Source organism: Crocuta crocuta, unplaced genomic scaffold (genome assembly GCF_008692635.1).
Source record: "Crocuta crocuta isolate KB4526 unplaced genomic scaffold, BGI_CrCroc_1.0 scaffold662, whole genome shotgun sequence".
NCBI lineage: Eukaryota > Metazoa > Chordata > Mammalia > Carnivora > Hyaenidae > Crocuta > Crocuta crocuta.
The window spans coordinates 31,875-103,963 of NW_027533282.1; the positions used below are offsets into that span (position 1 = coordinate 31,875).

The following is a 72,089-nucleotide window of genomic DNA, read 5'->3' on the forward strand; positions in this document are numbered from 1 at the left end:
TAAATAATCTAAAGAAAAAAATGAATATACATGTATACAGTTGATCAGGGGCCAACTATGTTGCATAACTTGAGATCAAAAGATTAAAAGTGAAGTTGAGCTTTTGCATGTGTGACATTGCTTATTTTCTTACCTTGGCACCTAGTGCTGTTATGAAAGTAAGCTTAATCATAGGAGTACAATTATTTGTAAACTATGAGGTTCTGTGCAACTATACGGAGTATTCAAGAATATCAAATCTAAGTGAATGAGAGAACTTGTATTTATAGATTGTCCACTAAGCAAAAGACACAATGCCAGAGCCTTTTACATGTTATTTTATTTGGTAATTACAGCATCCCTGTGAGGGAGAGTGGTATGGACTGTTACCTATATATGATGAGGCAAATACAGAAAGGGAGAAATCTGAAAATTTTTATAGCAATTTGAGTGCAATGACACCAAAGCAAACATGTTGTATACAACACAATAAAGTTGTATGGGTCCATTTCTTTTCCTGGTCTGAGTAGGTGGAGCATGGGGTTTCCCAGGAAGGCAAGCAGGTGCAGGTTGAGCCCATAGGGCATGATTGTGGTTTCTGGTGTGATGAGGGGAGTTAAGTGCAGGTCCAGATGGAGGGGCAGGGAGAGGAGGAGCAGGGATGAACTGAATTTAAAAAGGGGGTAGAGGTGCCTGGATGGCTCAGTCAGTTGGGAAACTGATTCTTGATTTCCTCTCAGGTCTTGATCCCAGGGTTGTGGGATCAAGCCCTGCACTGGGATCTGTGCTGAGTGTGGAGGATTTGCCTATCTATTGTATTTTAAGATTGTTTTGAAATGCTAATATTTTTGATGAGAAAAGGAAATCTTAAAAAGATCTGGATGAGAGATTATGATCTATCATCTTTATATATCAAGAACTTCTGTGGCCCAGTCTCCACACTACAGTGAACTAGATCTCTAATTCATATTTTTGGAAAGTAATGTGTTTATTGTAGGTTTCTTTAAAAGAGTGATGAAGGGGTTTTGCAGTGCAAAAGGCATAACGATACTTCATGAAATTCTCTTTGAACATTTTTATTGGTCTTCTTCTCAAGGAGGCTGCTAATAGTCTATTTTTCTGTTCCCTCTCTTCACATGGTCCTCTCATAAAACCTAGCTCCCTGCTCACTTCCTCCTTCCAGCCAGGTGTAGCTGTCCTCAAGTGTGAGTATATGAGGAAAAAAGTTTTGTTCCCACATGGAGAATTAAACAAGTGTTGTTCAGAACATTTCCATGCCAGAGGAACTTCAGTCTCTGTGTTTCTGTCAATGTGGCCATGTACAACATGCTTTTTGTTTGTTTTGTTTTTTTGAGGATATAATTTTGTTGTTTTGTATGTATGGTTACTAGTCACAGACCAATTTGATTTTCATTTGATTTTAAATTTATATCATGCTATTTCTATGTAATGGTTCATGTCTGAAGGTAGACTTGAATTGTTACCTAAGTATTAACAGGGGATGACTGATGAACATGTGATACTTTGTGGCTATGACAAATTGGCAGTTCTATGAAATAAACCAGGAGATGAATCTAGCAGCCTAAGTTTTCATGTAAACATCCCCATATCTAGGATATATAAATCTGTTCTCTGGAAAATTGTTTTCAATAGATATACTCCATCTGATAAATCCTTCATTAAAAAGTAGTAAGCTTAGTCATGTATTCAAATGTATTTTTCTAAAACATCTTATTTTAAGATATAGTTAAACATGTAGTTTGACATATTATTACTGTGCTGTTTTCTTCCTGCTTAGAAAGATTCTCTCATTCCATTCCATAATTCTGACCACCCCCCACCACCATGTATCTTACATTTGCAAGAGGACCAAACAATACTGATTACCATGGGTGTGGATGACACAGGAAAATCAAAGAATCAAGGACTGAGTTGCTGAATATGTGTCGGTATGTTTTTGAATGTTGTATAAATGAAGCATGTTTAAACCTTTAAAGAAAGAACTAGAAAGTAATTACTGTAAGGAAGAGCAAGAGTTAAAGTTGTGTGGTAATAGATGAATATAAAAAAAAAATTCCACATAGAGATAATGTAAGGGCAATTAAAAATGAACAATTAGATCATGAGAGAAAAAAGGAGGGAGATCCATTGGGCTATATTTAAATATTTATTTTTGAGAGAGAGAGAGAGAGAGCAGGAAAGGGGCAGGGAGAGAGGAAGACTCACACAGAATTTGAAGTAGGCTCCAGGCTCCAAGCTGTCAGCATGGGGCTCGAACTCACAGATCATGAGATCATGATCTGAGCTGAAGTTGAATGCTTAAACAACTGAGCCACCCAGGCACCATTACCTATAGCCATTGGGCTATATTTTAAAACCATTACCATAAGTGGCATCTTGGCAGAAGAGACTTACTGAGGTAGCAAAGTGTCAAAGGGGAAACTGAGTAATACCCACATTCTGCAGGAGAGGAAGAAGTAAAGGCAGGTGACAAAACAGAAGGTAGAAGAAGTAGGAGATGTAATGGGGTGCCATGAAATCAGCAAAGAAAAGAGACTGTAAATATTTGTAATTTGCCCAAATAAATTAAGCTGAAGGAGGACTGAAAGGAAAATACTTGGTTTGTTAATTACAAAGATATATGAGCCATGGAAAACACAGCTTTCATATATTAATGGAGACAAAAGCCAGAGTGCAGAAGCCACAGAAGGGATTTCACAGTAAAGATGTGGAGTTTGTGTGTAGATTGCTGCTAAAGAATTTAGACTTTTGATCATCCCACCTCATGGCCCCACCAGAGAATCAGAGAATCATGGTATGCAAAGGACACTTTTAGCTCATTTCCTCTGTCATTATGGTACATGAACATTGTAAAGATATCCCATGGTGGTTGTCTTTTATCCTTAGTCTAGAGTGTTAGTTTTCAAGTTTTTGGTTATGTATCTCTATAAAGAAAAAAGGACACTCCCCAATATTTTTATATTTTATATTTATTTATTCAAAAATTGTGTATGGTAACACATTAAGAAAAATAAACATTTTTGAAGACTGACATAATCTTAAATACGAATAAAAGTTCTATTGTTTGTCCTCTTTGTAAGCCAACTGATTTTAATATGTTCTTTTTGGGATTCATGTTTTCCGTTTAGATAGTGTCAACCTTTCTGCAGGATCCAACCACTTCAAGTAATTACCGCTGCCAACTTTTGTCTTGGGAGGTTGAACTTCTTAAGATTTTTGACAATGTTGATAACTAGTTTATCTCTAATGCATCTGTGTCTTAGAATCACTGGTTTGTTCCCTCCCCATGGAATTTGCCTGCAAGCCTAGGAAACCCTGAGACATGGATCAAGTCTCAATTCACAGGGTTTAGAATCAGCAGATCTATATTTTCTAATTCTGACACTTAGAAACTGTTTAACTGAGCAAGTTCCTTAACTGCTCTAAATCTTACTTCTCTCATGCGTCAAATGTTGCTCACACCTACTCTGAAAGATTGTTGGGAGGATATTAAGATATGTAAATACAGATAGCATTATTCATTAGATTAATAAATTAAGTGTGATATTGCAATGTAATACCTACGTGGCTTGTAATTGTATACATATTTCCTTGCAGAGAAATATGCTAGGGATTGAGCAGTAAATTGGTGAATTGATCTCCACGGTCTAACATCATGACTGGCATTTCATTAGGGTTAAATGCATATTTATTGAATGAAGAAATAGTCCTCCTAGCAAATTCATTGTGTAATGACTAATAAAATACTTAAAACAAGTATTAGCATCAATGCAAAAGCACACTGCATTTGACATACTCATCCTCACACGTGTTCACTGCTTTCTTAAACTTCTTCCCAGTGCTGAAAGTTTTCACATGTCCTCATAAAAAGCCCAGGAGTAATTTTATTTGGACAAGTTTGGATGGATCACTGAGTACATAGTAAAATAGTCTTCACCCATACTGCATCAAAAAGTAAAGGCAGAACATGTATTATTCTACTAAGCAGGTGGCAGAAAACTAAGACTATTATAAATCTGTAAAGAAGTGATATTCTCTAAAAGAAAAGGTGTAGGGGCACCTGGGTGGCTCAGTCGGTTAAGCAGGCAACTCTTGGTTTTGGTTCAGGTCATGATTTCTCAGTTTGTGAGTTCGAGCCCCGCATCAGACTCCACTCTCCACTCTGACAGCACAGAGCCTGCTTGGCTCTCTCATTCATTCTCTCTCTCTCTCTCTCTCAAAATAAATAAATAAAAGGTGTAAATCAAGAAACACAGATGTGTCTGTTTTAATTTTATCATAGGCACTCTTCACTCAATAAATACCAAAACATATATGCCATTCGATTCTGTAACATATTTCTTTGTTCTATTTTTAAGAAAAACAAAACAAAACAGTATCTCAGAGGTCCAGCCCTTCAGTAGTGCTACTGTGCTCCTAGAATTCTTCTTTATGTAATCATTATTTAATTGATGATTAAAGAAAGAATGTTACTTCATCTTATATGAGTAAACACTCTTAAGTGCTATCTAGATATATAGGTAATAATTTATATCATTATTGATGCTCATCTCCCAGTTTCAGAGAAAAAAAATTATGATGTTAATTAAATTAGATTTTGTATGTGACACCAGATTTCAAAATGGAATACATATAGAACAAGAATGACCCATGTTGTTTCATCGCCCACGAACCTTGCCCACCCTTGCATTTCACTGGATGTGCATAATCTAACTGCATCAGAACTGCTGAAATGGCTACACCTTATACTAACTGCACTTCCCTAGGCCCTGTCCTTTCTCCTCTGGAACATGTGTAAGATCCGCCTTCGTATCTGTTTGGTCTTCACACTATAGACAATGGGGTTTAGAACAAGGGGAAGTAACAGATAGAGATTGGCCATGAGTGTGTGCACCACTCGTGCTAGATGCTTCCCAAATCTGTGGATCATGGTGACACCAATGAGAGGAACATAGAAGAGGAGCACCGCACAGATGTGAGAAAGGCAGGTGTTCAGGGCATTGACCCTTTCAGTTCTGGAAGCAATGCCCAGCACAGTCTTTAGGATGAGCATGTAAGAAAAGAGAATGATGAGGGCATCCAACCCCAGTGTGAAGATGACTATGATGAGGCCATAGAGACTGTTGATGCGTGTGCTGGCACAGGCTAGCCGCATTGCATCTTGGTGGAGACAGTATGAATGAGACAAGATGTTGGAACGGCAAAAAGGTAGCCGCTTTATAAGGAATGGCACAGGCAAAACCACACAGACTGCTCGGGTGAGGATAGCTATTCCAATCTTTCCAATGATGTCATGGGTGAGGATGGAAGCATAGCGTAATGGTTCTCGGATAGCCACAAATCTGTCGAAGGCCATGGACACTAATACTCCTGATTCTACCACTCCAAATCCGTGGATGAAAAACATCTGTGTAATGCATACATCAAAGGGAATCTCAGGGGCATTAAACCAGAAGATGCTGAGCATGGAGGGCAAGGTGGACATGGAGAGACTAACATCAGTGACAGCCAAGATGGAGAGGAAGTAGTACATAGGCTTATGGAGACTCTCATCTACCTTGATGATGGCTAAGATGGTACCATTTCCCAGGAGAGTTAGTGTGTAGAGAAATCCCAAGGGAAAGGCCATCCATGCATTTTATCTGGCATCCCAGGAATACCTGTCAAAATGAAACTGTGATGGTTGGCATGTGATGTGTTTGAGTTCAGCACCATGTTCTCACCGTTGGGGGAAGCTGGGTTCACTTGGCTTGCAGCTCCTAAATTGGAAATACATTTTCATAGAAGACAAGTAAATGTAAATAAATGGCTTTATGAATAGAGAAAAGGAACAGCAGAGGGGGCAATTATATTAAAAACAGCATGTAGGAGGTGTTTGTATCACTATTGCTTCCTAGACAATCACATGATATGAAACAGCAGCACCCAAGGGCTTGATAGTGTAGAGCATTTTGCTAAATAATAATAAAAAAAAGCCACTAGAAACTCACAACATCACCACCACATAAACACTTACCCAGAACTCCACTGCCGTCACAAACCCACATTCACAAACACATATGATCTCATACGTGTGTGTGTGTGTGTGAGTGTGTATTCTTCCACATATCTAGGCATCCACTTCACTGTATTTATGATGGCCTACATTAGTAAATAGGAGCATTAGTGGATGACACTGTTCAAATTAATATTTAAGCTTCACAAATTTTAACAATTCTTGGTTTTCCATAATCACATTTTAAAGTAGCAATGAATAGGGAATAAAGGTGGCCAAGAAACAACCACACATAGGATATGAGACTTGCCACTTACAGAATTTTTATTTTGAGAACCTCCTAACATACCAGAAACTTGGGGCCAATCTTAAAACTTCTTTCATCAAACCAACATTTAACCAATTTCACACTTGCTTCAAAACATATGAAATAAGTATCCCCTTTCTGTCTTTTGTACAGTCAAAATAAGATAACCCATTTCTCCCGGGCTCCCCAACAGATCATCCTCCATCTACTAGTGCCCCTGCCAATAATTCTTCATTTTGAAGTCCGAAAATACTTTTTAAAGACTTTTAAATTTTTTTTTTATTTATTTCTGAGAAAGAGAGAAACAGTGTGAGCAGGGGAGGGTCAGAGAGAGAGGGAGACACAGAATATGAACGAGGCTCCAGGCTCTGAGCTAGCTGTCAGCACAGAGCCTGGCATAGGGCTCGAACCCACGAATCATGAGATCATGACCTGAGCCGAAGTCGGATGCTTAACCGACTGAGCCATCCAGGCTCCCCTGAATAAACTTTTTAGATTTGAGATATGATTTATTCATCACCAGCAAGAACTCCTTTAAGGACTTCTATTATACCTAGAACAGATCTTCAGATATTCATCTTAAAATTTTTTTTCCTTATGTTTATTTATTTTTGAGAGAGAGAGGGAGAAAGTGAGGGGCAGAGAGAGAGAGGGAGACGCAGAATCTGAATCAGGCTTCAGGCTCTGAGCTGTCAGCACAGAGCCTGACGTGGGCCCACACCATGAGATCATGACCTGAGTTGAAGTTGGTTGCTCAACCGACTAAGCTACCCAAGTGCCCCTCAAATCTTTATCTTAGCCCTACAGATATAGCAAGATTCAGCTCCTATGTCTATCTACTGCTCCCACACCAACTCACATTTTTTTCTCTCCCCTTTGGTCTCTTCAATCCAGACAAATTTGCAGTGTTTTGGTTCCTGGATCCCACTGAGATACTTCCTGATATAAGATCTCCACATATGTCCTTCCCTGTTCCATATGCCTCTCTCTACCTTCCATACAGCTCCTAAACAGGAGCTAATCAAAGCCTATCCATCCATCCCAAGTAAGCCTTTTTCAAATGCTCATAGTAGTTCAGATTTCTTAGTATGCTGTTTTCATATTCTGGGCATTTCCTTATCATAAATGAGTACAGTTAGTTAAATACTGCATGAGTATTTGTTTCATGTCCCTCTCTCCTGCTAGAAGTTAAACTCCTGAGATTAAAGGAATCTTTATATGTTCATCACTTAATAGAACACATGTTAAGCATATATTGGTGTTTCCATATGTGTTAAATGAAGGAATGAAACAATAAATAAATTAATATGAATGATTGAATGTCATCATTTTTTTCAGAAGGCTTACAATCCTCAAACTCCTCCCTGATCTTCTGCATATAGGTTGGGAATCATTAATCAAGAGAAATATCTCTTTTTCTAAAATGGCACAGATAAAAAACTTACACAAGGAGTCTTTGAAAGATATCATGGTGTCTTTGTTCTCACCTAGGTGCCTGGCATGGGAAAGGAGAAAGAAATCTCAAAAGCCAACCAGGTGCACCAATCAGGTAGGCTTCTCTACTTCATCTGTCTCCTGTTCTTCTGCTGTGAGTTGAGGAATTACTGTTTGGGAGACAGCATTATGAAGAAGTTACGTTTCAGATTCTGATCTCTTAGACACAGAGGAATCATCAAGAGACAGTGTGGTCCACTTACAAAGGTTGAGTTATGTGTTGCAAACAGAATCTGGATTCAGAATCTACAATACATAACACGTAGTTGGTATTTCTCTCTCCCAATAAATCACTATGCTCAGATTTAAACAAAACACTTTGTGGTGTCTGTCTAACCTGTTAGCTTCCCCTTGAAGAAGGGGCTTTTTTATACTTTACATGGTAAGTGAGAGTCCTTCACCTGTTTGGACCTGCTGATCCCTCTTCTCAAACAATGTGGATGGCTTTCACTTGGGAAGGATCAGTTGGCTCATCCCTGCTGGATGGTTTTCTTGGAAAGATTTGAAAAAATCTTTGATATTCTTGAAGTCCCCAGGGCCTGTGGAGGCACTGTTGTTCCATGGAAATAGTGATTCTTGTTTTCACAGATTCTTGTTTCTAATGTTTTTGACTGTTTTTCTTTATCCAAATGTGTTTTTACCACATCTTCTTTCCCTCTCATTCCTATCTCTATTCTTCTTTCCCTTTTACATTCTCTCTAAATGTTCAGCCCCTCTTTTTCTACCTCCTAGTTCAATTCATTTACTCTTCCCTCTAGTCTTTATTTCATTCTTCCCATGCACGAGCCTCTTCCCTACAGTACATGTAGTCCTTAATACCAACACGTACATATATTTTCTTCCATCTTTTCTTGTCTACACTCTTGTCATCTACTCTTATCATTTCCCTTGCAAGAATTTCTATGAGGATTCAGTGAAATAAAGTACATAAATAATTCCACACAGCACTCGCTATGTAGATACAGGGCATGTAAAAACTATTTTAAGACTAATTTATTACCTGTATCAACCTCTATGCTTCAGCTCAGAATTGATTTGGCTTCTTTCCTTTCCTGATGTTAGCAACAGTACACTTATGAAGACTTCTCAGACCTCTGGTGGTGTTTGGAGTCTTCACGACTATATAACAATTTCACAACTCCTCTGTAAACATCACTAAGGGGTGTTGTTAGCCTCTAGGCTAGTTTATCACCATTCCCCTAAGGAGTCCAAACCCATCTGTCAAACTTTCCTTTGTTTTGCCAACAAATCTCAAATTTTTCTTCATTTTATTTTCACTCTTTCAGCTAAGTTTGAAGAAGGATCCACTTCTCCCTAAAACACATATGTGCACATATTATTGATATATATAATACTTGTATATATGTAATAAATACATATTAAGTATTTATTATATATGTATATATACACACACAAATATATATATGCACACATATGTGTGTGTGTGTATATATATATATATATACATATTTGTCTCATGTTGAATCACAAGTAAGTTCTAGGATTCCAGCCAAATGTTGGTCCAGGTCTCTGACTCCAAACCAGTCTCAGTGATGACCTAGTATGTTGTGATTTACCCTGAAATAGGGATAGGGTTTACTGTTGCTTTGGGATGGAGAGAAGGTTTGGTTGGACTATCCATCAAGAACACTGAGAACAAAGTTTTCTGAATTTGTTGCAGTCTTTGATTTCCTGGGTTGTTATTTCAATCTATCAAATATAATTTCTTTCATTTATTTTCATGATTTTTCTTCTGTAATATTTTTTTCATCAATGAGGTAATTCTTAAATTTATAGAAACAGCTGGTTATTTCATCAGTGTGTGCCTTTGTGTCTACAGACCCCAAATACCACCTCTTTATGCCCCTTCTGATCTCCTTTATTTTCCTTCATACACGTAGTTACATTATAAAAGCAGAAAACAAAAGCCAGATATAAATAATTCTTATAATGATGCTTTTCCCCCCCAGGCACATTAGAGAATGTATTGTGTAAGTCTATGTATTTTTAACTCAAACCCATTTCTTTTCCAGTGTGTATTACAACCTATAGAAGACCACCTATTCAATAAATGTTAAGAGCTAGCACTTTGTAATAATTGTTTCTGTATATTTTTTACAAAGAGTTTGTGACTATGTTTAGAAATCTATGATTATTTGTATATTTATAGTTTTATATAATCTTACATGTGAGCATGTGAGGGGTGTGTGTGTGTGTGTGTGTGTGTGTGTGTAATTTCTATAGATGAGTTTTTATTCTTTTTAAACTGTCTTTAAACACTCCAGTCCATTAAGGGTAAGGGGTTCAGAGACAAAGTCTTTGCCCTTAAGGAGTTTCAAGTTAGTGAGAATGCTTAACACTCCCAGATCTCTTTGAAGTACTGTTAGACACAGAAATACACACACACGCGCGCACACACACACACACACACACACACACAAACAAGTGATGCAAACTTTCTGAGGCTTTTAACTGGTGGTTTGGACTCCTCTGAGGATATCAAGACTTGTCTCAGTCATATCTACAGAAACCAATGCTGCCTGTAGCCTAACCTTTTCCAGAAAGACTCCCAGATTATCCTAACAATCAGAATTTCCTATTATCTGGAGCTCTATTTTATCAAGGATCTGCTTCTCTAGACACAAAATGGCACAGTTCAGCAGAAAAAGTAGAGTCTGTGATGTCTGATATACCTTGCTTGAAACCAGTTTTCATTTTTCATCTGTTTTATCCTAGAGAAAATCATTAGACCTCCTATTCATCAAACATTTCTGTGTCCTATATTATAACAACTTCTCCTGGTTAAGTCTAGCTATCTCTCACTTTTCCCTCTGTATTTATACAGCTCAATGTGCTAGAAGAAATTGTACAATCATGTTGACTCATTACCAAATAGCTCACACACTCTGTGCTTTCAAACAATCATATTTAATGACTCTTCCCCTACTCCCTTACATCTTACCGAAATCTTTATTCTTTGTTGCTGATCTCACTTCCTACTTCATTAAGAAAAATGAAACAATTAGAAAACAATATCCAGTGTCCTAAATTACATTTACTCACCTAAGAGATTCAAGTATATGCTGATTTCTCAGTTACCTTATATAAATTAGATGAAATATTCATAATCCTTTCTAAAACCAATTCTTCTAAGGGTGCCTGGGTGCCTTGATGGGTTGAGTATCTGATGTCCACTCAGGTTGTGATCTCACGGTTTATGGGTCTGAGCCCTGCCTCAGACGTTAAGCTGACAGCACAATGGAAGCTGCTTTGAATTCTCTGTCTCCCTCTCTCTCTGTTTCTCCCATACTCTCTCTCTCTCTCTCTCAAAAAGGAATAAACCTTAAAAAAAAACAAAAAAACTCACAATTCTTTCAATTTTTCACTAAGCCCTTTCCTGTGTCTACCCAGAACATAACTTCAGTAATTTTTTATGTGTTTGTTTGTTTTAATACTCTTCCTTAACATAATGTCTTTACCCTCTTGATTATCTGTATGAGTATCAAGCATGATGTCATGTTTTCCATTAGAAAAATGTGTTTCAGCCAGCATTAGTCTCAGTTTGTTATTCTCTTTAATGTAAAACACTCTAAAGCAGAAAAAAGTTGTCAGGGAAAGAGGAATTTCTGCCTACTTCATATGATGTATAAGGCACTTCTCTGGATGAAGTATTTAAAAAATATAACAACAGAAACATTTTCAGAATCTGAAAGTCAACTAAACCCATGCAATCCATTTAGAAACACTTATTTATGCTGGAAAAAGTTTTACAGCTTCAGGTAAGACACCATTCTCTCACCATTGACTTTTTTTAAAGTAGTTTTACAGATTTGAATTGGCTTTTAAAAAAATGAACAGCTGTGCTGCTGGAGTGCAGACTCAACTTGAGCAAGAGGGAAAATACAACCAAGGCTGTGTTAGCTATGTTAGCTCAACTAGGCAAAATTACTAGAATATAAACACAATTTTGGTCATTTGAGTTTGCAAGTAGGGCACCAGAAAGAAATTTAACAGGGAGAATCTGGAAATAACAATAATGAAAGGGTTAAATGAACTTTGTATGCACCCCTTGCTTTCTGAGAAACTATAATTATGTTGGAGAAACCCAAGAGAACCTGTAAGAAAGTCAAAGCAAAGGGGTATTTGAGAACGAGTTGAATATAAAGTATGCTCCCCCAATAACATGTAGGTCAGTCAATGAAGTGTTTTTGGCTTCAGGTTTATTGGCATGTCACCAAGATGTACAGACACATGAGCAACTCATAAGAAGCCAGCCTAAAAAATGAAATATAAATAAAAGCAATCTAGGAAGACACATCCGTGGCTGTACTTAGCAAGAGAGATTTATTGTGGGAAGGCAGATGTCACAGTTTAAATTCAGACAAGTTCCTAAAAATTAACAAAAAACCCCCCCAAATATAGCAACCCTTTGAAAAACAATTATGAATGTAAGATAGCTATGCTATAATATTTAAGATACTGAGTTTAAAAAAGACAATCTGAGACTTTCAAAAAAACAGAAAAGCATGAACCATAATCAAGAAAAAACAGCAATCAACAGAATCTGACTTGAAAAACACCCATATATTGATTTTAGCAGACAAATAATTCAAACAATCTATTATACATGCATTCAAATAATTAAATAAAATCATGTTTAAGTAATTAAAGGAAATGTGATGATAATGATTGAATGAGTAGGGGAACTTCACAGAGAAATAGAAACTTAAGAAAGAAACAAAAAATATAATAAACTAAAACTTAGAAAAAAATCACTTCATGGACTCAGCAGATTTGAGAAAAGAGAAGGAAGAATCTGTGAACTGGAAGACAAATAGAAAAGTCTCGGTTTCAAATAATATAGAGAAAAATATTGAAGATAAATGAACAGAGTCTCAAATATTTGGGAGGAAATATCAACACTCTAACATATGTATATTGGTAGGTCCAGAAGACGAAAGCAAAGTAGCAGAATCAATATTTGAAGAGACCATGTTAAAAACTTCATATACTTAACAATAACAAATAGTACACATGTCCAAGTAACTCAAAAAATCTTAACTGGAATAAATACAAAGATATTAACACATAGAAATATCATAACCAAACTGCCCAAAGCCCAAGACTGATAACAGCAAAAAGAAAATGATTAATCAAGCTACAGGGTAAAAACCTTGAAATACTTCCTGACTTTTTATCAGGGAAAAAAATGGAGGCTGGAAAGCAGTGGAATGGCATATTAAAAGTTCTGAAAGGAAAAAAAGCAGTCAAACATTAAAGCAGCACAATAAAAATCTTTAACATGAAAGAACACAATAAAGGAGAAAAGGAAGAACCAAAAAAACCTGAAACACATAAAAAATATCAACAAGACAGACCTAAATCCAACCACATCAACAGTTACATTAAATTTGAATCAACTGTAAACTCCAATAAAAAAGCAGAGATTGTCAGATGGATAAAATACAAAGATCCAAGTATGTGCTACCCAAAAGATCCAAGTATGTGCTACCCACAGTAGTGTAACTTAGAGTAAAAGATACAAATAAGTTGGAAGCAAAGGATGGAAAGAGTTTCACCATAAAAACCATATTCATAAGAAAGCTGGAATGTCTCCACTATCAGACAAAATAGACCTTAATATAAGACATATTACTAGAGGCAAAGGGAGATATTTAAAGGTGTCAATACATGCAGATCTTACAGTAATTATAAATGTCTGTGCACCTAAACACCTAGCCACAAATACACATGAATTTAAAAAATGAAAGAATTGAAAATAAAAATAGACTATTTAACAATTATAGTTGGAAATTTTAAAAATTCTATATTGGTAGTGGATAGGACAACTAAACAGAAAATCAGTAAAGATATAAAAGACTTAAAAGACACTATCAACTAACTTGCTATAACTGATCTATCTATCTATCATCTATGTATCTATGTATCTATCTATCATTTATCATCTATCTATCTATCATTATCTATCATCTATCTATCTATCTATCTATCTATCTATCTATCTATCTATCATCATCTATCTATCATCTATCTATCTAATCTATCTATCTATCTATCTATCTATTTATCATCTATCTATCTATTTCTCTGTTATGACAAGTTGGCATATATATCTCTATCTCTATCTCTATCTCTATATATCTATATGGTCTACCTAATAATAGCAGAACAGTAATCCTTTAAAAACATAAAACATTCTCAAGGAGAGACCATATTCCAGGCTATAAAACAAATTTTAAAATTTAGAATAATTAAAGTCATATGCAGAATGCTTTCTGGCCACAATAGAATCAAATTAGAAATTTAAAAAAGAAAGAATGGGCATTTAAGAAATAATCTTAAAGGAAAATATGTACCTTTAAATTCTATATTAGGAAAAAGTCAATAAATTAAGTTTCTACCTTAATGGAGACAAAGAAGAACAAGCTAAATGCAATATCAGTATTAACAGTGAAATAATAAAGAGCATTGCCAAAAGAGAAAAGTGAAAAGAAAAACATAATTTCATAAGACCAAAGTTTGGTTCCTTGACAAGATCAAGGATTTTGATTTTCAGCTAAGTGAGCCAAGAAAAAACAGATGACATTAAAACCTCAAATCAGGAATGATTGAAGAGATGTCACTATCAACCCTAAAGACATAAAAATAGACTACAGTGGAATTTTTTTTCAAATTTTTATTTAAATTTTAGTTAGTTAACATATAGTGTGATATTGTTTTCAGGAGCAGAATTTAGTGATTCATCACTTATATGTAACACCTAATGACAAGGCCGTCCTTAGTACCCATCAGCGATTTAGCCCATCCCATCCCTCTACTTACCTCCTTTCCAGCAATCCTCAGTTGTTTCTCTATAGTTAAGAGTCTCTTATGGTTTGCCTCACTCTCTGTTTTTATCTAATTTAATTTTTCTACCCTTCTTCTAGGTTCATCTGTTTTGTGTCTTGAATTCCACAGATGAGTGAAATCATGTCTCCATCTATGACATTGAAAATGACAGCATTTCATTCTTTTTTATGGCTGAGTAATAATCCATTGTATATATGTATACCACCTCTTCTTTATAGATTCCTCAGCTGATGGAGATTTGGGATCTTTCCAATAATTTGGGTGTTGTTGATAATGCTGATATAATAATTGGGGTGCATGTATCTTTTTGAATCAGTATTTTTTTTTAATTTAAATACAAGTCAGATAACATACAGTGTCGTCTTGGCTTTAGGAGTAGAACCCAGTGGTTCATCTCTTACATGTAACATCCAGTGTTCATCCCCAAAAGTGCCCTCCTTAATGCCCATCACTCATTTAACCCATTCCCCACACACCTCCGTCCATCAACCCTCAGTTTGTTCTCAATTTTAAAGAGTCTCATATCTGTTATGCATATCTATATATAGATAGATGATACAGATATAGATATAGTGCTACTATAAACAGTGGGGTACATGTACCCCCTTCGAATCTGTATTTTGTATCCTTTGGGTAAATACCAAGTAGTGCAATTACTGGGTCATAGGGTAGTTTTATTTTTAACTTTTTGAGTAACCTCCCTACTATTTTCTAGAATGACTACACCAGTTTTTTGTTTGTTTTTTTTACCACCAACAGTGTGAAAGTGTTCTCCTTTCTCACCAACACTTGTTTCTTGTATTATTAATTTTAGCCATTGTGACTGGGGTGATGTGGTACCTTACTGTGGTTTTGGTTTGTATTTCCCTGGTGATGATGTTGAGCATCTTTTCATGTGTCCATTAGCCATCTGGACGTCTTCTTTGGAAAAAAGTCTATTCATGATTTCTGCCCATTTCTTAACTGGATTATTTGGGTTTTTTGGGGTGTTGAGCTTGATAGGTTCTCTATAGATATTGAATACTAATCCTTAATCACATGTCATTTGCAAATATCTTCTCCCATTCCTTAGGCCACCTTTCAGTTTTGTTGATTGTTTCTTTCACTGTGCAGAACCTTTTATCTTGATGAGGTCCCAATAGTTCATTTTTCTTTGGTTTCCCAACCTCTGGTGGCATGTCTAGTAAGAAGTTACTGTGGCCAGCATCAAAGAGGTTGCTGCCAGTGGTCTCCTCTAGGATTTTGATGGTTTCCTGTATTACATTTAGGTCTTTCACCCATTGGATTACAATGGAATATAATGAATAATTTTATGCAAACAAATTAGACAAATGTAGAGGGAAAAGGAAAATTCCTAGAATGACAAAAATTCTCCAGGCTGTTTAAATAAAAGATTTTTAAAAATCTAAATAGACATATTTAAAAGTAAAATACTTGAATTAATCATTAAAATATTTCTCACAAAGAAAACTCCAGGTCTAGATGATTTTACTGTGCATTCTATCATACATTTAAGGAAAAAATAATACCATTTCAAAACAGACTCTCTTGGAAAATAGAGAAGGGAACATTTCCTTACTCCTTTTATGAAACTTGTATTATTTGATACAAAATCTAGATAAGTGTATCCCAAAAAAACTACAAAGATAATCCTTTATGAGTAGAGATGCAAACATTTTAAACAAAATATTAGTAAAGACATATAACAAGCAAAAAAATTGTCCCACAAACAAGTGAAGTTTATCTCATTATGTGAGGTTGATTTAACATAAAAAATTAATGTATAATACCATATAAATAGATTAAAAGAAAACAAAAAAGATGATTGTATCAATAAATGAAGAAAAATCATGTTGACGTTAAATGTCAAAAAAAGTCTCAACAAATCATAAATAGTCATATGAAAAGACTTTAGCATCATTAATTACTGAAAAAGATTAATTCTATGATGAAGAACCACTACACATTCATAAAATCTGACAATGCCATACATTGGCAAGAATGTGCAGAAATTGGAATCCTTTTACATTATTGATGGAATTATAAAATAGTTCAGCCACAAACAGTTGGACATTTTCTTGTAAATTAGAGAAATGCCTATTATACGATCCAGTAATTCCTTTTCTGGATATCTGCCCAAACATGTCCATACAAGAGTATATGCTAATGTTTGTAGCAGCATTTTCATAATGGTCAAAAGCTGTGAACAACCTAGATGCATTTCAACTATCAAAGGAGTTAAAAAATATGTTTTACCATACAATAACATACGACTCAGCAAGGAAAAGGAACAAGTAATGGATACATTTGGCAACATGGATAAAATTCTAATAGGAGTTAAATAGGAGAAGACAATATATTTTATGATTCCATTTATATGAATTTCCAGTAAAGGCAAATTATAAAAATAGAAAGCATATCTCTGGTTTCCTGGAGCTGGAGAGAGGCCCAGGACTAACTTCAAACCATCATCAAGGAATTTTTTTATGTAATGGGAGTTTTAAAACTGTTTTGAGGTAATTGTTTTACAATTGTATAAATTTAATATAACTCTTCAAGTTGTACACTTAAAATGGACCAATTCTATGGTTTGTAAATTATGCCACAACAAAGTAAGGCAAATAAAATAAAATAGCAAATTAAAAGAAATCATTAGTAGACTGTTACTGTACTCTACGAGATGTAATGTTAGCCTTGCTAGAATGGGAGAAGCAAAGATGAAGGAAATTTGAACTATGCAAAATATATTTCGGTTTGGACTCAATAAACCTTGGTAAGGTTTTTTGGCAACTGGGTGGATTGTGCTATGGTTAGTGTGATTTATTGAAATTCACTATAAGCAGACAGGAAGAAAAGTTTTGTTTTTGTTTTGTAGTACTCATCTTGCTAATTTTCAGTTTCCTATTTGATATTCACATAGAATTATCAAGTAGGAATTGGCTTGGAGATCAAGGCAGAATATGCTTTTCGGGGTAATCATTATATAGAGATATTAAATCAATAGGATTTGATAATATCCCTCAGTAAGAGCAGATTTAAAGTATAGGGCAAAGACCAAATAAGAGACACATTAACATTTATTGATGTAGGAGGAAGATAAAAGGATATCAAAGACTAGAAATTAAAGCAAGAGGAAAAAGTGTCACAAGAATTAGAAATGACAGTAACTCAACATGAAGGCAATTTTCCACTGCATTGAATCCTGCTGAAGAGGAGAGTAAGGTGACAGACCGGTAGTGGTACCTGCAAAGATGGTTTCCAAAGATGGTTAAAGAATTGAGGAGAGAATGGAAATGCAGAGAAACAGAGACTCCAGACCATAGCAATGAAAGCGCTTTACTGTGAAGCAGAGGAAGGAATCCAATAGTAACTAGAGGGCATGTGGAAACATGAATGAGCTTTTCTTTTAGATTCTTTTTCTTTCTTCCTTCCTTCCTTCCTTCCTCTCTCTCTCTCTCTCTCTTTCTCTTTCTCTTTTAGAGAGAATTGTAAAGATTAGGCACTAAAGTATATTTGCATTTTGGTATAGCTAGTGAGGTACCATTCAAGTGGGACTGAGATGAACTCTGTATTTGGATGGTTGCCATCACAAGTTTGTATTAGGAAAAACTAAGTCCTCTGAGATCAAGACAAATAAGAGCAAAATGTCCAGAAGACAGTCTGTATAAATGTTGGCCCTGGGGACATCTCCAAGAAGCTTTGTCTGTAAAGGATTACTTCAGAGGGAATTGTAGATCTGTACTGCTCGTTTTAAATCTCTGGCTATAGTGCTATGGTGGCCAGCATAGCATCTCCTAGACTAGGCTTTGGGTGAGTTGGGAAATAAATTGAGACCTGGGTAGTGCTTTCTCTGAGGATACTTTCACAGAATGGTGGGGACTGTGGTTATGGACAATTCATAGAGAAATCGTTAGAGGTCATGACTGAATGGATGTGGTGAAGAAGGTAATTCTGTTAATCCCAGAATACTGTTTGATCTGGACTTTGAATTTGGTGGCAGAAGTTGGTCTGTGGATAAAAGATTATCATCTCCTATAGGACTGAATAGAACTTCATGTGGTGCCTATGTGGCTCAGTTGGTTAAATGCCTGACTCTTGGTTTCAGCTCAGATCATGATCTCATGGTGAATTCTAGCCTCAGTTCAGGCTCAGTTCTGTCCTGACTGTACAGAGCCTGCTTGGGATTCTCTCTCTCCCTTTCTCTTTGTCTCTCCCTGGCTTGCAGTCTCTTTCTTTCTCTCTCTCTCAAAAAACAAAAACAAAAACAAAACAAAACAAAACAAAACCCTTCAAAACAAAAGGACTAAATAGAACTTCAAAGCATAGTGTTTAGAGCACCTGGATTTAAGTTTTAGTTTTGGGATTCAAGTAAAGTTAATTAACTTCTCTGACTCTTGTTTTACTCGTGCATACTAGCAACAGTACTTTTCCCATAAGGTTTTTTTGATCATGAAAAGAGGTAGTATATGTAAAGAACTAAAAACAGAGCCTGGAGCATAAATAAGCATTCAATAAATGTTAGATTTTTTTATTATTAAAGGACTAAAATAATTTAAAATGTCTGTTCATTATCCTTTGCATTGTCTCAGTCTTGGCAAGAATTATTTTCAGCAATAATTATTTTTCCATTTCCTTTACTTTTTTCATTAAAATAGAAATAACTATTCTAACTGTACATTCGATGATGAGTATATTATTCTACCAAAGGCTAATTAGAGAAACAAGAGCCCTGTAAATTTTTGCCCTTCCCTCAATCTCCACTCAATGCAAATAGAAAATATATTTTTTCTCCAAGTGAGAGACTAGTCCATGGCTCCTACCGAGGATAAATCCAGGGGGCCATAACTATGCTTCAGCCTGCAGCTCAGACACTTTAATAAAGAGTGTATTATGCTCAATTCTGTCCTTCAGAGAATAGCTCTTCTACTTGGATGCCTGGGTGGAAGAGAGCATTGAAGGAGAACATGGGTGGCACAGTCAGTTAAGCACCGGACTTAGGCTCAGGTCATGATCTCACGGTTGTGGGTTTGAGCCCCACATCAGGCTCTGTGCTGACAGTTCAGAGCCTGGAGCCTGCTTCAGATTCTGTGTTTTCCTCTCTCTCTGCCCCTTCTTGGCTCACGCTCTCTCTCTCTCAAAAATAAATAAACATTAAAAATTAAAAAAAAAAAAAGAAAATAGCATTGAATTGTAGTTCTATAGTGGATAGAAAAGACTCTTGTTGTCTACGTTTCCTCCAGCTCTGTCCACACATATGTTTTGCAAGCCATAGAAGCTCCTGTCCTTTTGCTGTAAGGAAAGTTTAGGTTTGATTCTGTTCATGGTCTGTCACTAGTATTGATAGAGTTAAGCTGAGTCCAGCTGAGGATACAAGCTGAAATACTGACCCATCTGTACAGCATGTCTTTGTTCAACCCCGGGCACACATTCCTCCCCTATTTCTGATCTTGTTTTTCATGTGTTCTTTGATAAGGAAAGAAGTTGCTCCTTTTGGTACTATGATTACCGTGGCATGCCTAGCACTTAGTAGGCATTTGACAAAAAAGAAATAATTAATCATAAATTAATTAAACATAAAAAGTTTTTCTTGAGTTCTTTAGATCTTAAGGAATCAAGAGTCTAGTTTGTGATCCTCATTTTGAATTCCGGAAGGACTGTGCTGGTCTTTGGGGTTGAGCACCTCCGATGGTCAATGTGGTGTTGCTTTTGGGGGTCTAGTCTCTCAGAATCAATTGTCCTTATTCTTCTCTTCCTCTTACGGATTTTCACTACCCATGACTCCTGCTAGTATATCATTCTTTCATATCTGATTTATCTAGGATCTACTTCCAATAAATCCTTTACAGTAAGCATTCATGATTAGGTGCAGAATCACTGAGCAGAGACCCAGATAATTCCCCATTGTGAGCACTGCAACAACCACCATCTGTAAGCCACTGATTTTCAGTGTTGGGCTAAACTGGCTGAGGGATGGAGAGATTTAGATAGTATAGAATTTGACCAAAATATTTAAATAATATATGGATAGGTAGATACATTTAGCAGCACATAAATAGATTTCATGACTTATAAATACTTTGAAACATAATTTTCACAGTTAACCAAACATTAAAATATTTATAGGTAATAGATAAATATTGATTATAGCTACACTTTAATGAGAGTTTATTCCTTGCCTGTTCTCATCCAAATGCCCTCAGTATTTCCAGTGAATATTTTTTTTAAACTATCCCATGGTAGGTACTATTATTTTCATTTTAGTATTATTTATTTTAAAATTTTTTATGTTTACTTATATTTGAGAGAGAGAGAGAGAGTGCAAGTGGGTGAAGGGACAGAGAGAAAGGAAGACATAGAAGCAGGCTCCAGGCTCTGAGCTGTCAGCACAGAGGCTGACACAGGGCTCAAACCATGAACTGTGGGATCATGACCTAAACTGAAATTGGACATTTAACCGACTGAGCCACCCAGGTGCCCCTCATTTTCATTTAAAGAGGTAAGTAATGAAGCACAGAGATTATTAAGTAATTTGTCCAAGGTCATAGTACCAGGATTCAAACCCAGGTTATCTATCTCCAGGTTTTTAGTTTTAAAGCTATTTTTTCTTAGTCAAATTTTCAGAAAAGAACAAAGATAGAGAAAAATATATAAAGAGACACAAGTTATGCAGTGTATAGGCAAAAGACCCACAAAGCCACCTGGATCTAAGATTTCTCAAGAAATCACCCAGAATGTTGGTGTCCTTTAAATATGTATTTTGCTGGACCAATTTTCCAAATTTCAGTAGAAATTTCTACAATGATGGAAATTTTCTGTCTGTACGACACAGTTCAATTGCCACTATTCATATGTAGTTATTGAACACTTGAAATGTGGCTAGTAAACTAAGGCACTGATGTTTTAACTTAATTTAATGAATTTAAATGTAAATAGGCACAAATGTCTAGTGGCTACAATATTGGACATGTGGAACTAAACTACTGACTTACAAGAAACTTGGAGTAACTCTATACCATTCCTATTCATGCCCAAGGATCCAGAGCTCTTTGCCCCTTGTGCTTTGTCTAGTGAGTTTTCTCCTTTTTGTGACCCAAGTTTCCTGTTCTGTTTTCTCTAACGTGGGTCCTGAGATGGGCTTCAATAATATATGAATTCACTTAATTTTTACACAGAATTTTGCATGCATATGTGTGTGTGTGAACATTCTTATTTGGGAGTCTTATAATGAGATCCTCATAGGGTTGTAACTCAAACAACATTAAAAGCCACGATAGTGCTACTCTTGCTGTTAATCCTAAGCCCTTATCAGCTATGGTTACACTGGCCCAAATAGTGATTAGCTCAGCTGCACATTTGTATATATCTTCCTGAAGATAACAGCAAATACTTGAAATAGAAGAGAACTGTGTGGCACCAAGATTTTAGAATTGATCTTTGGCAATGCAAATGTTAGGCATTAATGTCTAGAATAGCCCATAGGTCTATGTAGGCTTTACTCAGAGAGGGAAATATAGTTATTGGTGACTCAACGTGGAGTTTACTAGAACAGCTCCGCAGCTGTTCTTAAGCTCAGAAGTCCCAGAAGACAGGGCTAAAATCAAGGCATCAGCAAGTCTGCATCCCTTTCTGAAACTCCTGGGAAAATTCTGTTTCATTGCCTTTCCAGCTTCTAGAGGCTACCCACATTTGTTGGCTCTTGGTCCCCTTCCTTCACTGTCACCAATTGTGCTGAGTCTTTCTCATGCTGCTATCTCTCTGATTCTTGGCAGCTGGGGAAATTTCTTCAGTTTCAAGGACTCATATGATTAGGTTTGGCCTACTTTGGTAATCCAGGGTAATCTCCACGTCTTGAAATCCTTAAACTTTAATAGCATCTGTAAAGTCTCTTGTGCCATGTAAGCTAACATATTCACACATTTCAAAAATTAGAATGTGAACATCCTGAAGACCGTTGTTCTGCCTACCATAGTGGGGCTTTCTAAAGTTTTTTGACAGCCAGAGTAACTTCTCTGTCATCTACTGTAAGCTCAGTCCTTTTAGTACCCACACACTCCCAGGAATGCAGAGGGCAGAGATTTACAGAGTATTTTAAAGGTCCTTAAAGAGTACCTTTCATCCTCTTTCCCATATCATGCAGGTAGACAAATTGGGTCCCAAAGAGCATTATGTCTAAATTACAACAATTTAAGATCACAATCAAGATACACAGACATATATACACATCTGCATGACTGTATTTATGAACAGCCCTTAGGTCACATTTTTGCTTGCTAACATTACCTGTCTGGTTCATAACTCACATAAATGTACAATATAAAATTCTTCCTTAGCAAGTAAGCAAGTCAGTTAACTCCTTGATGTTTCCAGATGAATTATATTTCTATTAAGTGCAGGTGCTGATTGAAGTTTTTCTTTTCCTTTCTCCTAAGTATTTTAGCCTATGATGGTCACTAATAGAATTATTGCCTCATGGGGTAGGACCATCATTTCTCTATCAGATTGTAAACATGAGAGTATTAGAATAATATTTAAGTCACTCCCTCTTACAGCTACCATCTCAGTACTTATTGCCACTGATTCTAATTGAAGCTGTTGGACTTAATGAGTTATTTTCTTTTTGTGCTGTCAGATCTTCATTCCACTACGTCACCATTCAACCAAACTATTCATAACCATCAGACCTTTACCCTGACTGGGATTCCAGGAATGCCAGAGAAAGACTTCTGGATGGCCTTGCCCCTCTGCCTTCTTTACAGTACCACGTTCCTAGGTAATGTCATTATCCTCGTTGCCATCAAGGTTGAGCAAAGTCTCCATGAACCCATGTATTATTTTCTGGCTATGCTCGCTGCCACTGACCTCAGCCTTTCATTATCTTCCATGCCCACCATGTTAAGCGTTCACTTGTTTGACTGGTACTCAGTAACCCTTGATGTCTGCATCACTCAGATGTTCTTTATCCACACCTTTGGGGGAGTGGAATCAGGTGTTCTGGTCGCCATGGCTTTTGATCGCTTTGTGGCTATTCGCTTCCCTTTGCACTATGTTACCATTCTCACTCATGGAGTCGTCATCAAAATTGGAGCAACAGTCCTGCTACGGAGTGTGAGTGCAGTGCTCCCTGTGCCTTTCCTCATCAAAAGGCTACCTTTCTGCCACTCCAACGTCCTTTCCCATGCATACTGCCTCCATCAGGATGCCATGAGGCTTGCCTGCGCTGACACCCGTGTCAATAGCATCTATGGCCTGCTGGCTGTGATCTTCATCATTGTACTAGATGCCTTGATCCTTTTGATTTCTTACTTTCTAATCCTCTAGGCAGTACTGGGCATTGCTTCCAGAGAAGAGAGACTTTTCTATGTGCCTCTCATTGGCATGACTCTGATTCACCGCTTTGGGAAGAATTTGTCACCAATAGTACACACACTTATGGCCAATATCTACCTGCTGCTCCCTCCTGTGCTCAATCTTGTTGTGTACAGTGTTAGGGCCAAGCAGATCAGGCAGCGGATTGTCCAAGCATTCTGTGGGAACAGGATTGGCCATTAATGGCATCTATGAGTTCTGTGCAACTGCAGTCGAGTCAGGGAAGAGTATCAAATGCAGCACTGTCCAATAGAATTTCCTGCAGAAATGGAAATCTCTGTTGTTTAATGCAGTAGTAACCACTTGCCATACGTAGCTATTGAGCACTTGACACTCTGATAGTACAACCAAGGAACTGAATTTGTTAATTTTATTTAATTTTAATTAATTAAAATATAAATTTGAAAAGCCACATGAAGCTAGTAGCTACTGTATTGAACACTACAAATCTAATGAGTTATCATATGCGACTGCATAATGGTTTTGATGAAAGCAATAATTTATCTTGGGTAACTTGATAAAAGTATGCATTTTCCTTTCTTGAAATGGTATATAACAGCTTATCAACATTCTAAAAAGTTTTATTTATTTAAGTAATCTCTATACCCCATGTGGGGCTTGAACTCACAACCTCGAGATCAAAAGTCACACGCTCTTCTGACTGAGCCAGCCAAGCACTCCCCAGCTTATCAACACTAATATACAATAAAATTCCTACTTTTTAGTACATATTTCTAATTAACTTTTAACAAATGCATAGAAGCAGGTAACCACCACTGACACCAAGATACAGGAAAATCACATCACTCTCCAAAATTCCCTCATGCCACCTCTTTGTAGTCAACCCCTCTGTCCATACCCACTTCCTAGCAAGAATTGATTTATTCTCCACACCTATAATTCTTCCTTCCTTAGGGTGTCATGGACCCTGCAGTATGTAGTCTCCCATGTCTGGCTTCTTAGTATAATACATTTGAGTTTCATTCATGTTGTAGTGTGTGTTGGTAGTTTATTCCTTTTTATTGCTGAAAACTATTCCATTGTATGTCATTAAGAATTTTTTAAAGAAAACTTCCCAGGTTATTTTTGCTGTATTATAATCACTCTGGTATCCAACACTGAACATAGGACATTTCTGTTCTTTTGCTTTTTGTGTTTATTTATATGTTCTTTGAGTATTTTTTATCAATAGAAGATGTGTATGTGCAACAGGTTGAAGCAAGTGAGAAAAATATTAAAAAGAAAATAGCAAATGAAGAGTATGAGAGCATGGTACCCTCAATGAGCTGGAAGAATAGGAAACTATACATGATCTCTAGATTTTAATTTCACTTCATTTTTGTCCAGAAAGCTTTTCTGACATGGCTTTTAATTCTGTTGAGAGTTTCTCATACTGTATCATAACCTACTAATCATACATCTTCCCTGCTCTTCTATACACTTCATAAGAACAGGGACCGTTTTAACTTCACTTAAGTCTATCACAAGCACTTATTGTAGTTCAGAACATATATGATGAACACTCAACATGTATTTTTTTAAATTAACAAATGAATGAAAACTGTACTTTATCAAGATTGATTCCATGCTTCCAAACCTCTTTGTCCTATTTAGTAATAGTGAGTCTCAATTGAAATTTCCAGAGCCACTTATTTTTGCTGATGGGAACCAGTGGAAAGGGGTGGTGTTTACACATAAATGTGAACATTACCTGCCAAGTAACTTTATGGAGTTTCTGAACCTCTCTAGATACTCATTGGGATAGATATCTTTCCTCAGTGTTCCCATAAAGATACAAGAATATGGACAGGAAAATATTTCACGGAGGATAAAACAATGATTATTAGATATGGTCGGAATTACTAATTTACTGCCTACCATGCAGAGGTAGGATGAATAGACTGAAGACTGTTTTACAACCATATTTTCTGAGGATATAGTGGAAGAACTATAGAAGGCAGTATAGCATATAGGTTAAGATTTAGGGTAAGGTAGACATGGACTTAAATGCCAGCTCTGTAACTTGCTAACTTTTAGGTGGGTAAAGCTATTCAAAACCTCTCTGAGTTTCAATGTCTTCATCTGTGAAACAATGGAGAATAATACTAAACCCATAAGCTTGATAATGAATAAATACAATAATGTGTTCAAAGGGTTTAGTGCAATTCTTGGTATGTATCCTGAGTTCATCAAGTGCTAGTTTAATTATGCTTAGAAGGCTAGGTGGGCTGCAGATGTGACTCAGTAAACAGGATTGCTTCTTAGGAGGGACTCCTGGGTAAGATGAGGGATATGGGAATGGCCAGGGGACAATGGAACCTATTAGGAAGAGTACATTTTGTAACAGAGAACAGAGGAAGGACTTTTTTACACTTTCTTGATCTTACTTTGACATTCAGGAAGCCTTCCTGGCTGAGACTCTGTAGCCTAAGGCAGGATGAAGAGGAATGATTGTAGTTATTGGACCCAGGCAGACAGTTTTAGAAAATATTCATTACTGTCAGCCCCCAGGGCCAGGACTCTGCTTACAACCCCTGATAAACGGAATTTGCTCAGGCTTGGGAGCAGGGTTTGAAGCTGTCAGAAAGATACGTGTGAGCTGTTGTAGAGGAACATATTCTTATGGGTCCCATAATTCTTTTTGCACCCAGTACACTCACTAATAAAGGTAGCTCTCTGTTGCCTAATGACTCACTGATTTTGCTATAAAGCCCCCACTCTTGGAAGCTTGTTTAGTCCTTGCTCTGTGATGGAACTGAAGAGGAGTTGGTGGTGTTTCCTGCTAATGTGAACAGGTAAGAGTGCATAAATGAAAAGAGATGGGAAGCAAAGGGATTAAAGAGTGAGGAACTCTAAGAGAAAGAGGGAAGGGAGAAGTGCAATAAATGATAGGAGCTACAAGTAAGCTGGGGTGAAAAAATGGAGGGGTGTATTGGAGTCTGGATAAAACTGAGATAGGGAGACAGAGGACTTGAAGAAAGAGAAGGATAAACAGAAAAGGAGATAGAACTCAGAACTCTGCCTGTGGCCAGGACCATTCAGCTTACTAATTGAAGCTTTCCATTGTTCCTCCTTTTCTAGCTAGTATTGAGAGAAGAAAAATAGGAATACTCAAGTTTTAAGGAACTCACATTCCAGTAAAAGGAGATTATATCTGCATATATGTAAATCTAATATCAGCCATGCCTCATTATTGTATTAAGAATAAAATGAGGGGCGGGGCGCCTGGGTGGCTTAGTCGGTTAAGCGTCCGACTTTCGCTTAGGTCATGATCTTGCGGTTCATGGGTTCGAGCCCCATGTCGGGCTCTGTGCTGACTGCCAGCTCTCAACCTGGAGCCTGTTTCAGGGTCTGTGACTCCCTCTCTCTCTGACCCTCCCCTCCTCACGCTGTCTCTCTCTCTGTCTCTCTCTCTCTCCTACAAATAAATAAAACATGAAAAAATTAAAAAAAAAAAGAATAAAATGAGGGGCACCTCAGTGGCTCACAGAGTTGGGCATCTGACTCTTGATTTTGGCTCAGGTCATGATCTACTGTTCATGGGTTTGAGCTCCACATTGGACTCTGCACTGACAGTCCAGAGCCTGCTTGGGAATCTCTCTTTCTCCCTCTCTCAGCCCCTCTCCCCTCTCTCAAAATAAATAAACTTTAAAAAAAATTTTAAAAAGAATCAAATGTAAGGTCCAAGCATGAAGTGGTGCAGAAGTGTGGCAGCAGAGGGGAAGTTTCTGGTTAACATAGCCTGGAGCTGTCAGGGAAGTTTCCACATTGTAGAGAGAATAGATTTAGGTGTTGAGAAGTGACCAAAAGGTTTGGGATTGGTAATGACATGGACTGGTTTTACCATTACTGATGCCATGGATACATGGATTGGTTTTTATCATTACTGACACAAGGATGTTGACCTTTGGATCACTAAGTTACTGAGTTGGGTGGATTTTATCCAATTCAGTTAATCTAAGCTCTTGTATATGAATTGGTAGACATTGCTTTCTTTCTGGCCATTAGATGGAGAACTGAAAGTAGAAAACTAGCCTATTCAGGTTAGTGGGCAGTGTAGAGAAAACCTTGATTAATCAAGGCACTGAACTTTAATTCTACAACTAGTTCCAGAGTGTATGAGCTCACTGGATCTGGGGAGGAGGCCATTACTCTCTGTCCACATATCTACATTCCACAGGAAACAAGTTCTCCAACAGCAAAATGAGCCATCGTCTCCTCTGCTCCTACTCCCTCACATCATCCAGTGTCATCCTTTTGTCCTTTGTGAGATACAATTCAAAGAATAGAAGATAACTGGTATCTGATTTATGGTAATCTTATCTCTCAATTACTCTTCAATTCCAAAACTCCTCTCTACATACACCAGCACACAGAGACACACACAATGTCAATATATAAATATTCACACATATTTCTAAACATACATAGATGCCACAAGTATATATTTTTAAATAAACCATAAGGACGTTGTTCTCTCTTTTAGTGATTTCTCAACTCAATCGCTCCTCTAAATCATATATATGTATATACAACAAAGCATAAACAATTCTTATATTTTAAAAGAAGGAATTCACACTGCCCAACTGTTCAACTTCTCTCATAAGGTTATCTTCTAGAAATGGTTAATGGTTTAATTAAAAATTATAGACTTTAGAGTTAAGAAATCTGACTTTGAATTTTGAATCAGTACATATTTTACCTTAATATACTCTTTTATCTTGCTGGTTTGCTTTCCTTTCTTTAAAATAAGAGAAAACATCTATATCCATTTTTCCTGGGATTATATAAAATTATATACAAGATGGCTAGTAAATGTTGACATATACAAAAGATCATAATTCTCCTTTTCTCTTAACTTACCCTCCTTCTTCCAATCAGTAAGAGACTATTTTCCCTGATGTCTAGGGAAATGATTTCCCTGTGGCTCATCCTTCCCTAGAAGCCTCCAGGTTCAATTTATATTCCTCTCATCTAGTATTTATCCATATCTCTATCGACTGTAATTTATTTATTCACCCATTAATACACCTAATTAAATTTAATTATTTGAATTTTTACCATGTACCAATCACCAAACTTTTCTCTAGAGAAAATATGAAGATGGATACATATATTTTACATTCCCAGAAAGCCAGCATTCTAGAGGAATAAATAAATGTGATTAAGCAATAGAATTTTAGACACATGTAAAGTACTATTGAGGAAGAGTCAATAGAATGAGTGATTTGGTGTTGCAGAGAGATTCTTGGGTGGTTATTGTAGAGCAGATTCACTCTTCTTTTTAATGTTTAACAGTGGCTTTTTAAGTAAATGATTGAAAGCATTTAACATTAAATTCAATTTACTTCACATTAATGCTTGCAAATACATTATTAGCAATTCTTAAATATTTCAAATCAACCAACTTAAGTACAGAAGGCCTTCTTATAAGTTTTCTGAGATGACATGCAGATTGAAAGGAGCATGGGATTTGAGTCCAGATCCTTAACCACTCTTGCCATGGGTCATACTATGATACTACCTCTCAACCTTGAAGTTCTCTCATATGAGTTCACCAGTGATGACACAGTGATTGTTGGCTAGAGATTCACTCTTAATGTCTGTGTTCACCAGGTTGAGAAGACTGAAACAGAAATCTCCAGAGCCTTTTGCTTTCCTATCTGGCTACTCTTCTCTTGTGTCCTCATGTTGTAATTGCCCTTCAATAGTGTTTTGCCTTGGCTTCTCACACTATTCATTCCACTGAGATGAGAGAGTTTTGAATACAAAAAATATTCTTTATTCATTTCTATTTCCTTGGCCATCAGCAGTAACTGACATTAAAGAGTCATTTAGAGTCTAAATGGTTGACATGAAGTAGCATGTTTGTAATCCATATCTCATTTGGCACTAGTCTTCCTGATTCTTAGTGTTTTTCTCTAACATGTATACTATAATAATATTAAATATTATAGCAGAAAAAGCAATTCTTTTTTTTCTCTTTGAAGTAACCAGTGATTATTTCTATCAACATCTTCATTAGACTGGAGGAGGGGGAGAAAATAAGCAACAACCCCCTATATTTATGTTTATGTAGCAACTCACAGGGCCTGATACTAGCAAATTCCTTGCATCCACTCAGATACAAGACAGAAAACCCAAATTACTGAAAAATAACAATACTTATAGCTGGCTATATGCATACAGCACCTGAACTGAGTATATCATTCTATGTTGGCTCTTTGGGGTTTTTTTTTTTTTTTTTCAAAATTTACCATCTTTTTTTTTTAAAATTTCATTTATTTATTTTGAGAGAGAGAATGCAAGTGGGTGAAGAGCAGAGAGAGAGGAGGGAGAGAAAGAACCCCAAGCAGGTTCCACATGGTCAGTGCAGAGCCCAGTGCAGGGCTCAAACTCATGAACTGTGAGAAAATGACCTGAGTCAAAGTTAAGTGCTTAACTGACTGAGACACCCAGGCCATGCTGTTGTCTCTTTGTTGATGACTAAATTCCCTAGTACAAAATTTAAAATCAGCAATGATGATACCAGCACTCAATGAACACATCCTAAATAGAATTGCTACAGTTCTCTTAAATACAGATTCCAAATTCTGCTTCCTTTATGACACCATCACTGTTTTCTATATGGCTGCAATTCTGTGCACTTTCTCACTCAGTGAACTACTGTGTATTCCAATTTCTGATGTCACCTCAGTTTTCCATGTCTCAGAGTGATTCCATTTTAGTTATTAGTCTCTACTTCTATCCCATCCATGCTTTTTACAAAGGTATTCATCACATGTTACTGAATGCTTCCCATAACGTTTTTTTTTTAGTTTATTTATTTATTTTGAGAGAGAGAGAGAGAGAGAGAGAGAATGGGGAAGGAACAGAGAAAGGGAGAGAGATAATTTTAAGCAGGTTCCAAATTGTCAACACACAGCCAATACGGGGCTCCATCTCACAAACTGTGAGATCGTGACCTAAGCCAAAATCAAGAGTTAGAAGCTTACCTGACTGAAGCACCCAGGTGTCCTTTCCCATGACTTTCATATGGGTGTTTTGTCTAAGCTTACCTGCTATGCTTAGATTAGGATAACTGAAACCATGTATTCCAGAATACTGTTTGAAATTTTCCACAGGATTCATTAGAGCAGTCTACTCACAGTGAGTTGGTTCAAAGTCACATGCTAACTATCCATGGGAAGGAATAGAAACAAATATCCCAAGGTGTAAGATGGTAAAAAGGAGAATAAAACCTGCTTATTTCAGTAGACCTGGAAAAGTATGTAGAGACAAAGAATTAGAACCTAAGATACATCCAAGTTCCATATAAATCTGGAGTAGGGAAAGGACAAATATAGAAATCATTCCACACTATAGGAAAAGGAATAAAGAAATCCTGATACCAAAAGGAGGCTTCTAATAGTCTACTAGAAGAGGATGGCTGATAGAGGTACAAGGATACCTTTGGAAACAATATCCCAGACTAGCTTCCAGCAAGGACATCATGGAGTATGCTATCACAGATGCCCAGCGGCTCTTGTGTGTTTGTCCACTATTTCTTGAGCAACTATACAGCTTGGAGACTTAATGCATAGATACATCAGTTGTAACTGTGTTGGTGTGTGTGCATGTGTATGACATAAGCCTATATGCATTTCCTACTTCCAGCCTCAGGATTAGTCTGAGCAGTAGGGTGGGGCTGAGCCTAGAGAGACTGATGGTTATAATTGGGAGAAGATAGAGGAAGAAAACTGGGGCCAAGTTCTGACAAGAAAAAGTTACTATACTGTAGACTTTTGTGATAGATGCCGTATTTAGATGAGGGAGGGCTTTGAATACAGAAAAACAACTATGTAATTTGGGAAGAGTTTATCAAAGAGAACTTGAAAAAAGGAGCAATATGACAAACACTATCATTGTCGTCTCTCTTTTCAGGGTGTGTTCCCAATCCACCATGGTGATTTTCAATAACACTACATCATCTTCCCCAAACTTCCTACTCACTGCATTTCCTGGGCTGGAACTTGCACACATCTGGATCTCTATTCCTGTCTGCTGTCTCTACGCCATTGCCCTCTTGGGAAACAGCATGATTCTGTTTGTCATCATTGTTGAGAGGAGTCTTCACAAGCCCATGTACTATTTCCTCTCCAAGCTGTCAGCTGTTGATCTGTGTCTGACCATCTCAACCCTTCCCACAGTGCTTGGGGTTCTCTGGTTTCATGCCCGGGAGATTAGCTTGAAAGCTTGCCTCATTCAAATGTTCTTTGTATATGGCTTCTCCTTCCTGGAGTCTTCAGTGCTGGTAGCCATGGCCTTTGACCGCTTCATGGCTATCTGTAACCCAATGAAGTATGCCACTGTCTTCACAGACATGATAATCTTGGTGATTGGACTGATCATCTGTATACGGCAAGTAATTTTAATCTTTCCCATGTTTCTAGCCTTGACGAAAGTATCTTTCCATGGAGGCCAAGAGCTTTCCCACCCATTTTGCTACCATCCAGATATGATTAGATACACATATTCCAACTCCTAGATCAGCAATTTTTTGGGCATGTTTCTTCAGCTCTACCTGACTGGCACTGACTTACTGTTCATTCTTTTCTCCTACATTCTGATTCTCCGAACTGTCTTGAGTATTGTGGCCCCTAAGAAACAACAAAAAGCTCTCAGCACTTGTGTCTGCCACATCTGTGCTGTCACTGTTTTCTATGTGCCAATGATCAGCCTGTCCTTTACACACCGACTTCTCAGCTCTACCCCGAGAGTGGTCTGTAGCATTCTGGCCAATGTTTATTTGCTCTTACCACCTGTACTGAACCCTATCATTTACAGCTTGAAGACCAAGACCATCCGCCAGGCTATGCTCCAGCTGCTCCACCTTAAGAGCTCTCGGGGCTCCTGTGTGAGGATTTATAGAAAACGCTGGGGGTTGAAGGGGAGAGAAGTTATATTTAAACAGGAAAGGGATCTGGGTCTGTGCCATCCTCAGGCATTTTAGTTACTGAGGCAGTTTCATTTAAATCATAGGAGCAAAAAGAGAGGAATACTTTTCCCCTAAGCTTATTGAAAAGTTAAAAAAGAAAAAAAAAAACCACTACGATTCAAAACCAATTAATTGTGTATATGTCCCTCAGACATTTAAAACAATTATATGGAACCCCTGTGCACATTAAAAGCACAATAAGATCATTTTATTCTGGTTGAACAACTTAATTATCTGCTTAAAACAGTAATTCTTAGACCAAAAATAAATGACTATAATTTTATGTCTGTTCAGATGATAAAAAATCGTTTATTTCTGTGGTCAGATTTCCCAGGGGTCATCAGAGATTTTTTTTCCCCATGAGGTGGTAAATGAGAGTTACAGGTGTGTGCACAGACACACACATTGCAATTTGTAATGTAAAACTCCAGGAAACTTGCACACTAGTTTCAGTTTCTAAAGTCACCTCTATGGAGCCCCATCTCCTTGCAGATGCACTCACTGACCTCATTCTTTTCTCAAATCCTTTTTCTCCTCAGCAAAAGTGAAATTGTCACCGAACTAATTGCTATGTTATACCTCCAATGAGTCCAATATCTAAAGTTACATATCACCCTTCATTATTTTTCCCATTGCCTCCATACAGGTCTGATTCTGACTCTGTAACACCTCTCCCATGTCTGTTGGGCTTCAGGACAGCACCTTTTTTTCTTTTTGCCCTTGTTTCATGGGTGGTTAAATTTTTACCTAGCTGTTGGGCTCCTGAACCTTTTGGTGTACTTGTCATTGTAGACTTACATAGTGACTTTGATGCTTAGTAGGAAACCTTTAGAATACCTTGCTTAACAATGCTTGTTTGGTCAAGAAGTAACCTAGGATGCCCGGGTGGCTCAGTCAGTTAAACATCTGACTTCAGGTGAGGTCATGAGCTTGCAGTTGGTGAATTTGAGCCTCGTTGTCTAGAGCCAGTTTTGGGTTCTGTGTCTTCCTCTTTCTCTGTTCTTCTACCACTTGCACTCTGTCTCTCTCTCTCTCAAAAATAAAGATTAATAATAATAATAATATAATAATAATAATAAAAGAGAAGTAAGCTCACTATAGGGTTGATGGGATGTTGCAGAATTCTCCTAAGTTGGTTTTTTTTTTTTTTCCACATACAGAGTTATGAAACTTTGTTCTACTCAGGATAATTCATGTCAGAGCACAGGAGACTAAGCAGATATTGTGATCTGAGCCACCTGTCTCCTCTCCTCCTATCCTGACAGTCAAGGAATACCGCTTTCAAACTCTGGTGTGTTTGCCTTGGCTTTCTGTTCAGCTCAAGCACTGACGATTTTGTGACTCTGCTTTGCCCAAACTAAGAGACACCAATCTCTGACCGTGGAATCAGCCTGTGGCAGAGTTGACACACCAGACCACACCCTACTCTAACTATCCAGACTTTTCCTCCTCATTCTTACCAATGCCAATGGTTCTTTAATTGCTTCTTTACAGATCTTTCTAAAAGTTTTTGTTTGCAGATCCCCAACTCCATTTACAATTCTTGAATTTAAAACATTGGAAAAACACTTTAAAATTTTTTTTCCTAAGTTTGGAGCCAAAACCTACTGGCAGCAAAAGCTAACATAAGCTGATATGAATGTATTTATGGTCATTATTTCTTCTACATCGAGTGAATATCTACACCTTTCACTTCAGAAATATAGGTGTGCTTGAAAACAGGGTAATGTCTCCAGGGGTGTAGAGGCTTTTTAGAGTATAAAAATTCTGAATTTCAAGAATTTTAGGTGGACAATTATAGAAATGTGCAAGCATCCTTCCAGTTTTGTGATGGCTGAAATTTAAGGCAGTCTGCTGTATGCATGTTAAACTTTTATTATTCCAAATGTGTTTTTCATATCTGGCTCAAAATGTAGCTTACCTGCTCAATACCAAAAACACTTATCAGTGTTCTTCATCCCCATAGCAGCTATTAATAGGACATGAATGTGTTTTGTTGTTACTTCAAGGAATGTGTTTAATATATTTGGGGATTATTCTGATTATAAATGTCATGTATGTATATATGGATGTGTAATTATATACACGTGTGTACTATATATAATTAAAATTTTATGATAAAAAAGTAAATAAAATCACTCACAATCCTACTAATGAGGGATTTTATGCTATATAACGGAATCTTTTTTAATAAGCCAACATATGTACACACAGACACATACATTTATAAACTAGGATAGTAGTGCATACTCAAATGTATATCTTATTTGCTTGATATTATTTATCATTTTCTGTTGATCATATATTAGATTTTTATATTAGACTTTATATTAGACTTTATTTCCCCTAGGAAGCTCTGTCATTTGAATCGCCACTATAATGGGCAAGTTGCCAGTCTTTTATTCTTTTATTTGCTTTCTTATATGTGTGCTTAAACTTAACATATTTTACTCAGTGAATTTATTTTTTTATTTTCTCCCCACCACCAGACTGTAAACTCCAGCATAAATTTAAGTTTAATTAAAACAATGCAAAATAGTCAGTGTAAAATTAAGTTTCATTTAATCCTTAACATCTAAGATAGTGCTTAGCAAATGCCACTCAGTTCTTGATGCTGTGCTGCATAGGTGAATAATACTTAATATTATTTGTATATCATGGTTTATGTTATCATTTCCTATTAATATTTCAGTAGTTTACAGAGCGAAATAAGTCAGGGAGAGAAAGACAAATATCATATGTTTGCACGTAAAGGAGGATTAGGAGGAACTTAATGGAGGACCATGGGGGAGAAGAAGGGGGGAAATGGTAGGGGAAATGGGGAGAGGCAAACCATGAGAGACTCTTGAATGCTGACAAAAACTGAGGACTGATGGATGTGGGGGGAGGGGGGATGGGCATGGAGAGGGGCACCTGTGGGGATGAGCACTGGGTGTTATATGGAAACCAACTTGACAATAAACTATTTGTAAAAAAATTTTTTTCAGTAGTTTACAGTATTTATCATAGAAAATAATCCTTGATATATATTAGAAATAAATATTTCATCACCTCTCTGATTATGTTCTTATATTCCTAGAATGTGAATTATTCAATTTAGAAGCAGATAAAATAATAGTTGGTCTGCTGTAGTGCATCAGGTTGTACACTCTGGAAATGTGCCACCTGGGTTTACATTCAAGCTCCTAATACTTTACAGTTTATGGAAAACTTGTTTAACTTCTCAAAGCTTTAGCTTGTTAACCCACAAAACAGGAAGAATTAATAAAATCTACCTTCCCATGTTCTTACAAAAGTTAATTGGTTTAATACAAGTAGGTGTATAACCCAATGTCTGGTACCTGGTGAACACTGAATTACACTGTATGTTAACTAGCTGGAATTTAAATAAAAACCTGAAAAAAAAGTATCTTTGTACTTAATTCCTAATTTACTTTATTTTTGTATATAATGAAAGATCACACACAAATACGGTCTTTAAATAGGTTGTATTTTTTTTCTACCACTATTATTTGAATAACCTATTTTCAATAAGGTTCTGTTATTCCTTAATTGTATATTATTTTCATATCATTTAAAGTACGTTGCATTGTGTTTATTCTCTTTCTTTGTTCTTCCCATTGATTTGTTGAGCAAATGACATGCAATTTTGTAGCTGTTTGATAAATGTTGCTATCATACAAATGAAACTTTATCACACTTTCTATTTGTTTTTGTCTTATATTTTCCAGTTGACTATTGTAAATCTTTTTTTTATGATTATTTTGCTACATGCTCAGTGAAATGTTACTGGATGCTTGATTGGAAATACATTGAGCCTATATTATAGTTGAGGAAAACAGATTTTAGCCTATTCACTATTATGATTCAGGTAAACATTATCGACATCTTATGACCTCAGCAGTTTCTGTTTTGTAAAGATCTGAATTTCTTAGTTGAGGGCAAATACTAAAAAATGGAGGATAAGTATTCTTCCTGTTTCTTTCATGACAACCATTTACTTTTTCTTGTGGCTAAATGGGACATGAACTATTTTTCAGGGCAACTTTTTTGACTTAAAATTTATAGTTACTTCTTACTGATTTTGGCAATAGTTTTTCTGTCATTCTAGATGATCTGTGTGCTTATAAATTATCATAATTTTCTGACTTGTAAAAGCTGTGTGTGTGTGTGTGTGTGTCTGTGTGTGTGTCTGTGTGCATGTATGTGCTTCTTTTCTAAAAGTTGAGAAATGTGTCAGACTGCCAACCAGATGTCATTATATACAATGTACAAGTCTGGAGATATACAAATTTAATGTATACAGTTTCTTTAAGGAAACAAAATATAAATAAGACAAACAGGTGGATTAATAACATAATTGAAAACAACCTGGGAGGAAGCCTAAAATTTTGTCCCTTCCTTCCTTGGTTAAACTATGGGGATCTAGACCAGGTCAGCTTTTGAGCAATAAGAACTCAGTTAAACTCATCAGGGGACATAAAATATGTAAGAATATTTATTCAACAGAGAGCATCTTCTTCGAAATGGTTCTTTGGAACAAATAATACTAAATATTTGTGAGTTCAACTGAGACAATAAAACATTGAAATTGATCACCAATAGTATTTTTCCAATCCATAGTACAGACTTTTTAAGAATTTTGGTTGACTTATTCTAAAGTATATGTTTTATACTTTGTCTACCATAAAGTACTCACAAATAACAGATGAATAGGAAACAAATGAATTTTTACAGAGAATATACTCAGATAGCCAATCTACTTTAATTGGCTATTTATCTTTTTTATGTTTATTTATTCATTTTTAAGAGAGTGCTTGCATGCACACGAGCAGGAGAGGAACAGAGAGGGAGAGAGAGAGCATCCCAAGCAGGCTCTGTGCTGTCAGTGCAGAGCCAAACACAGGGCTCCATCTCATGAACCATGAGATTATGACCTGAGCTGAAATCAAGGGTTGAATACTTAACCAACTGAGCCACTGAGGAGCCCCTTGGCTACTTATCTTTAAAAAAAATGGAACAATATATGTATGAATATGATTTTATATTGCTTAACATATGGTCATATTTTCTGCTAGTTTAAAATAGTTTCTAACTTGTTTAATGTAATTGAATATATCATACATCAAAATACCAAGTGCCTAAACAAGCATGAGAGCCATTCTTTTAAAGCAGTTAAGAATAGCAAAGTTTTAAAAATTACTGAACTACTAGCTTTCCTATTTCCTACTACTAGTATAATAGTCCCTTGTTCTCCTTTTAATAACTAAAATTTCTTGGAACCCTGTTGTAATATAGAGAAAAAATCTGGTCTGTCTTAAAGAATGTTATGAGAAAGTATTCTCATATTTCCAGGCTATGAAAGCTTTAACATTAAAAATAATCACTGGTGTCCAATTTTATTACTAAGGAAAGAGAAAAGGGAGAAAAATTTTAACCAATTTGGACTTGACAATACACTTCTTTTCTTAAATGGGAAATCAAGGATTTGCATTAAATTGACTAAAGAGACCTCAACAAATACATGCCTGAAGGTTGCCTGAAAGAAAAGCCAATTGGATTGGGGTAACACCCAACTTCTTTGGTATTCATTTTCTATAAGGGGACAAAAGCTCTACTTCCATGTGTGTTTACTCTTGTGTTATAAACAGTGCAACTAAAATCCCAAATCAGTATGTTGGTTCATGATTTTAATAGAATTGCAAAACAATTCCATACTCACCTGTCAATGCCCACATCAGTCCTAGGCTCACAGATCTCAGTGCCCAGACTACATCTTATAGTGATTATAAGGATGATTAAGGGAAATACCAATAAACATCCATAATATTTTGCTTAGAGATATATTATTTTATTCTCCAATCTCGGCTGATTGATTTTTCCCATACCTTTATTTTAGACCCAATTTCCCCCAAACCTTCTCACGAATTTGCCGCGTCTTCACACAGTATACAATGGGATTCATCAGAGGTGGTACTAGCAGGAAAATGTCTGCAATGAGGATCATGGCCACTGGGGACTTGTGCTTGCCAAAACGGTGCATGGAGGCCAAAGCAATGATGGGCACATAAAAGATGAGCACAGCACAGATGTGGGAGACACAAGTGTTGAGGGCCTTTAGCCGCTCCTTATGGGATCCAATTCCCATCACGGTCTTCAGGATGAATATGTAGGACACAGCAATGAACACACTGTCTGACATCATACAGAGGGCAACAAAGAAACCATAGAAAAAGTTGACCGTGTTGTCCGAGCAGGCCAGCTTCATGACATCCTGGTGTAGACAATAAGAGTGAGAAAGTAGGCTTTTCCTACAATATGTCAATCTTTTGAGAGTGAAAGGGAATGGGAGCACTAAGAGCATGCTTTTAATTAGAAACACCAAGCCCATTTTGGCAACTGTGGCATTGGTAAGGATTGAGCTGTATCTCAGAGGGTTGCGTATGGCCAAAAAGCGGTCAAAAGACATGACCAGGAGCACTGAGGACTCCATATCTGTGAATCCATGGATAAAGAATTCTTGAGCAAAGCAGGCATTTGGGGAAATTCCTGTAGCATTGAAAACAAAGATCCTCAGCATAGTGGGGAGGGATGAGAGGGAGAGGCCCAGGTCAGAGACAGCCAACATAGACAGGAAATAGTACATGGGGGCATGGAGTGAGGACTCTGTCCTGATCACAAAGAGTATGGTACAATTGCCAAGGATGGCCACCAGGTACATGAGGCAGATGGGGACAGAGATCCAAGCATGAACATGCTCCAGTCCTGGGATTCCAATCAGGAAGAAGGTGGTGATGTCAATATTAGAGGAATTGACAGTGTCCATGATGAATCAGATGGAAAATGTCTATTCCCAGATCTGAAATGACACTTTTAACAGAAATTACATTTTCAGCATAAAAAGTGCTCCTTTCAGCACTTTTCTCTGAGATATAAAGAAAATATAGTTTTGAAAGGCTCATATCAAAGAATAAAAGAATGAAGTATTTCTTCTGAACAAACTATTTATAATAGAGTCAGATAATGTTAACTGACAAGGAGAACCAGGAATTTAGGAACTATCTTGACCAATCACATAAAGAGCAATGGCCTGCAAATAAATTTCCCCTTTTCTGTAGGATTTGCCCCTCCCCACCCCCAATCCAATGAAAAATTTCATAAAGTTAGGCTGAGCCATAGGACAAGTCTTTTTTTTGTTCCAGCATAATCCTAGAATTAGAAAAAAAAAAAAAAAAGACAGGAACCTGCAGAAAGCAGATTTTAAGAGAGTGGATGCTAAGTGATTTATCTAATTTCTATAGTCTTTTCCTTCAAATATTTTTTAGGCAAAGAAAGGGCTTGAGCTTCTAAAATTGATCTTACTCACAAGCTCTCCATAGAAAGAAGTACAAAGAAAGGACAGAAACTAGGTCATGAGTGATTGAATGTTAACCCTCTCTGATACAATATAGTGAAAAATCCCATTTTCTTATATGGAAGCAGATAGAATGTTCTTTAAAACGATTAATCTATATCAGTACTCTCCATCCATGAGCATGGGAGGAGACAGAGATTCTTAGCTTGCTTTATAGTCCAATATATACTTTCATAAATACAAATGACTTAGCAAACTGGATTATAGGCCAGCCATGGTGGGTGGCAAAGTATGTTGGTGATGGTGTTCTCAGAGTCTTTTTTTTTTTTCTGACACCATAAGATAAATAGATGTTCTACAACTATGTTTGTTTGCCTTTTGTTTTCATAGACAACTGAGCTAACTATGAACCTTTAAGAGTTTTCTCTTTCTTTATGGAATTAAGTTAATGGGGACAATAGGGTTTCAAGATACATAGAGCATATTGGTGTTTACTCCTTTGCCTAGAGAAGTGAGGGTTTAGTTGAGAAGCTTGGGCTTTGTCAGAGTGCTCTTGACTATTAAGAATCAGAAACACAAGCTTTTTAATTAGTTCATCCCCCAGTCTCCTCCCTTGAAGTCAGGGGGATAGGACTGAAAGTTCCAACCCTACAATCACATGGTTAGTTCTCCAGGCAAACAGCCCCCAATCTTAGGTGATATCCAGAAGTTATCATATTAACATGAGAAAAGATAACTTTGTCTCTCTCATCCCATAGGAAATTCCAAAGCAACTCAGTGCCAAAAACAGTGAAGGCCAAACATATTTATTATAAATCACAATATCACAGTTACTAATTCCTTTCATTCAGAAAAGCATTTATACTCCTAAACATTTTTCTGTTAAAGATCTTCAAACATTCCATCAGCCTTCCCATCTCACTACTATACTTGTGGTTTCCTTCACTCTAACAGCTCTTTCTCAGAAGTCACATCCTCAGAAAGGCCCCCTGGAATACACTAGCTCTCTTGGTCATGCTGTTTCTTTGCTCAAATCCAATTACAGTATTAACTTCACTCCTGATACACAGTATCAAGGCAGTCAATTTACTGAAAAAATATTTCACTAATTTCTCTACATAAGTTGCTGTACTTGAGAAACAAATGCATTGGGCACTCTTTGATGCTAACTATTGCTGGTAGCTTTATTGTGTTCCGGGCTGTTCAGGGCTTTGCCAACTATAGTTAATCTTCAAAGTAATTCTGCTATTTTACTACCTCCTGCTCATCCATAAGGCTATGAGGCTTTGCAGATATTTATTTTCATGTTCACAAAAAAAGTTGAACATTTTGAAAGCAGAATTATCTACATGTAAAAATTGTCTAGCACAATGTTTAATATATAATAATAGTTCCCAATGCTTTCTTTTTGCCTTCTTTTTCAAATACCTACCTCTCTTTTTCTCCCTTCAGCTTATTAAGAATGATCTCTTATCCTCCCTCCTCACCTCTTGATCTGGCTAAACAAGTATTGATTACGTACCTTTACCTTCACTGTTTCAGAGTTGGTTCTGTTTGCTGGATTTTGCTACCAACAATCTCTATTGCCCTTTTATCTCTCATCTGATGCAATTTTGTCAGAAATGAAATTGAAATGACTCGTGTTGATTAAACTAGCTCTTGAGGTAACTCTATAAGGTACTGGAGCTAGGATGTGATAAAGTCCATGGTTTTAGGCTTTCTTGACATTTATACTGCTTATTGTATCACGAATTTTTATATGTCTTCCATCAGAATTTCCTCGTGCAATTTCCTGGTGATTATTCCAGTTTTTAACTTATTAATTAACGTGAGATAGAAAGCATGGTATTATTGAAAAAGCTTGAATTCAAATGACATCAGTTCAAACTGTAAGTAGAAAGAGTTATGAATTCCCAGAAAAAGAAAAACAAGATACAGCTTTCATGACCCTAGAGAAGTCATGTTAGGCCCCCAGCTAAACCTTTATCTATCGATCACAGACTCCTTGAGCTATCTTCTGAAGTTTGTACTCATGGGACACCAATTCCTCCTGTTCTACCACCTTCTGTAAACAAATCATTTCCCTGAAAAATTTCTTAGAAATTCCCAGAAGAGGGCTTGCTTCAAGACCATGATTTTAACTTCTTGGTTGCCATAGGGCCATGAAAAGATGAGACTGGATGTTGCATAGATTTTGGAGAACTACTCATACCAAGGACAGTCTGCTCCAGAGATTAGGGAAAGCGATTGAGGCTCCAAAACATCATTTAATTCCAATTAATTGATATATTAAGTCCACCATTCTTTTGTTTCTTCTTTTTTCTTATCATCAATGAAGTTGTTTTTCCTGTCCTTATTAATGAAATATAGAAAGATGCAGAAACCTGAAGTATACAGCTCAATTGATTTTTACCAACGTATAAAACCAAGTAACAATCAAGGATGTGCTAACGTCTCTATATCTGATTATTAACTTTTTCTTTTTAGTTGTTACTTTTTCCTTGTGTATTTTGAAGCTTTCTTATTACACGTGTAAACATTAAAGTTGTTATGACCTTTTGGGGCACGTGAGTGACTCAGTCAGCTGAGCATCCTGCTTCCACTCAGGTCATGATTTCTCAGTTCATGGGTTCAAGCCCCACGTTGGATTCTGTGCTGAGAGCTGGAGGCAGCTTCAGATTCTCTCTCTCTCTCTCTCTCTCCCCCTCAAAAATAAACATTTAATTTGCTATGGCTTCTTGATGAATTGATTCTTTTATTATTGCAAAATGTCTCCTTTTTCTTGATCTATATCTCGCTTTAAATTCCATGTGCTCTGATAATATGGCTACATTCACCATATATATTGTTACGCATGACATTTATTTTTCTTTTTATTCTTAACCTATCTGTGTCTTTGTATTTCATATGCAGCTTTTATAGTTGACCAGTTTTTTAATCCACCTTGACTAGTGCTGTTTGTAATTGGAGTCTTTAGCCCATTATACTTAATGAAATTATTTATACATTTAGTTTTATGTCTATCATTGTTTTATTTGTTCCCTCATCGTCCCGTCTGTTTTTGCTTCTGTTATGTAGCTTTACTCATTTTTTAAAGTCTTTAAATCAAATAAGTTCAACTGTTTCAGTATTCTATTTTATTTCCTCAGTTGGATTTTTGGCCATATTTTTGGATCTCTGTTTTTTATACTCGCTTTTTGGGCTATGGTATGCAACCTTAATTTCCAGAGTCTACCTTGAGTTAATATTATACTTTTTCATAGGTAATGTAAGAAACTTTTAACAGTATACTTCTATTTATCTCATTTAAAGATAATATGCAGTTATTGCTAAGTACATATTTCTACCTATATTACAAATCTCTCCATACATTGGGATTATTTTACTTTAAAAAGTAAATTATCAGAGCACCTGGGTGGCTCAGTCAGTTAAGTACCTGACTCTTGGTTTTGGCTCAGTTCATGATCTAAGGGTCGTGAGATCGACCCCTATGTCAGGCTCTATGCTGGGCAGGGAGCCTGCTTAAGATTCTCTCTTTCTCCCTCTACTGCTCACTTTATCTCTCTCTCTCAGAAAAAAAAGTAAATTATCATGTCCAGAAATTAAGAAAAGATAAAAATATTTTGTGTTTACTTACCTTCATCCCTCTGAGCATTCTTCCTTCGTTTATTATTTGCAGATCTCATGGCTATGACTTGTCTAAGGTTTTGTTTATCTGTAAATGTATTGATCTTGCCTTCTTTATTGAAAGATAAATTTTGACAAATATGGAATTCCAGGTTGGCAAGTTATTCTTCCAGTACTTTCAAAATGTGACTCTATTGTCTTCTATCTTAGTGTTGTTTACCATTTTTTCTCTATTTCTATTATCTTTTTACTCTGCCTGCTTTTAATATCTCTCTCTCTTTTTCTTCAGGATTTGACTGTGATGTGTCTGGGTTTCAGTTTATTAAGACTTTCTTACACCTACTACTTTTTATTGCCCTATAGAAAATAATGACTTTTATTTTGTCCAGGACACTCTCAGTTTTACATAAATTAATGTATATAATATTTTTCCATGTTCTATTAGGGAAAAATAAATCTCTAAACTATATTATTAAAAATAACGAGAAAATAGATTTCTTTTTAAATGTAAATTCTAGTTAGTTAACATACAATGTAATATTAGTTTCTGGTGTACCATTTAGTGATTCAATACTTCCATACAACACCGAGTGCTCATTAATAACAAATGCACTCCTTAATCCCCATCACCTGTTTCATCCAACCTCCAACCCACCTCCCCTCTGGTAATCATCAGTTTGTTCTCCACAGTTAAGAGTCTGTTTCTTGGTTTTGCTCTTTCTCCTTTTTTTCCCCCTATGATCATTTGTTTTGTTTCTTAAATTCTACATATGAGTAAAATCATATGATATTTGATTTTTCTGACTGACCTATTTCATGCAGCATAATAATCTCTAGTTCCATCCATGTTGTTGCAAATGGCAAGATTTCATTCTTTTTTATGGCTGAGAAATAATACTTTATTTCATGTATATATCACATCTTTAAAATTTCTTTAATGTTTATTTATTTATTTAAATGTTTATTTTTGAGAGAAAGAGAGACAGCATGAGCGGGAGAGGGGTAGAAAAAGAGAGGGGGACACAGAACCTGAAGGAGGCTCCAGGTTCTGCACTGCAGGCTCTGAGCCGCAATGTAGGACTCAAACTAGTGAACTGTGAGATCATGACCTGAGCTGAAGTCAGATGCTTAACTGACTGAGCCACCCAGGTGCCCCTGTACCATATCTTCTTTATCCATTCATCAGTTGATGGACACTGGTCAACTATCCATCCATCAGTTGATGGAGCTCCAGTAGGTTCTTTCTTTAATTTGGCTATAGTTGATCGTGCTGCTATAAACATTGGGGTGCATGTAAACCTTCAAATCAGTATTTTTGTATCCTTTGAGTAAATACCTAGCAGTGCAATTTCCGGATTGTAGGCACGTTCTATTTTTAACTTTTTGAGGCACTTCCATAATGTTTTCCAGTTTGCATTTCCACCATATGTGTAAAAGGTTCCCATTTCTCTGCTTTGCCAACACCTATTGTTTACTGTGTTGTTAATTGTAGTCATTTTACTCGTGTGTGGTGGTATCTCTTTGTAGTTTTGATTTGTATTTCCCCTAATAATAATTGATGTTGAGCATATTTTTTCTTTTTTTAATATTTTTATTTATTTCTAGAAGAGAGAGAGAGAGACAGTGTGAGCAAGGGAGGGTCAGAAAGAGAGGGAGATACAGACTCTGAAATAGGCTCCAGGCTCTGAGCTCTCAGTCAGCACAGAGCCCGAAGCGGGGCTCGAACCCACGAACCGCGAGATCATGACCTAAGCAAAAGTCGGACGCTTAACCGACTAAGCCACCCAGGCGCCCCTTGATGTTGAGCATCTTTTTATGCATCTTCCATCTGTATGTCTTCTTTGGAAAAATGTTTATTCATTTCTTCTGCCCATTTCTGGTGAATTGGTTTTGGGTGTTGAGTTTGATAAGTTCTTTATAGATTTTGGATACTAATCCTTTATTAGATATATCATTTCCAAATATCTTCTTAAATTCCATAGGATGGCTTTTAATTTTTTTGACTATTTCCCTCACTATGTAGAAGTTTTATTTTCTTCAATAGTTCATTTTTGCTATTATTATTATTATTTTTTGCTTCATCATGTCTAATAAGAAGTTGGTATGACCATGTCCAAAGTCAAAGAGGTTACTGGCTGTGTTCTCTTCTAGGATTTTGATAGTTTCCTGTCTCACATTTAGGGCTTTAATCCATTTTGAATTTATCTTTGTGTATGGGGTAAGGAAGTGGTCCAGCTTTCCAGTACCTGTCCAGTTTTCCAATACCATTTCTTGAAGACACTGTCTTTTCTATTGGATATTTTCCCTTTTTTGTCAAAGAATAATTGACCATATAATTATGGCTTTATGTCTAGATTTTCATTCTGTTCTATTGATCTGTGTGTCTATTATTGTGCCAGTACCATATTCTCTTTTGGCTTTTGGGTGTTGAGTTTGATAAATTCCTTATAGATTTTGGATACTAATCCTTTGTTAGATATGCCATTTCCAAATCTCTTCTCCTATTCCATAAGATGGCTTTTAATTTTATTATTTCCTTCACTGTGCAGAAGCTTTTTATTTTGATGAAGTCCCAAAGTTTCATTTTTGCTATTGTGCCAGTACCATCACAACAGCTTTGTAATGTAACTTGAAGTCTAGAATTGTGATGTCATTTACTTTGCTTTTCTTTGTCAAGGTTGCTTTGGCTATTATGGTGTTTTGTGGATCCATTCAAGTTTTAGGATTATTTGTTTTAGCTCTGTGAAAAATGCTGTTGGTATTTTGATAGGAATTGCATTAAAGTGTAGATTGTATTTGGATAATACAGACATTTTAACAAGATAAAATAAATTTCTTGTCTTTTAATGTTTATTTTTCAGAGATAGAGAGAACATGAGCAGGGGAGGGTCAGAGAGAAAGAACAAGATGGAGACACAGAATCAGAGGCAGGCTCCAGGCTCTGAGCTGTCAGCACAAAGTCTGATGCAGTGATCGAACCCACATACCCTGAGATCATGACCTGAGCTGAAGTTGGCCACTTGACTGACTGAGCCAGCCAGGAATGCTGAGAAAATAGATTCCTATTAACATTATTTATCTGTTTCAAAAATATTAATGAGTATGTTTTTTAACACATAAAATACATTTACTTACAGTCTCCATAAAAACAAACAAACTCCTCCAACATCCATCTCTTTCAGAAGTTACTAGTTTGAATCCATTTTTTTAAAATTTATTAATTTATTTTTAAATTTACATATAAGTTAGCTAATATATAGTGTAACAATGATTTCAGTAGTAGAATTTAATGATTCATCACTTACATATAACACCCAGTGCTCATCCCAACAAGTGTCCTCCTTAATGCCCCTTACCCATTTAGCCCATCGCCCCACCTAAAACCCCTCTAGCAACCCTCAGTTTGTTTTCTGTACTTAAGAGTCTCTTATGGTTTTTTCCCCTCTCCGTTTGTATTATTTTTGCTTCCCTGCCCTTATGTTCATCTGTTTTGTATCTTAAATACCACATATAAGTGAAATCATATGATATTTGTCTTTCTATGACTGACTAATTTTGCTTAGCATAACACGCTCTAGTTCTATCCATGTTGTTACAAATGACAAGATTTCATTCTTTTTGATCTCTGAGTAATATTCTATTGTATATATTTATATACCACATCTTCTTTATTCATTCATCAGTCAATGGACATTTGGGCTCCTTCCATACTTTGGCTATTGTTGGTACTGGTGCTATAAACGTTGGGGGTGCAAGTGCCCCTTCAAAACAGCACTTCTGTCTCTTTTGGATAAATACCTAGTAGTGCAATTTCTGGCTTGTAGAATAGTTCTATTTTAACTTTGTGAGGAACTTCCATACTGTTTTCTAGAGTGGCTGCAGCAGTTTGCATTTCCACCAACAGTGCAAAAAGAGTTCCTCTTTCTCTGCATCCTTGCTAATATCTGTTGTTGCCTGAGTTGTTAATGTTAGCCATTCTGACAGGTGTGAGGTGGTATCTCATTGTGGTTTTGATTTGTGTTTCCTTGATGATGAGTGATATCGAGCATTTTTCGTCTGTCTGTTAACCATCTGGATGTCTTCTTTGGAAAAGTGTCCATTTTTGTATTTTGCTCATTTCTTCACTGGATTATTTGTTTTTTTTGCATGTTGAGTTTGATAAGTTATTTATAAATTTTGTATACTAACCCTTTATCTGATATGTCATTTACAAATATCTTCTCCGAATCTGTCAATTGCCTTTTAGTTTTGCTGACTGTTTCCCTTGCTGTGCAGAAGCTTTTTATCTCGATGAGGTCCCAATAGTTCATTTTTGCTTTTGTTTCCTTTGCCTCTGGAAATGTGTTGAGTAAGAGGTTGCTGTGGCCAAGGTCAAAGAGGTTGTTGCCTGTTTTCTCCTCTAGGATTTTGATGGTTTCCTGCTTCACATTTAGGAATTTTATCCATTTTGAATTTATTTTTGTGTATGGTGTAAGAAAGTGTTCCAGGCTCAATCTTCTGCATGTTCCTGTCCAGTTTTGCCAACATCATTTTCTAAAGAGACTGTCTTTTTTTCCATTGGACGCTCTTTCCTACTTTGTCAAAGATTAGTTGGCCACATGTTTGTGGGTCCATTTCTGGGTTCTCTATTCTGTTCCATTGACCTGAGTGTCTGTTTTTGTGCCAGTACCATACTGTCTTGATGATTACAGATTTGTAATACAGCTTGAAGTCGAAAATTGTGATGCCTCCAGCTTTGGTTTTCTTTTTTCAGGATTGCTTTGTCAAAGAAATAAAAATGCTCTAAATCAGCAGGGTGGAAGTCAAACTCTCACTCTTCACAGATGACATGATACTCTATGTGGAAAACCCAAAGACTCCACCAAAAAGCCTGTGATAGCTGATCCAGGAATTCAGCAAAGTTGTAAGATATAAAGTCAATGTACAGAAATCAGTTGTATTTCTAGATATGAATAAAGAATAAGCAGAGAGAGAAATCAAGGAATCTATCCCATTTACAATTGCACCGAAAACCATAAAATAACTAGGAATAAACCCAACCAAAGAGGTGAAAAATCTATACACTGAAAACTACAGAAAGCTTATGAAATAAATTGAAGAAGACACACACACACACACAAAATGGAAAAACATTCCATTCTCATGGATTAGAAGAACAAACATTATTAAAATGTCATTACTATCCAAAGCAATTTACTTATTCAATGCAACCCCTCTCAAAATAACACCTGCATTCTTCACAGAGCTAGAATAAACAATCATAAGATTTGTATGAAACCTGAAAAGCCAATGTTTGAATCTACTTAGAGTTTATTCAAGAATTATTTCCTTGCTCTCTTGGCCATCTCTGACTTGGGCCTTTCATTTTTCCTCCCTTCCTACCATGCTGAGAATCTTCTTGTTCAATTCCATGGGAATTTCACCCAATGTCTGCTTTGCTCAAGAATTCTTCATCCATGGATTCACTGTCATGGAATCCTCAGTGCTTCTAGTTATGTCTTTGGATCACTTTCTTGCCATTCACAATCCCCCGAGATATACTGTTCTCCTCACTAGCAACAGAGTTGCTAAAATGGGACTGATCTTAGCCACCAGGAGCATTCTCTTAGTGCTTCCATTTCCTTTCACTCTAAGGAGATTAAAGTATTGTCAGAAGAATCTCCTTTCTCACTCATACTGTCTGCATCAGGATCCCATGAAGTTGGCCTGCTCTGACAACAAGATCAATGTTATCTATGCTTCTTTGTTGCTCTCTATACTATGCTGGACTTGGCATTAGTTTTTATGTCATATATACTGATCTTGAAGACTACTCAGCATCGCATCTCTAGCAGAGAGACTCAGGGCCCTCAAGAACTGTGTCTCCCACATCTGTGCTATGCTCATTTTCTATGTACCCATCATCACCTGGCTGCCATGCACCACTTCGCCAAGCACAAAAGCCTTCTTATTGCAGATATATTCTTGTTGTTGTCACCCCTAATCAACCCCATTGTATATTGTGTAAAAACTCGACAAATTTGGGAAAAAGTCTTGGGAAAGTTGTTTAACATATGTAGGAGATAAAAATTTGAATATTGAAGTAATAAATTATCAACCAATAAGTATTAATTGGCAGCTATTTTAGTGCCACAGTGGTCACTATCTAGTGGAGGACTGTGGGAGAGTGAAAAGCTGTGCAATACAGAATTTATAAGAAAGTCAGGAAAACAATATTCAACAAGAAAGGTGAAATAATCAGTTGATATATGATACGATTCATAGATGATTAACTAATATTTTGAGCGATTGAAATGAAACACTGTATTAATGGAGGTGTTGGGTTTGAGTCATGCCTTAAATCGTGGATAAAATTAGACAGTTTGTGATTATTATTCAAGCAGCATTTATTAAATTCACATATTTAAAATGTACACTCACTATACTATCAAGGATAATTAAACTAGTAAGGCACACAGCAGCTATGAGGGCTATTAGTCTGACCAGAATAAAGAGTACAATTTGGCAAATAGTGAAGGATAATTTTGAACACTGTGAAAGAACCAGATTTTGGAGTACTTAGAAAAGCCTTGAGGGGTGCCTGGGTGGCTAAATTGGTTAAGCATCCAACTTCAGCTCAGGTCATGATCTCAGGGTTTGTGGGTTCGAGCCCCGCTTCAGGCTCTGTGTTGACAGCTCAGATCCTGGAGCCTGTTTTCAGATTCTGTATCTTCCTCTCTCTCTGACCCTCCCCTGCTCATGCTGTCTCTATCTCTCTCTAAAAAATAAAAAGAAATTAAAAAACATTTAAAAATTTAAAATAAAATTAAATAAAAAAAGAAAAGCCTTCAAAAGTCTAACTCCAGAAGATACTTGGGAGATAATTTAGTCTCTACAACAAACACCTAACACAATAAATCAAATGTTATAAATGGCATGTCTGAAGGCATGAGCGAGATGGATTAATATTGAGAGAGATGAAAAAGGGATCAGTAGATTGCATCAATAATCCCACAATGAAGTGATTCTGGGAATGGGCAGAGACAAACTAAAATCATTTCTGTTGCTTTTTGTTATTTTTATAAAATGAATATAATTTATAAGAAATTCATATATGCCACTAAACAATGAAGGGGTATACATATGTGACTGAATACTCAAAGACATGTTGAGGTGTGCCTGGGTGGCTCATTCAATTAAGTGTCTGACTCTTGATTTTGGCTCAGGTCATATCCATGGTTGTGAGATCAAGCCCCATGTTGGGTTTTGAGTTGGGCATGAAGCCTACTTGGGATTCCCTTTCTACTCCTCCCTCTGTCCCTCCCCCCTCTCTTTCTGCGCCCCTCCTGCTCATTTACATACACACACACTCTCTCTCTCTCAAAAATAAAAAAATGAAATGAAATGAAATGAAATGAAATAAAATAATGAAATACAAAGACAAGCATGTTGAAATAGGAGGCTGGCATACTGTTCATCAGCCATGATTAGAAAGGTAGCATTGCCTTCATTTGCCAGACAATAATACTTGGTTGTAGACATGGAAGTAAATATATATTTACAAGGAGGCTTATTCATCAATTCATCAATAATTCATCAATGAATTATTCAGTAATTCATCAATTATTAATATATCTTAAATGTTTGGTTTTTTTTTTAACTCATTGATTCTCCTGCTAGATTTCCTAGTTCAGATTTAAAATTTCCCTTGGATTATCCTATCATTTCGTGCATTGAGATTAACTGTTTAAAAGATCTTTTTAAAATTTAAATGTCACCACACTTAAAATCCTTCAATAGATGTCCAATAAGTTACAAGGGAGTGGCAAGGGAAGGCTCCACATTTACACAAAGGTTTTCCATTATTCAATACCTGCTTTTGTCTACTACTTTATCTGTTAATTCTCTGGTTTGCACTCCAACAGTGTAATATAGATACCACACTGTTACTTACACCTAATCCTTTGCCTGTGGCATGTTGTATGTCAGGACACTGTATTAGGTATTTTTATTGCTGCGTAACGATCATCATAAACCTAATGGCTTACAATAACACACATTTATTATCTTACAATTCTATAGGTTAGAGATCTAATATGAGTTTTACTGAGCTAAGTCAAGGTGTTGGGAAGCCTGCATTTCTTCCTGGAGAAAGTGAGTGACTACTAAAATCGCAGACATGAGGACTGGCCTCAGTCTTTTTGGGGGTCACTGCCTTTGATCTAAAGCCTTATGCTATGTTTTCCAGGATATAAAGGAAAAAGAGCAAATTGATAGAAATTGGCTGTTTGAGGATACTGATAGGCCAGATGTGCAAACTGGTGGTCCACCAGACAGAGCTTGTAGAATAATGGTTTATGTCATTCATGTAACTGTGGCTTGTTTAAAAATTGAACTAAAATAGTGTTTGCCACAGATCATACTCTACCACTTGCTATTTGTGCTCCACAATTTTTCTTTACCCCTTGACCTTACTGAGTGGCCTCCACAGGGATTTGAGTTTATGACTCCAGTTCTAAGTTTTCTTTGAGAGAGATAAGTGAGAGACTAGTCTTGCCCTGGTATTGGTTTAATATACAATTCCAGGTCATGAATTTATTTCCACACCATGTCCTTCTTTTTCCAAGCTTCAAATGTCTAATTAACTACACTTTTTAATGAGAATCATGATAATAATAATACTTCACAATTATTGATCATTTACTAAATGCCATATATTGTACCAAATTCTTTACATAATATATGGTACCTTATTACATTTATTCCTCTATTAATGCATTAGGAGGTATTATTATTTATCCCTGTTTGACAGATGAGAAAGTAGGAACTTATAGAGGTAAAAAAAAAAACTTTCCTAAATACATAGCTAGTAATCTGAATATAATCTAGATTCATCTTGGGCTGACCTATTTCTGAGCTTGAGTCCTTAACTGCTACACACTCTATGTGTTACATAGTCAACTGGAGCTCAATATCTTCAAAATTCAATTAATTAATTCCTCCCTTTAAGCCTGTTCCTTATAAAGTATTCTTTATCTGATTAAATAGAACTATCATACACTTAATTCTTCAGAAGTCAAACCAGGAAGTGATCTTCATTCCTTCCTGACTGTTGTTAAAGCCGCAAATACAATAGATACCAAATCATGAAAAATCCAAGTCATGAAATTTCTTTCTTCTATATATCTCATGATATTATTCACTTTTCTTGCCAATTGTACTGTGGTGCTTGATGATTTCTTACCTGGATTGCTACAACATTTCTTACTTGCTTTTCCTTTATCGACTCTTCCCTAATTCATTCTCTATATCATAGCCAGACTGAATATCTTAAAATACAAATGTGATTATGTTACTTCCCTGGGTAAATTCTTCATTGATTTCCCTTTACTCTAAAGGTACAGTTTCTATTCTTTGGCTTGGTTTATTTACACCTTCTTAGCTAACTCTATGCCTAACTCACAGTCTAGTCTCCTGCCACACTTTTTATTCTTTCTGCTACCGCTATCTGGTGTTTATCTCAGTTCTATAAATCTACTGAATTCTTCATCCCTGCATCCATTTCTTTAATGGAATACAGAAGGAGGAAAATATAATGTGCAGTGTATGATAAATAAGTAAAGGCCAAATCCATAGGCTCCATAAAATAGTATTAATTTTTCTAATAACAATGGAAGATGTTGACGTTATAAGCAGAATGGTAAGCAGATTTGCATTTTAAAAACAATAGCAGGAAGAGTTAGAGAGACAAGGGGAACAGACATTAAGCTATTGCATTTATCTGGGTAAATATGTCAAGAAATAGAGATAAAAGTTCAGTTTCAATTCTATTAGATTGGGGAGTTTGGCATCTTTAAGAGTCTCTGCATTTGCTTTTCTCTCTGCCTAGGAGTTCTCACCACCAAATCCATACTGTCAACATATGAGAAAATGAACAGAGTCTATGCCTTGCATAAAAGAATACCAGATGCATAGAAAATACACATTCCATATGTGTTATGAAAAAGACATCACATAATAAATAATGTAGATGGTTATTCTTGGTGTCTACAAATTAGTGCTTAATAAAACTTCTGTAATATATATGTGAATTTCTAGGGAAAGATCTACTCCTTTTTGGAAAACTTCAAAATACCAAGAAATGACTTGTGTTAATAAGGTATAGGAAGAGGTTGTATTCTTTTATTACTTCATTATTTTTATATCTTAATAAAAGAAACATCTGTTACAACATTTCTGAAATATTTTGGCCTTAAGATTCCTTTAAACTCTTAACAATTATTGAGAACCCCACAGGTCATTTATTTATGGACATTATTGATATTTACCATATTATAGATTAAAACTAGGTCATGTTGCTTACATATTAATTCATTAAAATAACAATAATAAGGGGCATCTAGGTGGCTCAGTCACTCAAGCATCTGACTTTGGTTCAGGTCATGGTCTCACAGTTCATGAGTTAGAGCCCTGCATGGGGCTTTGTGCTGACAGCTCAGAGCCTGTAGCCTGCTTCAGATTCTGTGTCTCTGTCTCTCTCTGCCCCTTTCCCACTTGTGCTCTATCTCTCTCTCTCTCTCAAAAATAAATAAACATTAAAAATTTTTAAAAATAAAATAACAATAATAAGCCCATTGCATATTAATATAAGAAGCATATTTTTGACAAATAACAGAATAAAACAAAACTGAAATAATTTAGTGAGAAAAATAACATTAGTTACCCAGAGCTTATTCATCCCACATAACTGAACTCTCTGAAGATCTTATATATGGCATGGTGACTATAGTTAATAATACTGTCTTGTGTATCTAATATTTGTCAAAAGAGTTGATGATACCCATTATACAGTTTTCCCTAACTGTGTATACTATTGCTCCAAGTTAGATTTCTAGGCCTGTCCTTTCTCACAGTGTTCTATAACCAGCACTGAAAACATCCTAGAAACTTTACCTTCTAAATATGTTCCAAATTTGTCCACATGTCTCCATCTCTATTGGTACTACCTTAAGTCTAATAATATTATCTCCTACCTGAGCTAATGTGTCTCTTCTAACTCTTCTCCCACTGTCTAGCCTTTCTTTCTGACTTTTTTGCCAATTTTTAAAAAAATTTAAGGATAGTTGACACACAATTTTTAAAGTTTTTTTTTTTAATTTAATGTTTATTTATTTTTGAGAGAGAGAGACAGAGACAGACAGAGACAGAGCATGAGTGGAGGAGTGGCAGAGAGAGAGGGAGACACAGAATCCAAAGCAGACTCCAAGTTTTGAGCGGTCAGCACAGAGCCCATCGTGGGGCTCAAACTCACAAACAGTGAGATCATGACTTGAGCTGAAGTTAGATGCTTAAATGGCTAAGCTACCCAGGCACACCAACACACAATGTTAATTTCAGGTGTACAATATAGTGATTTGACAAGTTTATATGTTATGCTGCACTCACCACAAGGGTAGCTACCATCTCTCACCATACAATGCTATTACTATCTCATTGACTATATCCTTGTGCTGTGCTTTTATTCCTGTTATTTATTTATTCCATAATTGAAAGCTTGTATTTCCCACTTCCTTCCATCCTTTTGCCCATCACTCTACTCCATCTCCTCTGGCAATTATTAGTTTGTTTTCTGCATTTAGGTCTGATTCTGCTTTTTGTCTGTCTGTTTACTCATTTGTTTTGTTTTTTATATTCACATATAAATGAAATCATATGGTATTTGTCTTTGTCTGACTTATTTCATTTAGCATAATACTCTCTAGGTTTATCCATGTCTTCGCAAATGACACAACTTACTCTTTTCTATGACTGAATAATATTCAAATATTTACCGCATCTATATCCATTCACCTATTGATAGATGCTTGGGTTGCATCTATATTTTGACTATTATAAATTGGTGTCACAACTGTGGAAAATAGTATGGAGTTTCCTCAAAAAATTAGACATAGAAATACCATACGATTCAATAATTCCCCTACTGGGTATTTACCCAAAGAAAATGAGAAGACTAATTCAGAAAGATATATGCACCTCTATGTTTATTGCAGCATTATTTACATGCTCTACTTTATAATTGGAATTCTTTTCCTGAAGAAGTCCATGTGCTAATTCCTCACATCCTTGAAATATCACTTCTCAATGAGGCTTTTCTTGATCATGAAATATGGTCAACAATGACAACCTTTCTAAACATAGCCTTTACCCCTTTCCTATTATAATTTTTCTCCACAGCACTTTTCCCACATACTATGTCTTTTATTTATTTCCATGTTTATTGTCTATGCTTATTAAAATGTAAGACTCTAGAGGGCAGTGTTTTTGTATGTTCTGTTCACTGCCTGGCATAGAGTAGCTGCTCAGGAGATCATGGGTGCATGAACTACTAAACTTACAGTCATTAAGTTCTGATCCCTGTGTATTCCAGCCTGCGTCTCAAGGCAGCCTCCTCCTCCTACTCTATCACTTGAATAGATCTCCAAAGGAGTTATTTACAGTTTCTAAGCAAATCATGCTTTTTGTCATCTCTTGACATTTTCACAAAATACTCGCTTTATGTAGAAAGTTTTTTCCCTCACTTCCAACTGTGTAACTTCAACCTGAACTTCAGGACTTAATTTGTAGATCATCCTAAACAATAAACTATTTCAGATACCTCCTCTCGACTATAAACTCCTTGAACGAGGAAGATATGCCTTGTTCACCAATTTATTCCCAGTAACTTTCAAAAAAGTCAATCATTAAGTATTGAATAATGAATGAGTGAATGAGGTTGGTTCCATACTCGATACATAAAGGCTGTCATCCATGCTTGATGACAGCCCCATGGCCTGCTACAATTACTGCCTCTTTTTAAAATTTTATCAGAGGAGTTTGGGCCTCAGGATTCTCAAGGGAAGGTGCAGTTCTTTCCCTCCCCGTCCCCATCAGGTCTGGGTTAGATTCACCGTAAAGTTTAAAAATTATGATCTTGGATACAAAGTGCTTAATCCCAGGTTCCTCAGACAATTTCTAACCATTTCTCATGGTCATGGCTGGTCAGTTATGTTTTTACTTCCCATATCAAGAACTTCTTCTGACAGTGACCTTGCAATATGAGCTTTGCTTAGCACTCCTCCCTTCTGTCTTTAATATTGATTACTTGCTAATTCCATCAGTTAGTGTAGTTTCTTGCTCACATAGCTCTAGGCACACTGGTCCTTTTGCTATTCTTGGAATACTCTAGTTTATTTGCATCTTAGACCCTTTAAAATTGCTCTGCCTTTTTATATTTAAATATAAACATTTTAATAAATTTTATATGTGGCCATGTACTGAAGAAAAAGTTCTCAGACACCAGACTGAGTGGACATGCGGTCTGCCTCTGCAAGAGAATAGCAGCAGCCAGGGTATGCTCAGAGTCTTTATGTTTTATTAGATATAAACATCAAAGAGCCTCAAAGCATGAGAGGGAGCACAATAACCAAACATACATCTGGTGGTTATGTGAAGGTATGAAGGAAGTACGTGTGGTTTTAAGGGATGCCAGGGAGTTACAGCAGGTGTATTTTAACTGTCCTCTGGGAGACATGGGGCTCTGGATCTCATATTTCTATCAAGTTTGACAGACTTGAGACCAGAACATGGTTGATATTTCAGCTCTTGCCCCATTCACCCTTCAGGACTTGTAATACATGCTCTAGAAATAACTCCACAGTTATGTAAATATAAAATACAATCCTCTTCCTTTCTTTTTTAAAATTCCTTATTATAAAGTTCTTCCCTGCCCACAGGCTATCTGGACCTTTAGCACTGTCTGAAATAATTAACTGTTTACTTTTCTATTGTCTGTCTCTCCCACCAAAATATAAGTTAAAAACATAATCTTTTGGGGGCCCCTGGGTGGCTCAGTTGATTAAGCGTCCAACTTCGGCTCAGGTCATGATCTTGTGGTTCATGGGTTTGAGCCCCACCTCGAGCTCTGTGCTGACAGCCAGCTCAGAGCCTGGAGCCTGTTTCAGATTCTGTGTCTTACCCTGACTCACACTCTGTCTCTCTTTCAAAAATAAACATTAAAAGTTTTTTTAAAAGAATGAAAGTAACTAAAATTTATTATGAGCTGAAAAACATGCTAATAACTTTATTTGAAACTTTCATATATATCACATATTTATTTATTTATTTATTTTTTCAGTGGGTGAAAAGAAATAAAAGGGAAATTTGTTTTATTTATTTATTTTTTTTACAAATAGTTTATTGTCAAATTAGTTTCCACATAACACTCAGTGCTCATCCCCACAAGTGTCCTCCTCCATGCCCATCCCCCCCTCCCCCCACATCCATCAGTCCTCAGTTTTTGTCAGCATTCAAGAGTCTCTCATGGTTTGCCTCTCTCCCTTTCCCCCACCATTTCCGCCCTTCTTCTCCCCCTTGTTCCTCCGTCAAGTTCCTCCTAATCCTCCTATACGTGCAAACATATGATATTTGTCCTTCTCTGCCTGACTTATTTCGCTCAGCATAACACCCTCAAGGTCCATCCATGTTGCTACACATGGCCAGATTTCATTGTTTCTCATTGCCATGGAGTATTCCATGGTATAGATAAACCACATCTTCTTGATCCATTCATCTGTTGATGGACACTTAGGCTCTTTCCATGTTTTAGCTATTGTGGAGAGTGCTGCTATGAACATTGGGGTACATGTGCTCCTATGCCTCAGCATTTCTGTATCCCTTGGGTAAATTCCTAGCAGTGCTATTGCTGGGTCATACGGGAGTTCTATTGTTAGTTTCCTGAGGAACCTCCACACTGTTTTCCAGATGGGCTGTACCAGTTTACATTCCCACCAACAGTGTAGGAGGGTGCCCGTTTCTCCACATCCTCGCCAGCATCTAGAGTTCTCTGATTTGCTCATTTTAGCCACTCTGACTGGCGCGAGATCCCTCCAATTTTTTCTACTTTTCCCTGACATGCTAAGAACAATGACAACAAAAGCAACTTCAGATATTTCTCTGGATGGATTATTCTCTGTCTCACCTCTGTCTCAGCCTTATACATACTGTTCCTTCAGGTTAGACCATGATTTTTCAGTTTGACTGCCTCATTCTTGTATGTCCTTTACAGCTGGTTACTGTGTCAACTTAAGGAAATCATTCTTGACACTCTGTTCTCCCACCTGGAAGAAGATATTTCTCTTTTTGCTCCTATATTAACTTCGTTTTACTTTGAGCAACACAGTTAACATACGGTTGTATAATAAACCATCCCAAAAATTAGTGTCTTAAGAAACAAACAAACATTTATTTAGCTTGCAAATCTGCGACTTGGGTTGGGTTCAGAGTAAGACTGATTATTATTATGCAGGAAAAATGGGGGTAAGAATAATATGAAGATTTGTTCACTCACGAGTAGTTGATAATGATCCAGTTGAGGCTGAGACTTTAGTTTGGTCTATTGGCTGGGGCATCTATATAGGGCTTCTCCATGTGGTCTCAGCTTCTCAACATGGTGTCTATGTTCAAAAAGCAACCACTGAGTGAGATATAGGTGGATATAGAAACAGATAAAAAAGAGGGAGAAAGAATGAGGGTGGGGAAGTGTATACCAAAGAAAAACATACCATCTTTTATGACCTAGACTCGAGACCCTTGCAAGGTCACTTCCACAACATTCAATTCATTGATTCTGTTACAAAGTCCCATACAGTTATGAGGGAAGAAAAAACAGACTCTCTCTCTTGATGGAGGAGTGATACATTTCTGGAAGAGAATGTAGGATTAGAAATACTTCTGTGGCCATTTTTATAAAATACAATCTGCCATGTGATACTGCATTGTGTTTCCCCCCCCACCAGAATGATAGTTCTGTAAGAGCTGTGACTTCCTGATCATTCCTATGTGTATTTGTTGAGTAAATAAATAATAGTACATTTTCAACTTCATACACATTAGATATTATAAAGGATAGAGGAGTAAGGGTGAAGGAAATAGTACCTCTAAGACTAGACCCAGCTAACAACAAAAGGCATGGGTCACACGATCTCGAATCTGTTTGGTCTTCACACTATAGACAATAGGGTTCATCAGGGGAGGGAATAGAAGGTACACAAAGCCCATGATCACTTGGACCAGATGAGGTGCCTTCTTCCCAAAGCGGTGGATGACGGATAAACCAATCATGGGAGTGTAGAAGAGGAGCACAGCACATATGTGGGAAACACAGGTGTTGAGAGCTTTGAATCGCTCAGCCCTGGATGCAATAGACAGCACAGTACGCAGGATCAGGGCGTAGGAGAAGAGAATGAGCAGTGAGTCTATACCCACTGTTGAAACAATGACAAACATGCCATAGATGCTGTTGGCTTTGATGTCTGCACAGGCCAGTTTCATCACTTCTTGGTGGAGACAATAGGAATGTGACAGGACTGCAGAGCCACAATAGGGGAATCTTTTGAGCATAAAAGGCAATGGGAAAATGAGTGCAACACTGCGGCCCAGGGAAACCAGGCCAATCCTGCCAATGACTGTGTTGGTGAGAATGGAAGCATAGTGCAAGGGGCGACAAATGGCCACAAAGCGGTCAAAGGCCATAGATAGTAGCACAGAGGACTCCAGGAAAGACAAACAGTGAATGAAAAAGAGCTGGGCAAAACAGGCATCATGACCAATATCTCGTGCCCCAATCCAAAAGATGCCCAGCACTGTAGGGAGGGTGCAAAGAGACAGACCCAGGTCAGTCATAGCCAGCATGGACAGGAAGAGGTACATCGGCTCATGGAGTGAGGGCTCTGTTTTAATGATAAAAAGAATAGTACAGTTGCCCAGGATAGAAGCCAGGTAAATGAAGCACAATGGGATGGAGATCCAGATGTGCATGTGCTCCAGGCCAGGAATGCCACTCAGCAGAAAGGTGGAGGAAATGTTGCTGCTATCTTCCAAGAGTCCCAAAGACATTGTGTATGGAGGGAAGAGGAAAATTGGATTCCTTCCAAATGCCTGAAATGAATTCAGAAAAAGCCAGAAATCTTACCTGGGAAGAAGTTAGAAACCAAACCAAACCAAACCAAACCAAACCAAAACAACAACGAACATGAGAATCAAGTAGGCTTAGAACTGTACGTCTCCTCCAGAGGTCACTTCCTTCTGGTCTCTGGTTACCTGTCCACATTATTTTTAAAAATGTTTTTCTTTGAATTTTTTTCTCCTTTCTCCTTTAAGCTGAGAGATCTGAGCATCTACACTATTTCTGTTGGTTATACTAATTTGCCTACCTGTTTTGAGGAGATTTTTAATTAAACACTCCTTACTTGCCTCTTTTCTGCCAGAAATTTCACTAATACTCTAACCTTACTTTCAACTTCTCTTACTTTCCTTTCTCCTACCTCACTTCCTTTGCTATTCCTTTGTCACTGTCCATTCTTCCTTCCTTTCTCCCTCTGTCCCAACTACTCCCTTCCCTCCTCCTTCTCTCTCTCTTCCTTTCTTTCAACGCCTGCCTTCTTCCTTCCTTCCTTCCTTCCTTCCTTCCTTCCTTCCTTCCTTTCCTTCTTTCTTTCTTTTCTTTTGCTTAATTTCATCAGCAGCATATAATTGTTAATCTTAGACACACATATGAATCCTTCACTCACCTTCTCCTCTGGACTTCAAGTCATGGAAGCCTAGCTTGATCCAGATAGCTCATATGGGCTACTTAGCACACAGAATTCCAGTAAGGACTGGAGTGAATGGATGAATGTATGTACAGTTAATCTTGACTGCTAAAGTAACATATCAACTCCCTGATTATCCTATGAGTCAACAACCTACATTCCCTGGAGATGTAGAGTTCAACTTCTATGAACCTAGGTAAGAGAAAAGACTGAAGCACTATCAACCATGACCACATCCCCAGTTGTAAGACAGATTACATTAGAGTCCACAGAATAGATGGAATATGCCAGTAGGACTTATTCTTACCTAGATTAAAAAATGAAGGTTTAGGAGATGAGAGTCACTCGGCAGAGGTCTTAAGCCAATTTAAGCCTCCTGACCTTCAGAGCAGTGATCTGCCCACTCCCAGTTAATAATTACACTAGAATCTGAGCTCACAAATGGCAGGGGCTTGACTTTATTTATTCTATAAACACAGTGCTTAGAATATGCTATGGTATGCAGTAGGCACTCAGCAACTTTTTATGCACGATTAAGAGCTAAATTTATTTAGTTAGCTGTTACTAACTCAGTGCACATTTTATCACTTTAAAAAATCCTGTGAATTGGGGCTCCTGCGTGTTTCAGTCAGTTAAGTATCCAACTTTGGCTCAGGTACATGAGTACAAGCCCTGGGTTGGGCTCTGTACTAACAGCCTGCTTTGGATTCTGTGTCTTCCTCTCTCTCTGCCCCTTCCCCACTCATACTTTCTTTCTCTTTCAAAAATAAGCACTAAAACTTTTTTTAAACCCTGTGAAAAAAGTTGTGTTAATAGTACCACATTATAGATGAAGAAGTAGAGGATTAGAGAAAATTAATATCTCTAAGATCAAAGATACAGTAAATGGTCAAAATGGGATTTGAACCAATATCCAATTATTCTCTAGATTCCAGGGTCTCAACAAACATTACACTTTCTTCCCACATAAAGAACTATTCATTGTCAACTAGAAGGAGCTAGCATAAAATCAAGGGCCTAATAGACCTTCAAAAAAGTACTGATTCTTTAGTTAAATTAATAAAGTTACTGAGAAATACACACACACGCACACAAACACAGATACACACACACACACACACACACACACACACATATACTTTCTCCCTCCCTCCAAATACCAGGGAAATTAATAGCCAGTGTCATTAACTCACCGTCCACCTGAAGGTCAGATTGGCTTTTGTGTGCTGTTCCTCAGCTTCTGCTTCAGCCATGATCAGTGGTCACCATATCATTCATCAAAATGAATTAGAAGAGCTGTGATAAACTTACCTGTTGGGGACAGGCAAGCTACCTGGTGGTTAAAGATAGGTGCATAGGGGCACCTGGGTGGCTCAGTCAGTTAAGCGTTCGACTTCAGCTCAGGTCATGATCTCATGGTTCATGGGTTCAAGAGTGCTGCATCAGCCTCTGTGCTGACAGCTCAGAGCCTGGAGCCTGCTTCAGATTCTGTGTCTCCCTCTCTTTGTACCTCCCCTGCTCTCTCTCTCTATTTCTCTCTCAAAAATAAACATTAAATTTTTTTAAAAGATATAATGCATAAAACTTAAGGCAGAAAATGTTTTGACATGAAAATGAAGTAAGGTAGTGAATAAAGAATATGTATTAGTTAATAATATAAATGTTAATTTATAATACCTAATAAACATCTATTATTTTCCAGGCACTGTAGTAGGAATACTGCAAAATAAATAGCATTTGGACCTTAGAAAAATCTTGCAAGTTAATACTATTACCTTGATTTACAAAGAAGGAGAGAAGCTTACAGAATTTGATGGTGTGCATAAAGTCATACCATCAATCAGTGATAGTTGGAATTCAAACTTAAATCTCTGGAGCTCCAAGGAGCATTCTGAAAGTTTGGAAGCATTTAGTTTTTTTTTTGTTTGTNCCCCTGCTCTCTCTCTCTATTTCTCTCTCAAAAATAAACATTAAATTTTTTTAAAAGATATAATGCATAAAACTTAAGGCAGAAAATGTTTTGACATGAAAATGAAGTAAGGTAGTGAATAAAGAATATGTATTAGTTAATAATATAAATGTTAATTTATAATACCTAATAAACATCTATTATTTTCCAGGCACTGTAGTAGGAATACTGCAAAATAAATAGCATTTGGACCTTAGAAAAATNAGCCACCCAGGCGCCCCTGGAAGCATTTAGTTTAATACATCTAAGTTTTTTAAGTTGAGATAGGCTGAAATGGGCAAAGATCGAATGACAAATGGTAGAGGGAAATATCAAAAGTCTTTGTTCCCCACCTTTTTTTAGTTTGAGACAGACTTTCTTCAGAGTTTGTGCCTCACATTTTAAAGGGAGTAGGGCAGAATAAAAATCAGAGAGAGAGAGAGAGAGAGAGAGAGAGAGAGAATTATGAGAATACATTGAAGGAAGGGATGTGGATATAAAAGAAAATCCAGAATAGTGAAGCTTGGGAAAGACCACCTTTAGCCTGTTGGCCGGTGAGGTCTTAGGTAACTATTCTAAAGAGTTCTTATTTAAAGGTCTTCAGAGTATCCATTATCAGATTTGGTGAGGATTTCATTGTTCCTGACTAGTTCAAAAAGCAACAGCCTAGGATAGAGGGGAGTGGTAAATTTAACAAATGGTCTGCTCACAATTGTTCTTGGAGAACACTTCCTAGAGGGACTTGGCAAGTTCAATGGCCTCTTCTAATTCTATCACTCAGACTCTGTGATTGCTCAGGAAAATGTCCTTTCATGTCACAGATAAGCTTTTCTTTCAGAGGATCACTTGACTTCTTACTTGACTTCTCCGTTGGGAAATAACTCCTGATTCTGCTAAAGTTGTGTCTGAGGCTGAGGAGTAGAGACTGAGCTTATAGCTCATCTCATTGTTACATCTCAGTTTTGCCTGCCTAACTTGTCTGTCTCCCTGGGTCTCAGTAATACTCTTATGATGCCGCATATGAGGCAGCTCTCTGGGCACGAAATCAGTGAAGTGGGTGTGAGAAAGCTGTTGTCTCCCTACAAAGCTAGTTCTAAAACCATACCTGGGATCCCATGAAGTTAGTGAGATCTGACTGCAATGGCCACCACCTTCTGCAGGTGTTCTCTACAGCCCTTCTTGTGTCGCAAAGTCCCTTTTCTCCTCTCCCTCTCCAGAGCTCAGGCTGAGCCTCTGGGACCTCTTCTTCACTTCACAACTCAGCAACAGACACCTGACTCACCTTTCAAGGCTAGGTCCAGAGCCTCCAGTCCTTGCAACAGAAGAGAAGGAAAGCTAAAGCCAGAGGCTCTGGAGGGTATGAAGAGACTGAAGGGTAGATATTGAATTCCCTGATTTTTATGAAGCTTCCCGAGGTCCCCACTGAGACCCTTTCAAGAATCTCTCATCAATTTCCTATAAGTACTGGTTCTCTGGACTTCATTATCTCATACTCTGGGGATAAGGGAAAGAGAAGAGAATAGTTTTGTGAGATATCTACATCAGAAGCACAGGAGATGTTACACACTGTAGCAACTTTTTGAAGATCTCATGAAAATTTGAACAGTTCCACAACTTCAGGAAACCCCAGTGGGTGTTGTTGACAATGTTTTATGTATGATGTGTCATTACCATATAGTTATGATATCAGAAGTGACAGTGTGTATCGTGGGTATATATAACCTTATATATAAAAAGGGCTTTTTAATTCAATTCTTCTCCCATTACTAAAGGGGAAGAAAGGAGTCACACCACATTTCTTGAAATACTGTGATAGCACTGATTCTTGGGGCCCCAAGTAACCCTATTTGCTGCTGGCTCCGGCCTAGACTCAGGGACTCCATCTCCTATTCCTGTCTCTGATCCACACAGACACACAACTCAGCCCTTTGTTTCTAGACATTAAGGAGTTAACTAGAGAAATTAATTAATTTTTATACCCTTTTAGACAACATGAGCCCCTGAAAAGTAGAGTTAAACAGAGGAGTTCCATATATCAATACAGGGATATGAAGAATTAATCATCCACTTTTGGACTTTGAAAGCTGATGGGCAAGACATTTTAGAAAGTGGAAAGGAGGGCCATTTCAGTATTTTCATTACCTACCTAATCAGTATCTAGCTTATTGAATCTACTTTGAGAATATAAAGGTATAAATAGTAAGGAATGTCCCAGATCCCCACACCAACCATAAGAAGTTGTTATTCCAATTCATTGGCCTGACTGGGCCCCTTGGAATGTGCTGGGCTTCCTCTTGTGGTTTCATTCCATGAATTTTTGGTCAGGCACATTGTAGACACATCTGAGTGTAATGAAGCAGTATTTCTCAAATCAGAGTCCCCAGATAACCTGGATCAGAACTACTTGTAATGCTTATTAAAGTGCAGATTTCCAGGGGAACCTGGGTGGCTTAGTCGGTTAAGCGTCCTACTTTCACTTAGGTCATGATCTCGCGGTTTGTGGGTTCGAGCCCTGCATTGGGCTCTGTGCTGACTGCCAGCTCAGAGCCTGGAGCCTATTTCAGAGTCTGTATCTCCCTCTCTCTCTGACCCTCCCCTGCTCATGCTGTCTTTCTCTCTCTCTCCTAGAAATAAATAAAAATATTTAAAAAAAATAAAATGCAGATTTCTGGGCCTCATTCTTATGGTACAGAATCAGAAACTGACATTAGTCACAACCACAAAGGTTTAAGAATTCTCATATATACTTGGCTTTATGATTTGTTTTCAACTCTGATTCCAGAATTTTTATTCCCTCTGAAATTAAAAATGCATCACTTTTAACCTGGAATTCATTTCAAAACACAGCTACCTCTTATATTGGTTTGCTGGGGCCACCAATACAAAATACCACAGACTGAGTGACTTTAAAAATAGAAATTATTTTCTCACAGCTCTAGAGGCCAGCAAAGTCCTATATCAAGGTGTTGACAGGCTTGGTTTCTTCCAAGGCTTCTCTCCTTGGCTTGCAGATGGCCACCTTCTGTGTGTCCTCACATGGCCTCTCCTCCAGGCATGAGTATCCTTGAGGTCTCTTAGTCTTCTTATAAGGACATGAGTCATATTGAGTTGGCCAACCCTAAATGCCTCACTTTACTTCACTATCTCCTAAAAGCCTTTACCTCCAAATACAGTTACATTCTGATGCTCTGGGGGTTGGGACTTAAATATAAATGGGGGGGGGCACAATTTAGCCTAAAACACCTGTTGATCCATGCATTCTTTCACCCAGTTTTTCACTTATTTAACAAATATTTTATAACAGAAATAATATCTCCTCACACACTCCCCCTTAAAAACACAAGCAATATTTATTTACGGTCTCTGAGTCTAAGCACTGAGAAGAGAGAGGTAGTGTTAGATATGTTTTGGAAGAAAATAGGTTTGAATCTCAGATGTTGTAAAGAGAAATGGGGGATAGAGAGAGGCAGAGGGGGAGAGACAGCCAGAGAGAGACAGAGAGATTTGATTAATCTTTGAACAGCTTATTACAGGGAATATATCCTATCTGCTTTAAATCTTAGCTATTCAGCTCTGTGAGGGAAAAACAGGACATAATATGGGGAGACACAAAAAGAGAGAAAAAAAAAAAGCTCTTATTTCCTGGCCCAGGAAAGAATAGGGAAAAGAAACAAGGTAGAGGAAGAATGTAAGGGAATACCTTGTACATAAAGATGCTGCCTTGAGAAGAGACCAGTTAGGGGAGACTGAAAGGACCTTAAGAGAATGTTATTGGATTGGACTTACACAAAATTGGGTTGAATTGATGCAAAAAATAGTGGTTTTTAAATTTTGGTATGGTTTTTAAGTTGTTATTGCATTTCCACATGATAATTAGTTGGTAAATAATGAGACAGATGATTTAGAAATAAAACAAGTAACATTTCCTCCCTGCATACCTTAGTTGTCTGAGTGAAGTTGATGGCCATCTATAGTCACCTAATACCTAAAATGTATATTTCCCAGGAACATCCCATGCTGTTTTAGATCCCTTTTTTTTTTTTCTTTGTCTCCACTGAGGCATTAATCTAAAGTGTTAGTGTATGTGGGAAAACTAGAGTTCAGGAAGTCTCAATAGCACAATGCCAACAGTTTAGGTTTTGAGATCTGACAGACCTGAATGTGGTTTGAGTCTTTCCATTTATTACATGTGATATTGGCTACAGTACCTTATCTCATTGAACCTCCTATCTAAAAGAATTATATGAGAATTGAAGAAGAAACTGGCTATCTTGAACGGTAAGATAGCACTAAATAAAAATAGTTGGAGAAATTAAAATTTTAACAAAATGATTGATATTCAGTATTGTAGTAAGTAGATAAACATCATGACCATTTAAAAATGTGTCATATAAAGATGCTTTTCAATTAACATTCTTGAAGCAGGCATACCTTTTTCAGTACTATTGAAGTCTTTTCTACCCTACTGAAGTGTTTGGGAGGCCGTTCTTCATAAATAAACAGAAGGCAGTTCTTGGGATGGATCCTAGGTTACAGTTCTGTATAGAAGAAAACTCATAATTTTGATATATCGATAATCAAATAATCAGGATATAGCAGTCAGCTAGCTGCTACCTGGAGGATAACTTCCTGCAGTAAGTTTTTAAAATTGACAAAAATCTTATTTTAAAATTTTGACTGTCATCTTAATTTCCAAAGGAGAGTCAAATTGGAGATTGTATGTAAGTGCTTTGAGACATTCTGCAGTATATAGTAAATGTTCAATAATTATTAGGTGTTATTGCCACAATATCACTATTATTTTTTATTGTTACTTCCCAGCTCATCAGTAAGAAATCTGGAGGTGGGGAGGAAATACAGGGTGTTTTATTTACTTTGAAATTTAAAATGTATATGTATTAGAGAATGCTCCCAAATCCCTAACTTTCCTATGTCCTTTCACAGAATCTTGGACATACATCCAGGCATCAACACAAATGCTATTTTTTTTAATCGACTTTGGTTTTAAGTTGCTTTCCTGTTGCCTTCTAAGGCTTAGTTTTATAAGAACTCTTCAATAGATGATAGTGCATGGGTGGTGCGAAGCCTCTGAAGACTTCGCAGAAAATCTTCAACTTCAGGTGGCTGATGGATGAGATGAATCTGAAATTCAGAGAGTATGAATTTCATACAGAAATATGACTCATTTGGCAAGTCACAGTTTCTAGATGCTAACTGGTTCCTTTAAGGTACTAGATCAAAATGTGGGGCAGGTACGATAAAACAAAGAATGTATTTTGAGTGGTGTGTTAGTTAGGGTCCAGTAAGAAGAAAGAAACCACACAATAATTTTAACAGAAAAGTTTAATATAAACATTTATTAACAAGAGATTGTAGTAACAAGAAATCAACTAAGAAGAAAGAAAGAACCATAGAGGATTCTCTATGGCTGAGGCAGAGTTTCCAAGAAGGAAACATGTTTTCAGGGGAAGAATCCTTCCCAAGGCTGGCATTTGGATGTTGGAGAGAATGTGAGTGAAGCTCACTGAATGACAGAGTTCACTAGATTGTTCTGGGCCAAAGCTGGTCCCCAGTTAGGATGAGTCTGGTTGGTGGAGAACTACTTGCTAGAAGACTGATGACATTCTCAAGAATGCCTATGGGGGTTACTGTTGGCTTTCTGGAGAGTCAGCTGGGGTACCAGCTGGAATCACCAGAATGTTTCTAGAAGCTGCTTAAGGAGGTAATCGGCCATGGATCCCCTGGAAACCAAAAATGTCAATAGGCTTCATGCCCCCAGAGCTCCCTTCCTTTATCCTAACCCAATCCTATTGAAAACACCTAAGAGATTTTACAGTCTCAAGCTTCTTAGCAATGCGGGTACGGATTTGCTTGGTCTTGATACTGTAGACAATGGGGTTCATGAGAGGTGGGACCAGCAGATACACGTAAGACATGAGGAGGTGGACAATACGGGGCAGATGTTCACCAAAGCGGTGCACAAGAGACAAGCCAATCATGGGGATATAGAAGAGTAGCACAGCACAGATGTGGGAGACGCAGGTGTTGAGGGCCCGAAGTCGCTCCTGGCGGGAGGCAATGCTTAGCACAGTGCGGAGGATGAGGGTATAGGAGAGGAAGATGAGCAGTGAATCCACACCAACAGTGCAGGCCACAACAAAGAGCCCATATATGTGATTGACAATGATGCTAGAGCAGGCCAGCTTCATGATCTCTAGGTGCAGACAATAGGCATGGGCCAGCACATGGGAGCGGCAGTATTGGAAGCGCTTAAGGAGGAATGGCAGGGGCAGGATGAGCAGGGCACTTCTAAGCATTGAGCTCAGCCCCATCCTGACAATACGTGCAGGTGTCAAGACAGTGGAGTAACGCAGTGGGTTGCAAATGGCCACATAGCGGTCAACGGACATGGACAACAGAACTGAAGACTCTACCAGTGACAAGGTATGGATGAAGAAGAGTTGAGTGAAGCAGACGGGAATGGCAATCTCTCTGACATCAAAGCAGAAGATGCCCAACACAGTGGGCAGTGTAGATAGGCAAAGGCCCAAGTCTGTCAGGGCCAGCATGGCCAAGAAATAGTACATGGGTTCATGGAGGGTGACGTCAGTACGGATGATGTGGAGGATGGTAAGGTTGCCTACAATAACTGTCAAGTAGATGGAGCAGAAAGGTATAGAGATCCAGCCATGGAAATCTTCCAGACCTTGGAAGCCCGTTAGGAAGAAAGTCGCTTTTTGGAGGCTGCCATTATAAGAGATTGTCATGGCTTTACAGTCTTGGATTCACCAACCTGCAATACAGAACGGGATTCCTGGAGAGAGACAGAACTGAATTCTACTCACCTCCGTGTCCTGGGACCAGTGCAGCAGGAAGGGTCTGCAGATGAAATGAGAAAGAAGATAAAGAATTGGGGGATTTGATCTATTAGCCTTTTCTGGAGGGTCTAAGAAGGGAACTTCTACAGGGAAGTCTGTGGTCTATATGATTGTCTATATGATTATGTAGTCTGTATGATTCAGCTTTATGGTGGTATGTCTGCTAGTGCTGGATTCTCAGTGGGTTAACGAAGTCACTTCAGATGGCACCTCTTTCACATGTTATTCCATGAATAAATCTTTAATTTAATCATTAGCACATTCAGAATCTGTATCATATATATGAGGGGAATTAGTATTATACACCATTTTGCACAATTGTGTATGAGGATCAAGTGCAGATCATATGCCTTCAAATATATTTTTAAAAATTTTTATGTTTTATTTATTTCTGAGAGAGACAGCATAAGTAGGGGAGGGTCAGAGAGAGAAGGAGACACAGAATCTGAAACAGGCTCCAGGCTCTGAGCTATCAGCACAGAGCCCGATGCGGGGCTCAAACCCATGAACCATGAAATCATGACCTGAGCCGAAGTTGGATGCCCAACCAACTGAGCCACCCAGGCACTCCCCTTTAAATGTATTTTAATTTGGCTGGGGATTGTGCTTTATTCCACAATGCCTAGCTTGCAGAGGAATGCCGAGGAAGCATTGAGCAAATGTTTATTGAACTCCTTGAACTTAGAACTTGTGATCAGAGCAATGCCTTTCCTGAATCTGCATAAAAGTCTTTGGTGACCGAGGATGTAAATTGTGCTGTGCAAATCTGAAATCTGGGACTGAAAAATGTTTAAGAAGAAGCAGGATCTCCAGAAAGCAAATAATTCTAGAAAAAGGCATATTATGGCTTAGTTCTGAGAGATTTCAAAAGAGATGTTAAGTTTCCAACATCAAGGCAGTTAAGCTGGGGCTAGAGGTAGAGATGAGGCTGCAGAGGAGGTATGCATCAGATATGAAACAGAAATGAAAAAGAGAAACCTAAAATGGTCAGGAAAAACCTCTAATCTTTAGCTTATAATGAGGAAACAAAATCTTAATAAGCTATGCCTTTGGGGTTTGGATCAATATGCCACACAGGTATAGATTAGTCTCTAATACCTGAACTGGGCTCTATTTAATGTCTTTTTTCAGAACTCTTATTCAATTACATTTATTTCAAGCCACACAATAATGGGTTCCATGTATTTTAATATAATGCGATATTAGATTGTTTACCACACACATAAAATCTTAAAACAGCTAAAATAGACAGAGAATGGAGACTCAGGGAAACAGGGAGAAAATAGTAGTGTATTATAGTACTAAAGTCATCTTACCACTATGATTGCGAAAAAGAGATAAAGTAGGATAAGGGCTCCTAAAAAGGCATTGCACTTGTGATAGTGAGGTCATCATCATTTTTTTTTTTAGAAAATATTTCAATAGATTGGAGAAAGATTATAAGGGTTTAAATTATCAGTAGGTGGGAAGGAATAAGTAAAAAGTATATATAATTTGTAGTTTTCTTCTAAGATAAAATATACAGAATGAGTGAAGATACCAAGATATTTTGAGGAGGGCATATGAGGAGTTTGAGGTCCTCTTTCAAAAGGCTTTTATTTTATATTTTCTCAGTAATGTGGAGGGACATAGGAGGAGTGAAAAGAAAGAAAAGTTCTTACCCAGCT

General features: G+C 37.1%; 6 protein-coding genes and 1 pseudogene across 6 annotated transcripts; 3 read left to right on the forward strand and 4 right to left on the reverse strand.

Moving 5' to 3' along the window:
- Window positions 1-4,762: 4,762 nt before the first annotated feature.
- On the reverse strand, window positions 4,763-5,715 carry LOC144218262 (olfactory receptor 51H1-like). The gene is given in 2 exon segments (XM_077748120.1): window positions 4,763-5,640; window positions 5,643-5,715. Coding segments are annotated over 2 exon segments (951 nt in total).
- Window positions 5,716-23,267: 17,552 nt separating this feature from the next.
- Window positions 23,268-24,215, forward strand: LOC144218239 (olfactory receptor 51H1-like). Its single transcript, XM_077748100.1, is given in 1 exon segment — window positions 23,268-24,215. A coding segment is annotated over 1 exon segment (948 nt).
- Window positions 24,216-31,956: 7,741 nt separating this feature from the next.
- Window positions 31,957-33,024, forward strand: OR51T1 (olfactory receptor family 51 subfamily T member 1). Its single transcript, XM_077748102.1, is given in 1 exon segment — window positions 31,957-33,024. A coding segment is annotated over 1 exon segment (1,050 nt). The 5' UTR covers window positions 31,957-31,974.
- Window positions 33,025-38,899: 5,875 nt separating this feature from the next.
- On the reverse strand, window positions 38,900-39,835 carry LOC144218258 (olfactory receptor 51A7-like). Its single transcript, XM_077748115.1, has one exon. It carries the CDS (start codon window positions 39,833-39,835, stop codon window positions 38,900-38,902), a length of 936 nt encoding a protein of 311 aa, XP_077604241.1.
- A 6,238-nt stretch (window positions 39,836-46,073) lies between these two features.
- LOC144218241 (olfactory receptor 51A7-like) lies at window positions 46,074-50,056 on the forward strand (annotated as a pseudogene).
- Window positions 50,057-59,959: 9,903 nt separating this feature from the next.
- On the reverse strand, window positions 59,960-60,901 carry OR51G2 (olfactory receptor family 51 subfamily G member 2). Its single transcript, XM_077748106.1, has one exon. It carries the CDS (start codon window positions 60,899-60,901, stop codon window positions 59,960-59,962), a length of 942 nt encoding a protein of 313 aa, XP_077604232.1.
- Window positions 60,902-69,351: 8,450 nt separating this feature from the next.
- On the reverse strand, window positions 69,352-70,311 carry OR51G1 (olfactory receptor family 51 subfamily G member 1). The gene has a single exon (XM_077748117.1). It carries the CDS (start codon window positions 70,309-70,311, stop codon window positions 69,352-69,354), a length of 960 nt encoding a protein of 319 aa, XP_077604243.1.
- Between the last annotated feature and the right edge of the window lie 1,778 nt (window positions 70,312-72,089).

Bases quoted from the DNA above. Each gene is read 5' to 3' on its own strand.
- LOC144218258 (XM_077748115.1), bottom strand. From the start codon at position 39,835: ATGGACACTGTCAATTCCTCTAATATTGACATCACCACCTTCTTCCTG.
- OR51G2 (XM_077748106.1), bottom strand. From the start codon at position 60,901: ATGTCTTTGGGACTCTTGGAAGATAGCAGCAACATTTCCTCCACCTTT.
- OR51G1 (XM_077748117.1), bottom strand. From the start codon at position 70,311: ATGACAATCTCTTATAATGGCAGCCTCCAAAAAGCGACTTTCTTCCTA.